Source organism: Protomyctophum parallelum (assembly GCF_964188405.1).
Source record: "Protomyctophum parallelum genome assembly, chromosome: 22".
In the NCBI taxonomy this organism is placed as follows: Eukaryota; Metazoa; Chordata; class Actinopteri; order Myctophiformes; family Myctophidae; genus Protomyctophum; species Protomyctophum parallelum.
Window position 1 is genome coordinate 36649530 of NC_139714.1, and position 61323 is coordinate 36710852.

The window sequence follows — 61323 nt, forward strand, 5'->3', positions numbered from 1 at the left end:
AGTACTTTTACTGGTATCATATTTCTACATCAATTCGTAGTACTTCTTCTTCCACTTCCCCTGGTGAAGTGTTTTAAACAGCTGATCCGTGGTCAGCCGGCTCTATAGCCTGCCACCGGTGAAGTGTTTTTAACAGCTGATCCGTGGTCAGCCTGCTCTTTAGACTGCACACATATACTTTGGACCGACTCCCATTTGCCCTTCAAAACTACATCCATCCATTCACTTTGGATCGCCATGGCAACAGGGCTAACTGTCGGGACAAAAGCAACGGCAGATATGAAACAGCTTATGTAAGAGAATCTGAGATGAAAAGAGAGGACAGCTTTGTGCTCAAAGTTACTACTGGCAAACAGAGTGACGTGTTTCTGAAGTCCATTGCAAGGAACGGATGAATCATCAAATGTCATTAAGGATGAACGGTTACAGAGAACAGCAGTGTGGTAGAAGTACTTGAGTAAACGTAGCAATAGTAAACTGCACTAGTTACTACTAATACTCTCACTGAGTCCTGCATTCAAATGTTAAATTCAGCAAAAAAGTATAAGCACTCATTTTGCAGAATGTTCCAAAATATATTTAAAAAACTAAACACACCCGTGTCCCCGGGGGGGGGGGGGGGGGGGGGGGGGGGTCACCGTTAAACACCACAGGAACACGCCTGGGTGCCGGCCCGGTTCCGGTGAGCCGCCCCACGTCCGAAACGGTCGAGAAATGACAGAGTTACTGTGTGTGTGTGTGTGTGTGTGTGTGTGTGTGTGTGTGTGTGTGTGTGTGACGTGTGCGTGTGCGTGTGTGTGTGTTAGGCTGCACAACAGTGACACTTGGTTGTGAAAACCAACCAAACGTTATTTACTATCATGTGACTCTGATGTGTATGAGTAGTAAGTACTGTGAACTGATGGTAGGTGTTGCACTGCCCCTCAGAAATACATCTCCCAGGGGTGACCTGGTGCATTGTAGTCTCTGCCCCTCAGAAATAGCCTACATCTCGAAAGCGTAGGTCGAAAGCGTAGAAGTAAACAAAAGCACACGGGACACCAACCACTTCACGTTTCAAACAGTTTTTCCCCACTCACTGCTATACCCGTTGAGTCTGACAGTGAGAGTTCAGTTCCACTTGATGGCCCGCAACCCCCGCAACACAAGCGGCGGCGTGTCATTAAGAACACAACTCTGGTTATCGGTAGTTCTATAATGAGAAACGTGAAATTAAAGACTCCAGGAACTATAGTCAAATGCATCCCCGGGGCCAGAGCGGGCGACATCGAATCAAATCTGAAACTTATTGCTAAAAGTAAATGTAATCGCTATGATAGGATTGTAATTCATTGCGGGGGCAACGACACTCGACTTCGGAAATCTGAGATTACGAAGATAAATATTGAGTCAGTTTGCACATACGCAAAGACAATGTCGGACTCCGTAATTTTCTCTGGTCCCCTGCCAAACATGATTAATGATGACATGTTTAGCTGTATGCGCCAACTCAACCGCTGGTTGTCTAGGTGGTGTCCAGATAATAACGTGAGCTTTATAAATAATTATAAAACCTTTGAGGGGAATACTGGTCTGATAGAGAGAGACGGCATACATCCAACTTGGGACGGTGCAAAGCTCATCTCTAGAAATATGGACGATTTTATAGATAGATTATGACCACCCAGAGTTGGGACCAGGAAGCAGAGTTGCAGTCCTACACAGCTCTCTGTGCTTCCTCTAGTGCAGCCACCTACCCCACCTGTCCTACAAATTAGAACTATACAAACTATACAGTCTCTGTACAGGCTGAACAAACCATATAGGCTGCACAAACAAAAACAAAAGGAAAAGGAAATAGGAGCTGTACATACAAACTTGATACAAATCAAAACCAATACAGTAGTACCACAAAATACAAATATCAAATGTGGATTTCTAAATATTAGATCTCTACGCAAAAAAGGAACATTAGTAAATGAAATCATATCAGACAATTGTCTTGATCTATTTTGTCTGACTGAAACATGGCTGGGTGAGCAAGAATATGTCAGTTTAAATACTGCCACCCCACCAAGTCACACCAATGCACAAATACCTAGAGACAATGGTAAAGTTGGAGGTGGAGTTGCTGCCATCTTCAATTCAAGCCTAACAATTAGTCCTAGAGCTAGAGCTACATACAAATCATTTGAAAGCTTGATTCTCAACCTTTCACACCCAAGCTGGAAATCAATACAGCCGCTGATAGTCATTACAGTGTACCGCCCCCCCGGCGCCTACACACAATTTCTATCCGAGTTTTCTGAATTTCTATCAAGTCTAGTCCTCGAGTCTAATAAAATCATCTTAATTGGTGATCTAAATATTCACGCGGACATAGGAACTGATAGCCTGAATAGAGCGTTCGTCTCATTGATTGATTCAATCGGTTTCTCTCAGTGTGTAGACAAACCTACTCACATTCTCAATCATACCCTAGACCTCATTCTGGTCTATGGTATCAAAATAGAGCACCTCACAGTTTTTCCAGAAAATCGTGACCTCTCTGATCATTATTTGATCACCTTCGATTTTACATTGATCGACTATACGCCACTGGACAAAAATGTCCTTGGCAGAAGTATATCTGAGAGCGCTGTAAATAAATTCAAGGAGATAGTTCCATCAGCCATCAACTCAGTATACTTCAACAAAATAGAGGACCTCCACACATATAGTCCTCCTCAACTCGATCAACTTGTTGATAGTGTCACATGCTCATTTCAAAATACGCTAGACTCTGTTGCTCCCCTGAAAAGGAAGGTAATAAAGCAACAAAGGCTAGCCCCATGGTACAACTCGGAAACTAGAAACCTCAAGCGAATGTCTCGCAAACTTGAAAAAAAATGGCGCTCAACCAAACAGAAAGAATCATGTATAGTCTGGCAGAATAGCCTCAAAATATACAAAAAGGCTCTCGACACGGCCAGAGCCACCTATTATTCATCCCTAATAGAGGAAAACAAAAGTAACCCAAAGTTTCTTTTTGATACTTTGGCAAAACTGACAAAAAGCCGCGATTCCACTGATCCACGTATTCCTACAACTCTCAATAGTAGCGATTTCATGAGGTTCTTCAGTGGCAAAATAGAAACTATCAGAGATCAAATTGATCTACAACTACTCTCGGCTCCCACTGGACTGCCTCCAAATATGGTGGTCTCAGAGATGGCCGCACACCCAAATATATATATGGATAGTTTCTCTCCAATTGAGCTCTCTGATTTCACTTCAATGATATCTTGCTCAAAATCAACGACATGTACCCTGGATCCAGTTCCGACTAGATTACTCAAAGAGGTCCTGCCTCCGGTTGGTACATGCCTACTCAATATGATCAATATGTCCTTGGTGACAGGCTACGTGCCACAATCTTTTAAGGTAGCGGTAATCAAACCTCTACTCAAAAAGCCTACTCTTGATGCAGGCATTCTAGCTAACTATAGACCTATATCGAACCTACCATTTCTCTCCAAAATTCTCGAGAAAGCAGTCGCCAAACAGTTATGTGACTTTCTACATAACAACAATTTATTAGAAGGCTTTCAGTCAGGCTTCAGAGCTAACCATAGCACTGAGACGGCACTGCTGAGAGTTACAAATGACCTCCTGACTGCAGCAGATAATAAACTCCTCTCCGTACTGGTGTTGCTGGACCTTAGTGCTGCATTTGACACTATTGACCACCACATTCTGCTACAGAGACTGGAGCATCTGGTTGGCATCAGGGGTGCCGCACTGAAATGGTTCGAGTCCTATCTGTCTGATCGATTTCAGTTTGTAGATGTCAATGATGGCTCCTCAACACGTGAAAAGGTCAAATACGGAGTCCCACAAGGCTCTGTGCTTGGACCAATACTTTTCTCCTTATATATGCTCCCTCTGGGCAACATCATCAGGGAACACTCTATACATTTCCATTGTTACGCGGACGACACTCAATTATATCTATCGATGAAACCGAACGAAACGGACCAACTAGTCAAACTTCAAGCATGTCTTAAAGACATAAAGAGTTGGATGACCCGTAATTACCTACTCCTCAACTCTGACAAAACGGAAATTATCGTGATCGGCCCTAAGCCCCTAAGAGACAAGCTAGCCGATGAGAACTTTTCTCTAGATGGCATTACCTTGGCCTCCAAGGCCACTGTAAAGAATCTGGGAGTTACCTTTGATCAAGATATGTCTTTCAAATCGCACATCAAACAAATCTCAAAGACTGCCTTTTTTCACCTGCGAAATATTGCAAAGGTTAGGCACATCCTATCCAAAATAGACGCAGAAAAACTAGTCCACGCATTTGTTACCTCAAGGCTGGACTACTGCAACTCGCTATTATCAGGCTGCCCAGGTAAGTCTCTGAAAAGCCTACAGCTAGTTCAAAATGCTGCGGCGCGTGTGCTGACAGGTACCAGAAGAAGAGACCATATCACTCCTTCACTGGCCTCTCTACACTGGCTCCCTGTCAAACACAGAATAGAGTTCAAAATTCTTCTTCTTACCTACAAAGCTCTCAATGGTCAGGCACCACAATATCTCAAAGATCTCATTGATCCTTACAAACCAAATAGAACACCAGTGCGTCTACAGTATGCAAAAATGCTTACTGTTCCAAAAATATCAAAAGTTACAATAGGAGGCAGGGCGTTTAGGTCCCAGGCACCTCAGCTGTGGAACCTTCTCCCGGCTTCGGTCCGTGGGGCTAACACGCTCTGCACATTCAAGACTAGGTTGAAAACCTTTCTCTACGACAAAGCCTATAGCTAGGGTTGTCTCCAAGTCTGGCTGGATACCATGGTCGTACATTGTTGTGTGGGTCTGTCTCCCAGCAGTATTTGTAATATACACTATATAGGCTCCAGTAAGGCCTGCCACTAATCCAACATCCGGGGAATCTCTCCCCGGAGTCTCTTTTCGTCCTCCCCGTCGCAGTTCTGTGGACCTCTAATACTAACCCCCAACTGACTGAATGAGCGTGACCGTGGATCAGGCCTCTTCATGGAGCCCACCAGAAGTGTGACCTGGACCCGGCCTCACAGAGCTCGACCAGATGTGGACCAGATGTGGACCAGACCCCTCCACGGAGCCCACCTGTCTATTTCTGTCTATTTCTCTCTGTCTATCTCTCTCTCTCTCCCTCTACCCCCCCCCCCCCCCCCCCCCCCCGACACGGTCGAGGCAGATGACCGTCCACCCCAGAGTCTGGTTCTGCCTGACGTTCTTTTCTCCTCTCCTAAAAGGGGAGTTTTCCGTTGCCACTGTCGCAAATTCGCAATATTGCTTGCTCTGGGTGGATCTTTGTTGGTTGTAAAGTGTCTTGAGACAACTCGTTGTGATTTGACACTATAATAAAATTGAATTGAATTGAATTGAATCTCCCAGGGGTGACCTTTGACCTGGTGCATTGTAGTCTCTCCAGACAGACAGACTGTTGACTTCAAAAGGACCCCCCCCCCCCCCCCCCCAACAGCCTGTCAGTGTTGGTCTGTTCTGGGCCAGCACCAAGAAGATACGATCTGACTTTGTATCATTTTTTTTTTGTCTGAGGGATCAGGGAGTGGGGAGCTTCATCCATGCAGACGTTATGGATCAATCATGCCCATGATCTCTGTTATCTTATTATTATTATTATTATTATTATTATTATTATTATTATTATTATTATTATTATTATTATTATTATTATGATCTCTGTCTGAGATGAAAAGGAGACAACAGTATATCTATATATAACTATATATCTATATCTATATATATATATATATATATATATATATATATATATATATATATATATCTATATATATAGTATAACAGTATATCTGCTCTCTTGCTTTATCTGACGCTATAGTGTGTTCTTCTCAACGGCTGGAACAAAGCCACCGTTTCGGGTCTTGCTCTTCCGTCGAGGCATTTTCTGAGAATTTGTGTGTGTGTTGAAAGGTGTGATTTGAAGACTTTCTCTGCTATTCCAAACCAGCGATGTCTCTGTCCTGGCTGAAACATTCTGCACATTTTAATAGGCAACTGTACGAGACTACAGGGCAGTTATTGGACCAGTCAGCCGGGTCAGACTGTGCTTGGAAAGAGATGGGGTGCATTACGTTTGTTAGACATACTAACAGTCCGACAGGCATTGTCTCCAAACGGGGAAAGGCTCACTTTTCTTTTTAAGCAAAAACAATGGATCTCAGGGAGAGGAGCCCGTGGACAGTGGTGGAAAAAGTACTCAGAGTTTTTACTTAAGTAAAAGAATCATTACTGCTTACTCTAATATAGAAATACTCAGTAAGAAGTCTGGGAAATCAACATTTACACGAGCAGTAAATATGTACAAATGTAGTGGCATCAAAATGTATTTGGAAGTACCAAAAGCAAAAGTACTAATTGTGCAGAATGCTCCATTTAAAGTTTTCAAATGTATAATAATCTTTTGAAAAATGCCAGATCTACAAGCTCACAATGTGTCGCATCGCATCCAATGAGCTTGTAGATCTGCTATTTTCTAATGGCCCAAATGTATAGGGTTGAAGTGGTTAATGCATGTTTTGTAATAAACAGAAACTAAATCTACAAAGTAACTAAAGTGTTCAAATAAATGTATTAGAGTAAAAAGTACAATATAGTAGAAGTAAAAGTACTGGAAATTGGAAATACTCAAGTAAAGCGCATATATCTCAAAACTGTACTTTAAGTAAATGTATTACTTCCATCGCCAGGTGCAATCACACTCTATCTTAACCTACCTATTGGCCCCTAATAGGGTAGCCTCGGTCCCAGGCTTACTTATCTGCGAAATAGGGGCGCTATTGAGATGCTATTACAGAGAAGGACTGGTGCCAGTACAATCAGTGCACGCACGCACGCACGCACGCACGCACGCACGCACGCACGCCATCTCCAATGCCATCATCACAGATGTCTCCGTTTTATGACTCAATCTACCTTCATTTTGACATGTCTTCCACCATGAGAAGAAGTCATCTGAAGGTTGGCACAGGGGGGGGTGCACGGAGGACAATAGATCATAGTTATCATTACTTGGACGTTCCGCGTGCCACAGGTGTGCACGGAGATACAATAGATCATTATTATCCCTAATCGTTTGCTTCACAACATTTCCCAGGCACTCTGTTTCTGTTTCAGTGGCTTCTCTTCCTCGGCTGTGATTTCAGCCCCTCGTCCTGCATTAGCCCCCCCCCCCCCCCTCATGGCCATGTGGGTCCTCAATGTGCCGATAAGGAATCACTGAGTCGGAGAGCATTTACCCCTTTGTTCTTCACTGCCTTGCCTGTTTTTTTTAATCTTCTTTGATATTGCTTTATTGTTGTTTTATGCTCTTTGCTATTGATTTTTATTGTCTTAACCCATTCTGACCTGAGATCAGATTCATACGAAGGTTTCCACTGGACACACACTGGTCTGATGAACCCATTCTGACCCGAGATCAGATTCTAAAAAATGTCAGTCGTTCTTCGATTTTTCAAAAATAGCAGACCTACAAGCTCGTATCGCGCCACTCGGTGGCGCGATATGAGCTTGTAGATCTGCTATTTTTAAATAGCTAAAGCATAACATGATGCTGACACCAAAATGGGTGCCCGGTCAGAATGGGTTAACCTATTTAGGCCTGACCTCGAAATTAAAAAAAAATCTTCTGAATCCTCCAGTTTTATCAAAAGAATATTTTCACGAGATTCTTCAAAAATAGCAGACCTACAAGCTCGTGGCGCGCTATGAGCTTGTAGATCTGCTATTTTTCAATAGCTAAATTATAACATAATGTTTAAAACACCAAAAGGGGTTCCTGCCCAAAATGGGTTAAGGCCACTATGTTTTTGCTTGCTTAATTTAATTGTTACTTTACGTTTGTGTTTTTATCTTCTTTTGCCCTGTAAAGCACTTTGCGTTGCATTTTATAATTAATTTTAAAGGTGCTATAAATAAAGTTTATTATTATTATTATTATTTAGGCTACGAGATGAAAGGACAATGGATCCAGATCAAGGGATCACTGTGCGACGTCAATGTTAACATCTTACAAATACATTTTAATTTAAGGCTTTCTTGCCATCTGAGGTGGTTTACGTTTGTTTGTTAGCAAGGAGGTCTCCCAAAAGATTTCTTCACATGAAGCTTTGTGGAATGGAGTGGAGCAAAGAGGAACGAATTACCTGTCCATTCAAACTCTAGACGGGCCTGTTGACTGATACCTGTCCATTTAAACTCTAGACGGGCCTGTTGACTGATACCTGTCCATTCAAACTCTAGACGGGCCTGTTGACTGATACCTGTCCATTCAAACTCTAGACGGGCCTGTTGACTGATACCTGTCCATATAAACTCTAGACGGGCCTGTTGACTGATACCTGTCCATTCAAACTCTAGACGGGCCTGTTGACTGATACCTGTCCATTCAAACTCTAGACGGGCCTGTTGACTGATACCTGTCCATTTAAACTCTAGTCGGGCCTGTTGACTGATACCTGTCCATTCAATCTCTAGACGGGCCTGTTGACTGATACCTGTCCATTCAATCTCTAGACGGGCCTGTTGACTGATACCTGTCCATTCAATCTCTAGTCGGGCCCGCCCCAAAGTTATTAATGCAGCCGCACCCGGCGATTGTCAACAGGCCCGAAAATGAAGGCCCGGTCCTACCTGGGCCCTCATCAAACCCTGTACAGTCAAGAGAATGTCCCCGCTACCACCCTTAGATCTCCATATACTGTATATGGAAAGCGCCAGTGCTTGCCCAGCAGTTTGCCGTCAACCAGTGGGTAAAGCTCTCGCCTCTGAACCACAAGGTCATGGGTTCGATCCCGGGCACCGCCAACTCAGCGTATGAGGAGCACGGCTTGGGTGCGGCAAGTCGTGCAGGAAGTAAAAAAATTTACCCTGGTTTGAATCCCTTATTCATCCAGGTATAGGCTACTACATTGAGTTAATCAGTGACAATCCTGTTCACAAGGGATACCAGCTAGTTAGATGGGCAGTCAACTTTCAGGGGAAAACTAAACATTTCTCAAGAAGGAATATGATCTCATCCAATGAGAGAGGAAAATAAGTTAGAGAGAGCAAGAGGGAGGGGTCCTAAGATGCAAACTTTTCTGGGGTATTTGCTGCAGGGGCCTCACCGTCTGATCAAAAAACAAATCTATTTGCAAGGTCCTCACAGAGACAGAAATAGAAATAGATTGCACTCTTCACAGCTGGAATCGCATATGCATTTCTCTGTCAACGGAATTCAATAATAGCACCTTTGAGGTCTACAAAATGATGAAAGCATCAGTAAGGAATAAGGATGACAACCGTGACAGTCCTGTATCTTAGGTGACCTCAAAAATGACTTAAACTATTAATATTTTAGTAACAAATGACAGTGACTGCAGTGCTGCATCTACGTACTTCAACAACATGATTTCCCAGAAAACAATTGTCTGTCTCCAGTAAACAAAACCATTGCCTCAGATATACTGTATGACACTTTGCACACATACATTATGTATCTAAACTGTACATATACTGTACATGTATCATGTACAGTAAACAGTACTACATTCTTAAAGGATAAGACCACTTTTGTAGCGGGTTGCGTAGTGTAGTTACCTTGCCATGATGCAACTCCAAATGTGGACAAGATATAACAAAGAATTGCTCCAGTGATTAGAAATTGATCATTCAAAAATATGCTCTTCGTTGACTTACCATGTACACTGAAACAGCTCTTACCATGCTTACCATGTACATGGACCATGCTTACCATGTACCATGTTAACAGCTTACCATGTACCAGGGGGGCAGTCAGCCAGATATTTTGTGAAGCCTCATTTGAAATCGGTAGTTCATATAATGGCCTGTTGTGGCGCTGGACTGGACCCAAAAAGCCCCATAGCTCCATAGAGGGCCATGTATTTTGGCCCAACTTCACCTAGACTGTATTACCTTAATAAACATGGTCATGAATACTTTCTTCTTCCAGTCACTAGTTTAAAGTCTCATTTCTAATGTCATAATATTATTTTTGGAAAATTATGGTCCCATTAATTAAAAAAATGACCATAAAGAAAAAAAAACATCGCGTATGTTCTGAGGGGCGTGGCTACCGTTACAGTCTATGATCGGGATTCCCCTCCCACTCGAGTCAAAATAAAAACCAACGGAGAAGAAGGGGGGAAGTCCCGCCTCGTTGTCTGGGCAGCCAATGGTCAGCTGGTCCAAAACGGAGCCAGCCAATGGCCAGCTGGTACCAAACGGATCTAGAAAGATGGCGACTTACATCAGGAATTACCATATTATTACAGGCTTCATTTTACGTTCATGTTAGACCCGGCGAACGCTTTGTCCATATTTTTTACAGTCTATGCCATATACACTGAAACAGCTCTCAAAGTCACTCTTTTAGTACGTAAACAAACTAAGTTGATTCAGACGATATAGAGCATCACCAAAACTCAGGATGCTATTTTTATTAGGAAGAAGACCCGGACTGGATCCGTATCCAGATCTTCAAATAGTAAAATTAACAGGAAGTTATCATTTTTTTATAAAATAATCACAGTGAAAGTAAGTGTCCTTGAGCAAGACTCTGAACCCCTATAATTGCTCCCGATGTGCAGGTTGGTGCCTTGCATGGTTTCCTCTGCCATCGGTGTGTGAATGTGTGTGAATGGGTGAATGTAAAGCGACCTTGGATAAAGGCGCTATATACAGTAAATGCACCAATTGACTTACTTAGCGCCCGTCATGCCGGCTGGTTCTGTACGTAGGGCTCCCCTCCTGTCTGTTCTGGGCCAGAGTCTTCATGTGTTGCAGCTCCGCCTCCACCGTCCTACGCCAGGTGTTGTTAGCTCTGCCTCCACCGTCCTACGCCAGGTGTTGTTAGCTCCGCCTCCACCGTCCTACGCCAGGTGTTGCAGCTCCGCCTCCACCGTCCTACGCCAGGTGTTGTTAGCTCCGCCTCCACCGTCCTACGCCAGGTGTTGTTAGCTCCGCCTCCACCGTCCTACGCCAGGTGTTGTTAGGTCGGCCTCTTTCACGTTTACCGTCTGGTGTCTGGCCTGGCGGAGTGAACAAACACACAATTAACACACACAACTTCATGTTGCATCATACTGTACTGTACTGTACTGTACTGTACTGTACTGTACTGTACTGTACTGTACTGTACTGTACTGTACTGTACTGTACTGTACTGTACTGTACTGTACTGTACTGTACTGTACTGTACTGTACATGGATATCTTTATCAAGGTGGGCTGTCATGCATGCCAATGGGAACTCTACACTACAACCATACAAGAATATTAACATCTTGTATCTATAAATGCACCACATCTCCGTCTGTGTGTGTGTAGGTCTGTAATCCACTCCATATATGGGCATAAAATGGACACATGCATAATAAGTGGGTGGGGCATGCATTTCCAACTTGCATCGTTCCAAGTAGGCCAGTGCCCAACGGGCACCGCTGTAGTAATAGCCATTTAATACACAGAACGAGGTTCAAAGAGAAACCAGCCAATATACAGATATTGTTTACAGTATGTATAGTGATTTGAACTGTTGTATGAGTTGAACTAGTCTCACTAATCGTAGGCAGCAGCCGTTGCTAGGACACAGGTATGGTAAGTACGTAGGTAAGGTAATGCTTCGACTTCTATCTTACAATAAATGCACCACGGCTCTGTATGTCTGTGTGTGTGTGTGTGTGTGTGTGTCTGTGTGTGTGTGTGTGTGTGTACGACTGTACGTCTGTAACTGTAGCCCACATAACTCGAGAACCGTTCCCCCCCCACAGGGAGTGCATGAGTGCAGCGCCCGTCCTTGGGTCGGTCATATACACAGTTGGCCAGAACCGCCAGAAAAGGCTCTGGTCAGGCTCTGCCAGTGGACCTAATGAGCGTATAAGTCCCTACACCTGTGCAATTTCTTGCAGGCTCAATTGATTGCCACGGCAACGACAGCCTGTGCCATTTGAGTCCGTCGACTTTCAGTTTGAAAGTCTTCAGACGTGACGTAATAATTGGTGCATTTATAGATACGATAGATATGCAGATGTCAGAATGATGTCAGAACAGGCCAGCTCCATATATGGAGATATACTGTAGGGGTGATCAGGTCCAGAGCCCGGGCGGAGGACTAACGCAGTTCAGCCAATCACAATGCCAGGTCAGAACTAACTCTGATGTCACACCGCCGATATAAGCTTGTGCAGGCCCGACACTCGCACAAAGGACTCGAACGCCTTTCTTGGATATCCACCAGACTTCCCGTCGCCAAAATGTTGTCTTGTCTGGACGACGTGCGTCGCATGAGCAAACGGCAGCTCTACAACCAGCTGCTGAGCCTCGGCCTGACCGTCTTCTCGGTGATGATGTTCTGGAAGGGCCTGGTGCTCGCCACGGGCAGCGAGAGCCCCGCCGTCGTGGTCATCAGCGGGAGCATGGAGCCGGCGTTCCACGCGGGCGACGTCCTGTTCGTGACCAACAGGGCAGAGGACCCCGTCAGGGCGGGAGAGATCGTCATCTTCAGGATAGACGGCCACGACATCCCCATCGTGCACCGAGTGGTGAAGGTTCACGAGAAGGAGAACGGAGACGTTAAGCTGTTGACCAAAGGGGACAACAATCAGGTGGACGACATCGGACTGTACAGACCGGGCCAACGCTGGCTGGAGAAGAAAGACGTGATGGGGAGAGTCCGGGGATTCGTGCCGTACGTCGGAATGGTTACCTTTCGAAAACACGCCTACCCCAAATGCTGCTATGCTGTTCTTTTGGCGGTGGGTCTTTATGTACTGCTCCACCGGGAGTGAGGTACCGAGTCACATGATGTCCAGGAAACCACAAGCCAACCCATTCTGACCGGGCACCCATTTTGGTGTCGGCATCATGTCATGCTTTAGCTATTTAAAAATAGCAGATCTACAAGCTCATATCGCGCCACCGAGTGGCGCGATATGAGCTTGTAGGTCTGCTATTTTTTGAAAAATCGAAGAGCGACTGACATTTCTAGAATCTGATCTCAGGTCAGAATGGGTTCATCAGACCAGTGTGTGTCCAGTGGAAACCTCGTTATGAATCTGATCTCAGGTCAGAATGGGTTAACCCACTTACTTTCACCCTGGCACCGCTCAGACCCGTCCACTCAAAAAGATTATGAAAAGAATTATAAAAGCATTTTGCCGTGTGTCCAAAACACGCAGCAAACACAGCAACAAATGCCTGTGTCTGTCCGTGTGACCGCCTGTATGCCCTGATCCAGAGTCAGTTAGTGTGGAAGTGTCCTTGTATGCCCTGATCCAGAGTCAGTTAGTGTGGAAGTGTCCCTGTATGCCCTGATCCAGAGTCAGTTAGTGTGGAAGTGTCCTTGTATGCCCTGATCCAGAGTCAGTTAGTGTGGAAGTGTCCGCCTGTATGCCCTGATCCAGAGTCAGTTAGTGTGGAAGTGTCCTTGTATGCCCTGATCCAGAGTCAGTTAGTGTGGAAGTGTCCTTGTATGCCCTGATCCAGAGTCAGTTAGTGTGGAAGTGTCCTTGTATGCCCTGATCCAGAGTCAGTTAGTGTGGAAGTGTCCTTGAGCAAGACCCTGAACCCCTAATTGCTTCCGATGAGCAGATTAGTTGGTCGTTTTTTTTTAATGTGTGTGTACCACACTGTTCAGGGGTCTTTGCCTTGCCTCTGATCAGCTTAACCCATTTTGGTGTCAGCGTCATGTTATGCTTTAGCTATTGAAAAATAGCAGATCTACAAGCTCGTATCGCGCCACCGAGTGGCGCGATACGAGCTTGTAGGTCTGCTATTTTTGAAAAATCGAAGAGCGACTGACATTTTTAGAATCCGATCTCAGGTCAGAATGGGTTAATCAGACCAGTGGGTGTCCAGTGGAAACCTCGTATGAATCTGATCCCAGGTCAGAATGGGTTAATCAGACCAGCGGGTGTCCAGTGGAAACCTCGTATGAATCTGATCTCAGGTCAGAATGGGTTAATAGGACAATCTATTGTTGTTTTAAAAACCACACCTGTGAGAAGTGAGGGGCGCTCTTATCGTCGTACATGATCATGCATCATCTCATACTGGCCAATCAGAATGCCTGTTGCCACAAATGTACATCATATTTGGCAGACATTGACCTAATTTTATTGTCAATGGCAAATATGAGACCTGTAAATCGGATGGAACGTCCAGTGTATTATATGAGACCTGTAAATAGGATGGAACGTCCACTGTATTATATGAGACCTGTAAATAGGATGGAACGTCCACTGTATTATATGAGACCTGTAAATAGGATGGAACGTCCACTGTATTATATGAGACCTGTAAATAGGATGGAACGTCCACTGTATTATATGAGACCTGTAAATAGGATGGAACGTCCACTGTATTATATGAGACCTGTAAATAGGATGGAAAAATCACACTTGTGTGAAGTGAGGGGCGCCCACTGTATTATATGACGTCGACTTTTGTTCTCTGAACAAACATTACAAATGCCATAGTCTGAGGGCCGATTCATACTTGTCGTATCTGGACGAATAATTCTATAACTATAATCATTCTATATCAACTACACTCTGTGCTAAAGTCAATGTGGGAGTCTGTGCATATGAAGTAGCCTGGCTCGGCTAGGTGTGATAGGAATTAGCATTCTATTGTTTCAACCAAGAGGTCAATTGATTAAATCTCAGACGTCACTCTATATGCATCTCAATGTCATTTGTATGTAAAAGTACCGTCTGTCCTCCCAGGGACACCAATGTTTGATGTGAGACTCATATAAGCATCTGAAAATACAATGTGAGGGGTCTGATAGCAGGCTAGCCACGGAGAGGTGGTTAGTCTGTTGGGCTCCCGTGGCACAGAGCATGCATGGCCACGGGGAAGCTCTCTGTCTTGGTCTTTGTTGCAATAAATACAACGCTACACTTCAGCTCATCTCTGCCTGCTTGTTTCCTTCATCCGATCGTCTGAGGTTTTGATGCCGAAATACTCTTCGTCCTTTTTGTCACTATTCTAGTCCAGTTTAGTTAGTGTACTTGAAGTAGGAATATTTACTTCATACTCCTATTTTAGAGCCGAATAAAAGTCGGTTCGGCGCTGTAGAGCCTACAATGTGACGTCATTTGAGGTTCGGGGGGGGGGGGGGGGGGGGCGGGTACCGTCCTAAAGTCGGCTCTTCGGTGCTACTGAAAATTTCTGACGAGCCGAAAACATTTGGGCACTACAGCGCCGAAACAGCGGTAAAATAGGAGTATGAATCGGCCCTTATTGGCTGCCATGACGTAATCTTCAAAAGCCATGCGTTGGAGGGACATAAAAGAAGAAAAGATATCCCAATATTTAAAAACAATTCAAAAATATATTATTTTCCCTCCCATATACAGCTGTTGTCCCCACACGTCTCATATTTTGCCATTGACAATGAAAGGAGAAATTAGGTCAAATGTCCTCCAAATATGACGTAGATTTAACCAACCAATCACATAAATTCAGTTGTTCATGAGGTAATGTATGATGATGTATAATGAGCGCCCCTCACTTCACACAGGTGTGATTTTTTTAAATAGCAGTTGTGAGCTTATATCAGCGATTTTTGAATGGGGCTTATAAGTGGTTAAAAGTGATAGAAATCTATTCTATAGGCTATACTGTAAAAGTATCACTGTTTGGGCTCAAAAAAAAAACTGTTGGTTCCTAACTATTATTTAGCTGGGGACCCCTGGAACTCCCTCAAGGACCCCTGGGGGTCCCCGGACCCCACTTTGGGAACCACGGCTAATCTTGCATTAAAATGCCAAGAAAGAAAAACGAGGTTTGTTTTTCCCTGTAAATGACTTTAAATACCTGGGCTTGTTTGTTGTCACCGCTTGTGGACAGAGTAAGACGACCATATTAAAGTCTAAAGTGAGGAATTGGCGCTTGCATGGAGTGTGGAAGAGCAGCCATATCATATGCCTATATCTATCTAGAGCAGCCATATCATATGCCTATATCTATCTAGAGCAGCCATATCATATGCCTAGATCTATCTAGAGCAGCCATATCATATGCCTAGATCTATCTAGAGCAGCCATATCATATGCCTATATCTATCTCCATATCTATCTCCATATCTCCATATCTATCTCCATATCTCCATATCTATCTCCATATCTATCTCCATATCTCCATATCTATCTCCATATCTCCATATCTACCCAACTGTTGACACACTAACTACACAGTGGCAATTAGAAATAAGGTGCAGCCACCTGTTTAGTTTACAATATCCACATCCCGCCAGACGGGACGGTTTTCTGCATTTTTTTCAGACAAACAAACAAGTGTGTAGGCTATATACACATTTACACAAGTGTCAGTGTGTGTGTCACCTACCTAGGCAAGCCATATATACCATTTTAACGTCTTGTTGTGATTAAAATGAAGCAAAGTGTTCCTTCCAAACTGAGCTGTTTGTTGACATGACTGGTCCAGCGGTCCACACAGACCGAGGAGCAGCCGAGCAGGTAGTGGTGAGAAGAGCTTATACTGCCCCCTGCTGTGTCTGATGTGTAGTGCAGGAACAGCAGTGAGACCCCCGTCTATAGTATGTGCAACAACATACATCACTGATTCCCATGCCAAGGACCCCCACATTGACATTAGCCCGCGGACCCCCATTTGAAAAGGTATGTCAGGGACCCCCATAAGAGAAGATTTTAATGTACGGCTCTAGCAGTGATTCTGAACCCGTTTCATTTCAAGAACCCCCAGTTTGACCTGCATTAGTCTACGGAGCCCCATTTAATGGCATTTCTATCTCTGGGACCCCCAATTTATATTGTAAAATCAATGTTAATTTAACCCTGAGAGTGTACAAATGGAATTTGGTAGGCCTATAACGTGGCACTCTGTAACTTTTCTTTATACAATACAATATAAATTATACAATTGGGGCATTGCACCGGCCTCCCCAAACTTTTAGATTGTGTCAAAGCCAGGAAGCCTCAAAGGTCATGTCTCGCCTAGACACCTGAGGGTCTTACCCAAATGTTGGCCTGATGGTCAAGATTCAGTTTATCCCGAGCAGGCAGGCTCTACTAGCTCAGTGGTAAACATTTCAGCACTTACGCAGGAAACCGTGTTCAAATCCTTGTAGAAGAGGAAAGCCAGTACTTCTGTTCATTTTCGCTGCATCTATACCACCATCTACAGGTGGAATGTGGAAGTTACACATTGTGCTCTCCAGTTCGCACATTTGCTTTCATTATATCCACATTCAGTCAATTTCAGTGTGAGCTTGTAGATCTGTTATTTTCAGTCTCCTATATTATTGATTGAGTGGTGCAACCACTCCTATAGACTGCTGTGTGTGTCCCTGGCTGGCTGGCTGTGTCCCCCCTGGGTCTGAGCACGGAAATAGCATATTTTCATCACCAAGCGTTATACAATATAATATAGCATATAATGGGCATTAGGGCATGACATCAGAGATCTCCATATATGGGCATAACAGGCACAAAGAATGAAGAATGCCTGATCTAAAGATCTCCAGTATACTAAACTACTAAAAGGTGACAGACGGATAAGAGACTTTCAGAAATGGCAATTGCCATTTGTCTTTTTGCTGAAACCCATTTCCATTTACACATCTCAGACGAGCAAGAGTGGCAGCCATATCACATTTTTATTTTCTCCTAAGGCGTGTTGTGTTTGCTCATTCTACCAAGTTTAAAGTGACACACAATATTCAAGACAGAAAGGTCAAATGATGCATAAAGGGTATACATATTTACAAAGAATTAAGGCTTTAGAAGGTATCACAAGAATATATATATTGTATGATGTTTCTGGTTTCTAAAAGTTACACTTGGTATTAAATAGCATAATATATCAAGTATACTTTCTAAAGACTACAACTGTTAATGACTCACAGGGTGTTATATAGTCTTCGAGTAGTAGTATTTCCACACAGGAAATAACAAATGACCTTCTATATGCGTTCCAATATGATTCTGCCACTGGCTGAACGCTACTGTAGTATGAATAGATACCAATATGATTCTGCCACTGGCTGAACGGTACTGTAGTATAAATATACCAATATGATTCTGCCACTGGCTGAACGGTACTGTAGTATGAATAGATACCAATATGATTCTGCCACTGGCTGAACGGTACTGTAGTATAGATAGATACCAATATGATTCTGCCACTGGCTGAACGGTACTGTAGTACAAATAGATACCAATATGATTCTGCCACTGGCTGAACGCTACTGTAGTATGAATAGATACCAATATGATTCTGCCACTGGCTGAACGGTACTGTAGTATGAATAGATACCAATATGATTCTGCCACTGGCTGAACGGTACTGTAGTACAAATAGATACCAATATGATTCTGCCACTGGCTGAACGGTACTGTAGTATGAATAGATACCAATATGATTCTGCCACTGGCTGAACGCTACTGTAGTATGAATAGATACCAATATGATTCTGCCACTGGCTGAACAGTACTGTAGTATGAATAGATACCAATATGATTCTGCCACTGGCTGAACGGTACTGTAGTATGAATAGATACCAATATGATTCTGCCACTGGCTGAACGGTACTGTAGTATAGATAGATACCAATATGATTCTGCCACTGGCTGAACGGTACTGTAGTATAAATAGATACCAATATGATTCTGCCACTGGCTGAACGCTACTGTAGTACAAATAGATACCAATATGATTCTGCCACTGGCTGAACGCTACTGTAGTATGAATAGATACCAATATGATTCTGCCACTGGCTGAACAGTACTGTAGTATGAATAGATACCAATATGATTCTGCCACTGGCTGAACGCTACTGTAGTATAAATAGATACTAATATGATTCTGCCACTGGCTGAACGGTACTGTAGTATAAATAGATAATGGTAGACACAAAGACATCAACCAGAGGACAGACTTACATCACAATACAACTGGAAAATGTCAAATAGAAAGTGGGCGGAAAAGATGGCGAGGTCTGCTGACAGCAGACCAAACCCACACGACCCTGAAGTCCCACCATGTCAGTGCCCTCAATACACAGCGAGAGACGGAGAGGAGTAACATCTGTTATCGGTCTAATGAAAAAAAGTGCCAAGATTGTACTTAACTCATTTAGTCAAAATTTAAAAAAATGTCTTCTAAATCATGAGTTTTCTGAAAACCCTCATGTTTCTATATCAGTGGTGCTACATATTTCATGTCAAGGACCCCAGAAATTATATATAATTGGCCGTCAAACCCCCCCCATCAGAAAATATGTAGTTCCAGGCACCCCGCCCAGAAGCAAAGATTTGAGTTAAAACGCTCGCTCTGAAAGAATATCTATTCAAAGATCTGCACCACATTCTCACGATTTTCCAAAAATAGCAGATGTACAAGCTCGCATCACACCACTCGGTGGCACGCTATGAGCTTGTAGATCTGCTATTTTTCCAATAGCTAAAGTATAACAGTGCTTAAAACACCAAAAGGGGTTCCTGTGCTGAATGGGTTAAAGACATTTGAAATGTTATTAAACGAGAGTGCTTATCCCATTCTGACCTGAGATCAGATTCACACGAGGTTTCCGCCGGACACACACTGGTCTGATGAACCCATTCTGACCTGAGATCTGATTCTAAAAAATGTCAGTCGTTCTTCGATTTTTCAAAAAATAGCAGACCTACAAGCTCGTATCGCGCCACTCGGTGGCGCGATATGAGCTTGTAGATCTGCTATTTTTCAATAGCTAAAGCATAACATGATGCCAACACCAAAATGGGTGCCCGTTCAGAATGGGTTAAACGAGAGTGCTTATGAACTCTTCGAAAAGCAAATTCACTGCTCATTATAATTACTAGATTGTCTAATTTGATTATCATCATCATTAGTCCTGTGAATAAATACATAAATAAAACAATGCCGTCACATGTGGAAAATTGGTAGGAAAATAAAAATCTAATAAAACAAACATGCACTGCCGTCTTCTGAAATATCAAAACATGCCACAAGGCAAAGTACACTTCTATTTAAATCTGGATATTCTGTCATTTTAAAGTTCCTTTTACAAATAGGCCCAAACATTTACAATACAGAAAATAAGGGATAAAAAAAAACATACTATTAGAAAACTATGCATTTCTGACATGTTCAGATGTTTCAGTCAGTAGTGAAACCATTCATTATAATCGTTGATTCAATGGAAGAAACTAATTGCCATAAATAACAAATAATATTTTCAATTAAACAGATTTCACCCAGCACTAGCAAACATGTAACCTGGGGCCTGTTTAATAGTAACAGTGTATTCATCCTATTCCTATCCCGACAGCAATTCTGAAAGCATGTTTTCCCATAGCTCTGATCCATAGCTCTAATGCCGTTGCATTTAGAGCTATGTTACTGATGACTTCCGGGGCTTGCATGAATGCAGACCAGCCTCTTGTCTTTAGCGTAAATAAAAAGAACGTTTTTGCTTCTCACCAATACAAAGGCGGGTTGTGTCATTAAAAAGCCTACTTTCCTTAGCGGAAGCACTCTGAGCCCCCCACCACACGTATAAAAGGTACTTTTTGGCCAAAAGCGATTATTTTTTCCACCGGAAATAAAAAATACTCCACACGCCCTCTACCGATATTGCCAAGAGAAAACCCTCATACCCTTTCTGGCCAAAAAGTACCTTTTTTACGTGTGGTGGGGGGCTCAGAGTGCTTCCACTAAGGAAAGTAGGCTTTCTAATGACACAACGCGCCTTTGTTTTGGTGAGAAGCAAAAACGCTCTTTTTAAGAGGCTGGTCCGCATTTATGCGAGCCCCGGAAGTCATCGGTAACATACTGTAGCTCTAAATGCAACGGCATTAGAGCTAGTTTTCCCCCCGTTCGCCATCAAAGACTCTGACAGGGAATGCGTGAAGCAGGTAAGACAGAGCAGCATCAACCACACCGTCCAAGACTCTGACAGGGAATGCGTGAAGCAGGTAAGACAGAGCAGCATCAAAAGCTTGTGTCCTCGACACGGGCCGTAGCCGGCAGAACACCTTCACGTGGATCATAATTATGGCTTTCACAGGTCTTTTGACAACTAGCAGGAATCAGGCTCGCAATTCCGAAAGTGCATTGGTCCGACAACGTGGCTTCGCGTGCAGTTAGAGACGGGGTTAGTAATGGGGCGAGTCGGACCAATGTGCCGTCGGAAGTATGACGCTGACCAGCCCCCACCCCCCACCCCCCAGCAACCCCATGTTATGATAGGCAAACATTTGGCGGAAATAGCTGATGTACAAGCTTAGCTCACGAGGTGTTGCGTTGCAAAGTTTCAGATCAGGTAAGTTCAGCAAAGAGTATTAGGTATAGAAGGAGAAAAGGAGGGGGACCAAGTACACATCCCGGGTGGGACGCCGGCCAACAACGTGTTCAGGGTTTAAGTGGGTAACTTAAAAAAAGAGGTGTACACTTTAAAATGACTGCGGTGCTATTAACAATGTAAAAAAACAAGAATTAATATGCATTCCAGACAGTGCAGTTCATAAGCCCCGCCGTTCGTTTGGCTTATCATTCAGGCCGGGCGGCTCTTCGCCGCAGACCACATGGCGGTTGTTGTTGTTGTTCCGCACCAATGTCCTCAATGTGTGTCTCATCGTCGGAGTCTTCAAAGGAGGGCAAGAGGTCGTCTTCATGTGCCTCCTCTTCGCCTCCATTCCTCCCCTCCTCCTCCTCCTCCTCCTCCCCCTCCCCTTCCTCTTCCTCCTCCCCTTCCTCTTCCTCCTCCCCTTCCTCTTCCTGCTCCTCCTCCTCCTCGCCTTTCTTCACCTCCCTCTTACACTCCAGAGTCTGCCCATCCGTCTCCTCCTCCTCGTCAGTGGCCTCGCCGTCGTTGGGTTTGTGGTACTCGTCGTCAGACACGGACCGCTCTGACCGCTCTGCGTTGCTCGCGGCACAGCTCCGGCCTCCTCCTCCTCCTCCTCCTCCTCCTCCTCCTCCTCCTCCTTGCGCCGTATCGGATGCCAATGTTTCGTGGGCTGCCAAAGATTTGATGAGGTCGTCAAGGTTGCGGTCGCAGGACGACTCTGTGGCAAAAAGACAGGTTGTTCTACGGGTGCTTTAGTCTAGAGACTACTACAATTTAATGTTAAGCTGTAGGACCACCCCGGTAACAAGATGTGCACATGCACACTCTACAGTGGGACACACACACACACCACGCCAACAGCACACACACCAAGGCCCGCCCCCGCTCAATCATGATTGGCAGAAGGCCCCTCTCTATCCTGATTGGATGAAAGCTGGGCCACCTCCTAGCCAAAAACAAAACCTACAGTTTTTTTTACCCCCAGGGGTTAACTGGGGACAGGGAGGAACTCCTTATATGGTCAGCACACTCTATAGTAGGGAGGATTATCACAACAAAACAAAATCTCTGAATATACCTTTAAAAACAAAAATCACACTTGTGTGAAGTGAGGACTGCCACATTCATTGCAGATTCACTGCCACCATATATAAGTGAGAGACCTGAATGCAGTGTGTCATTGTATGAAACACACAATATACATTTCTATTGGCCACATTACAAACATTAAAAGTCCATATACTTGGCTGCCCTTCATTTTTTTTTATTGCTCTAAACAAACATTAAAATTCCATAGACGTGGCTGCCATATGACATCATTTCAAAAGCCAAGCATAGTAACCCCTCACAGATAAATGTTGGGCACACTTTCTGTCATAGTGACATTGTTCTGGATCAGATCATTGTGTACTTCTGTCCAAATCAGATTATCCAATAGCCTCTTCTGTTTTATCCATGGCAGAGCATCTATATATATATATATATATATATATCTATATATATATATCGTGTTCTGTTCTGTTCTGTGGAGGGAAGCTAGACAGGGAGGGTGACCATTGTCACTGCGGCAGTGATGTAAATAGGGTTTCAATGTATGAGTCCCGGGATGCAGGGGTGGTCTTTTAGCCCATTCTGACTTGAGATCAGATTCATACGAGGTTTCCACTGGACACACACTGGTCTGATTAACCCATTCTGACCTGAGATCAGATTAAAAAAATGTCAGTTGTTCTTCGATTTTTTCAAAAATAGCAGACCTACAAGCTCGTATCGCGCCACTCGGTGGCGCGATATGAGCTTGTAGATCTGCTATTTTTCAATAGCTAAAGCATAACATGATGCTGACACCAAAATGGGTGCCCGTTCAGAATGGGTTAGATGAGTCCCCCATCATGGTACATTGTATGAGTCACACTTCAACGACGTTAGGAGTCATATTTTGCCATTTTTACAAAATGCAGCAGTTAACTCCCATTTCATTTTATATGGTTATAATGTGGTTAAATTATTCATGTAGAAAACAGAAGAAGAAATGATTATTATAACTAAAGCTAGCAAAAATAAAACTAGAATAAACTAGAAAAAGTGCCCTTCTGGGCACAGGTCTCCACCAGGTTATCCACAGATCCGTGCAGTTAGAGGTAAAAACACTTTTGGGCCAGTTATAGCGCCACCTTGAGGTTGAGTTGAAATTGTTCATGTGGCATTTCGTCCTCGGCCTAGTGGGAATGTGGGTGCACAATTTCACGGAAATCACGCGATGTGTTCATGATTTGCAGCATTTTGTTTGAAACTGAGCACTCCTGTGAACTTTGGAAGCCAATCTTAACCAATCAGGATGGAGTCTGAGAAATCTGAAAGACCGGTTTGGTTGAATGGCTCTAGAGAGACTGTGTACCAATTTGCGTGATGTTTGGACAAAATGTGTAGGTGTGCTGTGCAAAAACTTGTTTTGCACAAAGCGGCCTCCTGGTGGCGCTATAACAGGCCGTTCTGGAAAGTTTGGGTTCGGCCTGGTGGAGACAAAAAACTGTACAGTAGTACAGTAGTGCATCCCGTGGATGCAGAGGTTGTTGTTTTATTGCGTCCCTGAACTATAAACTGAGTTTTGGGATGCAAAATGCACCCTATTTTAATCTCTTCCCGTCAGCGGGGAATGTTGAACAGGAGGAGTCAGTAGTAGCAATGTGGAATACTGAACCATTTACAAAATAGACTTGCAAGCCGGACTCTAAACGCTTAGTTCAAGAGACAATCAAACAGCCTTCGTTGCGAGTGTACGTTAACAGGATTTGTTTTCAAAGCAGTAGGCATAGGTTCGTTTTCACAACTACATTGGTCTTATTTCTAATAGTTCCTATAGTTCCTAATAGTCAGTATACTGTAACATTCATACATCCTAAACCATTGTAACAATGTAACCTACATCCCACCAAGGGACTATAGATGGAAATTTGCTTTGTGATGCAATATAATTTACTGTATGCACTCTCTCCCTGTCAAAGTAAACCCAAAGCACGCTCATGTAAAACGTATGTATGTAAATGTGGGGGAAAAAAGGGGTTAGGCATGCAAAGAGAGGCCAAAAAAGCTCACCTTGGATGTTGACGGGTGGGCAGTCCATCCCTCTCTTCTTCATAAGGTAACGGATGGTCTGGAGTTGGGACATGATCTCATTTTTCTGCTCCTGTGCCACTGTCTTTACACTGAAGAAAGCAGGAAAGAAAAGGCAAAACCACACCTTATTCATGTCCTGAGAGCCGTTCAACCCATAGACATATAAGGCTAGATGGCTCAAGGCGGAGTCTCTGACGTACTTCACCCGGGGCCAAGTGTCAGAGTTTGGAAGCGCTCCCTTTCAGTAACGCAGCGTCCTGCTGCCTCCTGCATTATGTGCAAATTCAAAACAGGTGGTACGGAGGGCCGTTGAGTGATTATTCAATGAGCGCTTCCAAACTCCAAACTTCCAAACGCCAATAAAAAAAATCACCTGCAAGGAATTTCTTGACATAAAGTAGCTCATAACATGTCTACCGTAATGAAAATAACACTCTGCAGATAGAAAAAGGATAATTAAAGCTTTTCGTACAGCTGCAATGTTAGGGAGTTTGACATAATTTAATACAATTAGATTGGACTATGTCGGTTTGGATGTATGGGCGGTCATTGGCAAATTGTGGCTAGTTTCCACCCTGCCATTAACTTGTGGAAAGATGACCGCCGTGTGCATTAAGGTCTATTGAGTATTCAAACATGAGAAAATCTGTAGCTCCAACGGTTTAGAAGTTAGAGCCATTTGTTTGCGGCGGTCATATTAGCCAAGAACAGTTGAGATATTCTCTCCCAAATGAAGTGCATACATATCTTAGCCAGGTCCTCTACTATCTGCTTAATTTTGTTTTTTATATGAACGTCGTATAAAAGCATACAAGTATGCGGACGTCTGACGTTTATAACAAACCAAAACGTTTGAAAATCGTTTGAAAATGTAGCAAGTCGGCCCAGGCCGTAGCGTAACGGTCTGGACACCGGACTGGTGATCCAGTCGCGGTGTGCCGCGGGTTCGACTCCCGGACCCGACACGGCCTTTACCGCATGTCATCCCCCCATCTCTCTCCCGTTTCCTGTCAGCCTACTTTCTATCCCTTAAAAAATCAATAAAGGCGTAAGCCGCAAAAAAATATCTTAAAAAAAAAAAAAAAAATGTAGCAAGTAATGGTTATTTAAAAAGTGCTTCCCCTCGGTAAGATGGCCGCCACGTAACAACATCGCTCTACATTGGCCAGAGTGCGGGTGAGCCATCTAGCTTTCTTATATATATCTATGGTTCAACCACCAAAAACAGTCGATTTACAAGGTAACGTAATTCAGAAAACTGTCAGAATTTACAAGACATTATTTAAACTTCGACGTCCGGTCTAAATGGGTTTTAATTAATCAAGTCATGGCGTAAGAGGTGGATAGGGGTCAGTAAAATGGAGCTCTTGTTTCATAGCCACTTAATGTTTACACGGAGTAGGATGACAAGTAAATGTTGACAAGCAATCCCTCACCAGTTTGTCAGTGGGTCCAGCTGGGTGAGTATGGAATTGAGCATCCTTTCTGTTTGTCCCAGCCTTTGTTCCAGCTCATTGAGCTGAGTTTCTGTAGAAAAGGCAAAAAAAAAACCCATCATCTCCTGGTGGTAAGCAAATATTAGTGGGCTCAAAGAAATAATAAATACATGCAAATAGAAACCCACCCACAGTCCATACACACCTGCCTCAGCTGACTTTTTGGCTCCCTTCACGACCTTGCTCTTTTGAGCTTGACAGTTGTTGTTGTCTGCATGCTTAATCTGCAGATTCAAAGCAAATAGGGGTTGATTTTGGACAAAGAAGTGGCCGACATGTTCTTCAACCCATGGAGTGGCTCATTTGATGTACAGCTACATTGAAAAATTGATTGGAGTAAAAAGGAAAACAAAGAAGGAAAAAGGCTTTCAAATTGTAGATGTCAAGTCACTACTTTCTAACAATACGTGTCTAGCTACTAAAGTGAGGAAGGAGATCTGGCTTCGACAAGATGATGAAACAAGGCAAGATCAACAATGACTGTGTGCAGACCATTGTATTGGTCCATGAAGGAGTCAACCTGTTATTCAGGAATATCTTAACCCATTCTGACCGGGCACCCATTTTGGTGTCAGCATCATGTCATGCTTTAGCTATTTAAAAATAGCAGATCTACAAGCTCATATCGCGCCACCGAGTGGCGCGATATGAGCTTGTAGGTCTGCTATTTTTTTTTAAATCGAAGAACGACTGACATTTTTTAGAATCTGATCTCAGGTCAGAATGGGTTAAGAGTTATGGGGCCACGGCTAACCCGTACAGTACACTAACCCGTACAGTACACAATCACCTCCAGAGTCCCATGACCGCAAGTGACATTATGTTTCTGATTTATGGCGCCTACACACTGTAGGAGTTTAAAAGTTGTCTGCGAGTCGTGAGGATCGTTATGTATTTCACACTACAGGAGTCTTTTTTTTTTTAATCGACTGTCATATCGGAGTGGCTTTCACACTAAACGATTGGTCGCCGACTAGGCATCACACACTGCAAGGCATCACACACTGCAAGGCATCACACACTGCAAGGCATCACACACTGCAAGGCATCACACACTGCAAGGCATCACACACTGCAAGGCATCACACACTGCAAGGCATCACACACTGCAAGGCATCACACACTGCAAGGCATCACACACTGCAAGGCATCACACACTGCAAGAGTTCACCAAGATGCGATCCAGACGCGATCCATATACTGTAGGCTACGGCTACATTTGTTGTTTGTTTTTTAATCCAATTCATTTTGACATCTCACGTACGTGCACGGTGTCATACAAGCGCGAGACCCGAGACAGACACGACGCCTCTCTCTCTGCATGCATGCATGCACGCACGCACACACGCACGCACGCACACACGCACGCACACACACACACACACGCACGCACACACACACGGGGTGAAATGTTTGTGATAGCGTAGCCAGCCTACATGCTCTATAATGAATGAATGAATGAATGAATGAAACTTTATTGACAGAGCTGACTAGCACTGCCACCCCTAGGCTTCTTCAGGAGAATCCTGAGAGCATCGTTATATAAAGCCACCTTTAGCTTGCGCAGACTCTCTTTTTTATAGTTCACCCATAAGGGGGCTGTATACAGCAGGGTGCAGGACGTTAAATCTTGATTTTCATTTAAAAGAAAAATCTGTCTCTCTCCATACTGTATGTGCACGCTCGCACACGCGTTACAGTTTTCAGAAAACTGTAATGATTAAGAAGGCATTTGTAGAATCAATCCTCAGGTCTAAATGGGTTCATGTAGTCAGCCTTATAATTATACCTTCAGGAACTTGTAGGCTGCGAACACACCCACTCCGATGGCATACAGCGGCATCAGCGTGAACACGTAGCCCTTGTTGCTGTTGGGCTTGAATTTTTCATTCTTCATCTCCTGCTCCATCATCATCTTCATGTGCTGCATGTTCTCCATGGTTTGTGCCGTGCCGGGGGCGTTCATGCCCACGGGCTGCCCTCTCACTGCACCTGGGCCCGGAGCAACTGGCAGAAACACAAAGGACCAATCACCATGACGATATAACTGACGGCTGATGCCTCGTCATGAAAGGAAACGCTAGGATATGTCACGGCTTCAGTATGCTCGGCTATACCCTTAGAACTGAATGTTATAGAGAGTTAACGCTTGGCCACTCTTTTCCGATCAATCAATAAATCTGAATTCAATCTGGAGCTGTACTGTACATTTGATGGATGGGACTAGATTTTCTTTTGTATTACTGCAGTGTGCACCGACACTGGTCAATCCTAACTGCACATAGATAAGACATGTGAAAGGAGACTTAATTCAGATGAAAATCCCTATACAGTAGATTTCCATGCAAATTCTGCTTTATATTTTACTCATGACAGCCCGTTGCTCCAGGCTGTATGATGAAAGCATTTGGAAATTGCGAGAGGCAAAAGTCTGGTAACGCGAGACTAGTGTATAGCTAATCTCCGGCACCGTTAACCTAACCTAGTTGATGCCAGATTTTGCACACACACACTCTGGATGCCAACGATGAACCTCTGCCCCAAATCTTCCAGAACGGCCTGTTATAGCGCCACCAGTCTGACTTTTGAACAACACATTTGTTTATTACTCCTCCAGATTCTGTCCAAAAATCCTGCAAATCGTTACACACTATCTCTATAGTCATGTGTTCAAGACGAATATGTCCGATATTTCATCCTAATTGGCTAATATTGGCTTTCAAAGTATGCAGGATTGGCCCGTTTTGAACAAAAAGCCTCAAATCATGAACGCAGCGTGCAATTTACGTGAAATCTTTCACAGACTTTCCTACTAGGCTGAGGAATATATCCCACCCTTTTCACATTGGCCACCAACAGGTGGCGCCATCATCAAATCATCCAATTGCCATCCAAGGCGTAAGAAGAAATGGCACCATTTTCCCATTGGCCTATTATAGCGCCACCAGGAGGCCACAACCTGACCTGCCCTGGTGGAGACCTGTCCTATTATAGCGCCACCAGGAGGCCACAACCTGACCTGCCCTGGTGGAGACCTGTCCTATTATAGCGCCACCAGGAGGCCACAACCTGACCTGCCCTGGTGGAGACCTGTCCTATTATAGCGCCACCAGGAGGCCACAACCTGACCTGCCCTGGTGGAGACCTGTCCTATTATAGCGCCACCAGGAGGCCACAACCTGACCTGCCCTGGTGGAGACCTGTCCTATTATAGCGCCACCAGGAGGCCACAACCTGACCTGCCCTGGTGGAGACCTGTCCTATTATAGCGCCACCAGGAGGCCACAACCTGACCTGCCCTGGTGGAGACCTGTCCTATTATAGCGCCACCAGGAGGCCACAACCTGAGCTGCCCTGGTGGAGACCTGTCCTATTATAGCGCCACCAGGAGGCCACAACCTGAGCTGCCCTGGTGGAGACCTGTCCTATTATAGCGCCACCAGGAGGCCACAACCTGACCTGCCCTGGTGGAGACCTGTCCTATTATAGCGCCACCAGGAGGCCACAACCTGAGCTGCCCTGGTGGAGACCTGTCCTATTATAGCGCCACCAGGAGGCCACAACCTGACCTGCCCTGGTGGAGACCTGTCCTATTATAGCGCCACCAGGAGGCCACAACCTGAGCTGCCCTGGTGGAGACCTGTCCTATTATAGCGCCACCAGGAGGCCACAACCTGACCTGCCCTGGTGGAGACCTGTCCTATTATAGCGCCACCAGGAGGCCACAACCTGAGCTGCCCTGGTGGAGACCTGTCCTATTATAGCGCCACCAGGAGGCCACAACCTGACCTGCCCTGGTGGAGACCTGTCCTATTATAGCGCCACCAGGAGGCCACAACCTGAGCTGCCCTGGTGGAGACCTGTCCTATTATAGCGCCACCAGGAGGCCACAACCTGACCTGCCCTGGTGGAGACCTGTCCTATTATAGCGCCACCAGGAGGCCACAACCTGAGCTGCCCTGGTGGAGACCTGTCCTATTATAGCGCCACCAGGAGGCCACAACCTGACCTGCCCTGGTGGAGACCTGTCCTATTATAGCGCCACCAGGAGGCCACAACCTGAGCTGCCCTGGTGGAGACCTGTCCTATTATAGCGCCACCAGGAGGCCACAACCTGACCTGCCCTGGTGGAGACCTGTCCTATTATAGCGCCACCAGGAGGCCACAACCTGAGCTGCCCTGGTGGAGACCTGTCCTATTATAGCGCCACCAGGAGGCCACAACCTGAGCTGCCCTGGTGGAGACCTGTCCTATTATAGCGCCACCAGGAGGCCACAACCTGAGCTGCCCTGGTGGAGACCTGTCCTATTATAGCGCCACCAGGAGGCCACAACCTGAGCTGCCCTGGTGGAGACCTGTCCTATTATAGCGCCACCAGGAGGCCACAACCTGAGCTGCCCTGGTGGAGACCTGTCCTATTATAGCGCCACCAGGAGGCCACAACCTGAGCTGCCCTGGTGGAGACCTGTCCTATTATAGCGCCACCAGGAGGCCACAACCTGAGCTGCCCTGGTGGAGACCTGTCCTATTATAGCGCCACCAGGAGGCCACAACCTGAGCTGCCCTGGTGGAGACCTGTCCTATTATAGCGCCACCAGGAGGCCACAACCTGAGCTGCCCTGGTGGAGACCTGTCCTATTATAGCGCCACCAGGAGGCCACAACCTGAGCTGCCCTGGTGGAGACCTGTCCTATTATAGCGCCACCAGGAGGCCACAACCTGACCTGCCCTGGTGGAGACCTGTCCTATTATAGCGCCACCAGGAGGCCACAACCTGAGCTGCCCTGGTGGAGACCTGTCCTATTATAGCGCCACCAGGAGGCCACAACCTGACCTGCCCTGGTGGAGACCTGTCCTATTATAGCGCCACCAGGAGGCCACAACCTGACCTGCCCTGGTGGAGACCTGTCCTATTATAGCGCCACCAGGAGGCCACAACCTGACCTGCCCTGGTGGAGACCTGTCCTATTATAGCGCCACCAGGAGGCCACAACCTGAGCTGCCCTGGTGGAGACCTGTCCTATTATAGCGCCACCAGGAGGCCACAACCTGACCTGCCCTGGTGGAGACCTGTGCCCAGAGGGGCACTTTATCTAGATGTTGATACATTTGTTCTCGACATCATACAATACTTTACTGCTTGCCCACAAATGTATGTATGGATCCATATTATAATCTATGATGATGAAACATGTTTACTTTGAGATTAAGCCACTGCATTCATGTACAAATTATACATATTTATTTTCAACACCGTAATGTTCAGTAGTATCATGAATGTATTTGGTACTATAGTAGTTTTGATCCAAGGATAACACAGTATTTATATGTTGGCCCCTATTGCTCTTTTAATAATAATAATTATATTATATTATATTAAATAACATTACCCTTTCTATTATTGAAGCGGTCAAACCGTGTCTCCTTGGTGGCTCCACCAGACCCGATCCCAACGCCAAACATTCTGGGCAACACAACGAACGTGAAGAGCACAGCCGTGAATCCGATCACGGCTTGTTGTGATGTTGACAGCACCATCCTCTGCTCTGCTGCAGCCAGCCAGGCTGAACCACCACCAACCAGTCAGTTAGGCCTACAGTACCGGTACCGCACTTAAAATAATGGCCACGTCGCCTCGATCAAAAGAAAAATGATCACACGATCAAAGAGAAATTAGAAAAAGAATAGGTCGTAATCTCAGCCAGCTTCTCTCTCTCTCTCTCTCGACTAAAACAGCTGTTGCTCTGATGCTTCTTCTTCTGGTGACAGCGTCATAATACTCGGCAGTGTAGACGGATCCATAGGCGTTATATTGCCCCCCACAGCTCGCTTTGGGAAGTTACGGTCATATCGCCACTGTTAAATTGAAAGAATAATTGAATGTACATTTATTTACCGCCACTATTTTCCACACATGTTTGCTCTGACCAAACAAATATTTCAATCCAAAAGGAGGGGATTGATTGATTGAAGTATTAATTCACAGATTAGAGAATTACAGTACATTTAATGAAAGCACAACTCAATACAAAACTGAGTGGATGGCACCATAAAGCATTACACTTGTTTATGTTTACAACAGGTCCAGCGTCCACCATGTTCAATTCATCATAATCCCTGTATCCGCCATCATCCATCAACCTCCACCTTAATGATATTCTTATATTCCATTAAACTCTTTTACATCTATCATCTCCATGGTTATTCACCAATGGGTCAAACTGTCCATCATGATGATTATGCTCTAAAAAAAATCTGTAGGCCTACTAGGCCCATGTTCTTGTTTAGTCCTTTTCTCTCTTGAAGCCCCTATCTGTGTCTGCCCTGCGTTTCATGCTGTACGTACGGTACGCGCAGCTATGACAACTGCATTTCAATCAATAACGGTCTATATATCTAACTAGCACAACAACACAACAATAATAATTAGACGCTATACTCAAGCCTGGGATGCTTCACATCCCCCTGGGTGCTGCTGCCTCATGTATCCCTCTTAGACAAAGTCACAGAGGTGCCATATACAGGACAGTGGTCTTAGACAGTGGTCTTAGACAAAGTCACAGAGGTGCCATAAACAGCAGGACAGTGGTCTTAGACAGTGGTCTTAGACAAAGTCACAGAGGTGCCATAAACAGCAGGACAGCGGTCTTAGACAGTGGTCTTAGACAAAGTCACAGAGGGGCCATATACAGCAGGACAGTGGTCTTAGACAGTGGTCTTAGACAAAGTCACAGAGGTGCCACATACAGCAGGACAGCGGTCTTAGACAGTGGTCTTAGACAAAGTCACAGAGGTGCCATATACAGCAGGACAGCGGTCTTAGACAAAGTCACAGAGGTGCCTTATACAGCAGGACAGTGGTCTTAGACAGTGGTCTTAGACAAAGTCACAGAGGTGCCATATACAGCAGGACAGTGGTCTTAGACAGTGGTCTTAGACAAAGTCACAGAGGTGCCACATACAGCAGGACAGTGGTCTTAGACAGTGGTCTTAGACAAAGTCACAGAGGTGCCTTATACAGCAGGACAGTGGTCTTAGACAGTGGTCTTAGACAAAGTCACAGAGGTGCCACATACAGCAGGACAGTGGTCTTAGACAGTGGTCTTAGACAAAGTCACAGAGGTGCCACATACAGCAGGACAGCGGTCTTAGACAGTGGTCTTAGACAAAGTCACAGAGGTGCCATATACAGCAGGACAGCGGTCTTAGACAGTGGTCTTAGACAAAGTCACAGAGGTGCCATATACAGCAGGACAGTGGTCTTAGACAGTGGTCTTAGACAAAGTCACAGAGGTGCCATATACAGCAGGACAGTGGTCTTAGACAGTGGTCTTAGACAAAGTCACAGAGGTGCCACATACAGCAGGACAGTGGTCTTAGACAGTGGTCTTAGACAAAGTCACAGAGGTGCCTTATACAGCAGGACAGTGGTCTTAGACAGTGGTCTTAGACAAAGTCACAGAGGTGCCACATACAGCAGGACAGTGGTCTTAGACAGTGGTCTTAGACAAAGTCACAGAGGTGCCACATACAGCAGGACAGCGGTCTTAGACAGTGGTCTTAGACAAAGTCACAGAGGTGCCATATACAGCAGGACAGCGGTCTTAGACAGTGGTCTTAGACAAAGTCACAGAGGTGCCATATACAGCAGGACAGTGGTCTTAGACAGTGGTCTTAGACAAAGTCACAGAGGTGCCATAAACAGCAGGACAGTGGTCTTGTCGAATACCGGAAGACTCGACCCGGTGCTTGCCCGTTTTCCTCCCGGAATTGTCACCAGTGAGGGTTATAACTTTGTAATATGCTATTGGCTGTTTGTATTCTTTTTGGAAAAATATAAAAAGATACTCCTGTAGAAAGGCTATATTATTTTACTTATATTGACCCTATAAACAATTTTGTATTATTTAGTATATGTAAGGTTTTGCCCACTCAAATGGTACCTCGTCAGATAATCCCCACATTATCCTACAACAACTTCTGTGAACAGACTTCAATGTAGTAGATTTTCATAAATTATATTTGTACTTAGGCTGTTCTGCTGTCATGAAAGTTTATAGTTAGAGAAATTCAAAGTCCAGCCGTCTGCTGTCCAGCCTCTCCCACCCCTCACTGGGGAAGGTTCTGGGAGGAAAACAGAAACGGGGCGAGTCATCTTGTTACCGTCTTGTCAACCTGTGGGTCAGGACCCCAGGGAGGGGGGGGGGGGGGGAGGAGATGGGACGGGATTTAATGACCTTATTGACACCTCAAAAATATATACTATATAAAAACTGGTGAAACATTGGCCAAATGATCAAATATAATATAAAGGCAAAAGATGTGTGAAAATAGTAGATCTACGAGCTGTTTTGACGATATTTCTGTGGAACCGAACATAGTCAAACAAAATGTCATGATGCCAATGACATTCTTTGGTAGGCTCAGGAGAACCCGCCCGATTTAACCCATTCTGACCGGACACCCATTTTGGTGTCGGCATCATGTCATGCTTTAGCTATTGAAAAATAGCAGATCTACAAGCTCATATCGCGCCACCGAGTGGCGCGATACGAGCTTGTAGGTCTGCTATTTTTTGAAAAATCAAAGAGCGACTGACATCTTTAGAATCTGATCTCAGGTCAGAATGGGTTCATCAGACCAGTGTGTGTCCGGCGGAAACCTCGTTATGAATCTGATCTCAGGTCAGAATGGGTTAACAGTACTGGTGATGACACATTTCCCCACACACTTCACCCAGCATGCATGTTACCCAGGAGAACACCAACCCCAGCCACCGGATCCCAATATATCTTTTTCCCCCTTTTTTCTGACATGCATTATAGTAGTGCATAATAAACACAAATTCAATAATACAAAGCCACTTTATTGCACAGAAAAAAGCAATTGCACTTTACAATTATGAGGTAGGCAGACGGCACTACTGCACTAGTAGCATATCTTTCAAGTAAGCACATTTTTTTAAAGAGTTTGTCTCACAGACACAGTATCCTCTTGTTCAAATTAACATACTGTAATGAACATACAGTAACAAATACAATTATGCCTGTTTAGATACAAAAGTAAAGGTGTAGGCTCGGCAAGTAAACAGTAAACAACATTTGCACTACTGCACTAGTAGGCACTGAGGCATTTCAGTAAACGTAAGTAAAAGTAAAAGTATTTTCAGGAAAATGAGGTAGGCACAGTAAGGCACTACTGTTGAATTGCACATTTAGGCTTTAGGCCTGAGAGCAGGCAACTTCTAACAGTTCTTTTGCAGGAAAATTAGCTTATCTGCTACTTCTGGACGAATGCTACACCTCTCCTCGCTAACGGTGTCTCCCGCAACTGAAAACACTCTCTCTGATGGTGTTGATGATGCTTGTACACACAAATATGTTGCAGACAAATCATACAGCATGGGGAGGGAGTGCCTGTTCTTCCAGCACCAAGCTGCAGCGTTTGTGCCAATGGCCAGAGGGGCCAGGTTCCTGTAGTGATTTATTTCTATTTCTGCGCTCTCAGAATATGACAGGGGGCGCATGGTCTCAGCTTCCCTTCTAACAGCTTTCTCTTCCTCTTCAAAGAGCTCTTCTAGGGGTGATATTTTCTTCTTCTTGATCTGAGGACTGGGATGCTGCTGACTCTGTGTCTGAAATATCAATAGACAAAACATCCTCCTGTTGGTGATGATTTTGATATGATATGACCAGAAAGTGTTCCCAAGAAAATGAACATGTTGTTAATCCTTACCTCATCAATCTCCTCTTCCCCTTCCTCGTCCGTGTCAAACAGTGCTCTGGTCTCACTCTCTGCTGCACCGTCCTCTTGTCCGCCTGCCACTGGCAGCTAAAATACTAAATTGTTCACTTTAGGCTGACGGCTATTAGACGGTACCTTGTTGCCACTCGTTTACCTTTATTTCATTTTTTACCTGGTGCTCAGCCTCGTCTGGACTCGCAATCTTCACTGCTGCCGTCTTGAGCCGGGCCCAGACTTCATCGTTGTCCACTTTAAACTTAAATCTTGGGTCCTATGAATCCTATAAATCACACAACAACAGAATAGATGCACAGTATAACTTTGTAAAGTAATACTATTAATTTACAAGAAGGCCAATTGTATTTCATTTGATTCATTTGAATACCTTGTAGCGCTTGGAGAGATCAGTCCACACCTTCTCCTTAATAGTGATGGCAAAGTGAGCCTCCAGTTTCTTCAGAATGGGAAGAATTTGCCCACATGTTGGCATGTTCTGGCTCGATGCAGCCAGGGTGCAGGTGTAGAGGATTCCCATAAGCTTGGTGAACTCCTGTGCTTTCCTCAAGTCATCATCTGTGATTCTGTCCAATCTACCAAAAATGCAGTATATTGTACATAATGTTGAAATGGTTAGGGAAATCATATTTACAATGAATACATTATAAATGTGTGTATATATATATATATATATATATATATATATATGTATATATATATATAATTATTTTCTAAATGCTATACTCACTTCTCTGCTCCCTTTTTAACTCTTTGATCCAGAACTGTTGCTTGGACGGCTGGGTATTGCTCTATGAACCTTTCGATCATCAAGTAGGTAGAGTTCCAGTGGGCTTTCACATCAAGCACCAGCTCATGAATCAGTTCTGAAATGAAATAACACACACACACACACACACACACACACACACACACACACACACACACAGAGAGAGAGAGAGAGAGAGAGAGAGCATATACCTAATATAAATGCCATTTCATTCTTAAGTGAAATTTCAAATAAAACACATTTTAACCATTTAACAATACATTTAAAAAATCGACTTACTCGGAGTAAGGAAATGCTGCTTTTCTTTCATGACCACCTTGGCCATGCTGGTCTTCCTGGTCCAAACGATCACTGCTCTAATCTTGGCTGCCCACTTGCTCACAGATGCAACACTGCAGGCCCTTTGTGCTCCCAAGTTTAATGTGTGTGCAAAGCATCCAACTTTGAGGACCTTCAGCCTCTTCACAGCCACATCCATGTTGGAAGCGTTGTCCACAGTGACGCCAACGATAGATTTCCGGTCCAAGCCAAATTCTTTTAAGATGGACTCGATCTCTCTCTCCACAACTGGTCCCGTCTGTGCTTCGTATGGAGCTGGTCTTTAACGACATAGTGCAGGGTGACAGTGATGTAGTGGTCTCTCGTGACAGCAGTCCAACCGTCAGAAGTGATGGCAAACTTCTTGGCCTGTGTAAGGTCTGATGTTAAGTCTTTCTCCACGTTATACCATGCATCTAGAACAGTGTTGGTAAGGGCATCTCTGGATGGTGGTGTATACTTGGGGTTCAGAGCTTTTAACATCTCCCTGAGTAGCATAAAAAGAAAAAGTGATTTCCTGATTACTACAGCTAAATAATACAGTACTAATATTACTACAACATGTATAATTATTATTTAAACTTCACCACCACCACCACATCATTGCAATTTGTACTGTATATTTGTGTCATTAATGTTCAGATTAATTTAATATGAATGACCAGTTAATGGAAACAAGCCAGTGCTTTGTGTTATAAATCCTTGTATTGAACTGTACATTCCTGTGCTTTTTTCTGTAAACTGTTTATATAAAGAAATCAATCATTCAAAGCATGCACAAATATGCACCTAAAGTGTGGGCTCTCCACAGTCGTAAATGCATGTGCACACATCACAATGAACTTCGTAACAGCACGGTGAATGTCTTCAGTCCTCTCTTTCCTCATCCTCCCAGCTGCTGCTTGGGTGAAAGGAGTCGATGCACTGGTGGTGCTCTGCCTTTTTTGTATTTCCTATAGACAGAATATAACATAATATTCATGAACGATTAATTTAGAGTCAATTTAAAAGCAGTTGATTTGCTACTGCTAGTAATTTGTAAATAAGTGCAGAGAAAAATGATTGTTTTATTCATGGCTCTAGTTACTGTTAACGTGATTCATAAAATATCAGACAGACTGTCACAGACAGACGTTGAGTCATTGGCGTTCTAAATTAACACCATAAACAGTTAAACAATAAAGTATAATAAAAAGCTCAGTAGAAATTAGTAATATCTAATGTTACTAGCCTGGGGAAAGTGAACCAGCAGCCTCGTTGTCGGCGGCGTCTTCATCATCAGCCTCCCCCCCCCAGAGGGCTGTGTTGCTGCGGGGCCGGGCACGGCTTTTTTCCGAAGGCTATCAGACACTGCATGTGAGCCCTAGACTAATGCCGTGCATCGACTTGAGATGCTTTCTCAAAATTACTATTTTTCTTGATTCAAACTGTCATTAAAGCCTCAAAAAGAAATCGCACATGGTTGTAATAAATACTAAAAAATTCTACATGAAAAGAGCTTTAAAATGGTGCCATGCACTTAGACAGATGATTCTTTTTGGCCTTTACATGGCCAAAAACGCACAAGATAAATTCTGAAGGCCGAATTTGACATCTCCTCAGTTTAACAGTCATAGCTCCACAACAAAAGGTCGCACAGTAATGAAACATATATTTGAGTAAACTAGACTTCCTTGGCTTTAAATTGGGACCACTGGTGGCCCCATTGGTGCTTCCTGGACAGAAAGACAGCCTATACAAAACTTCACTTACCTTCACTTCACCGATCGACTCCTAATGGCCGCTCGACACTAAGCATGCTGGGTAATGGCTTAAATAAACTAAATCAATTAATTTCACCCACTTCCACACATCGTACAGAGAAAAGAAAGACATATCTGTGATGGGCTTAAAAACCATTAGTGTCGGGGCTTTAGGATAAGATAAGATATTAAAAAAAAATACATTTGTGCGAAAAAATTTTTTTGAGCGAATGCCCTTGGCTTTTCTCCCAATTACAAAAATCTTCGAACTTCATTTTTCTCCTAATTAAAAAAATAAAAAGCATATAGCGGCGAAGCCCTTGGCTTTTTGAAAAAAATAATAATGGAGACTTATGAAGAAGTGGCTGTGATTAACAGCACTAACTTAACAAACATGTCCGCTCCTTTTAAAGGAAGCGTGGAGGCCTTCCTCCACAGGCCTGAGACTGGGGCAGCCTTGGCCATACACTCCGTCTGTGTCGACGGGACAGTCTGCGAGGACGATCTCCTGTTTGTGTTCGACACAGACGGAGTGGTGGTCGAGGTCACAAAACTCTGTGCAATCCAACCACGTATCCATTACATCTTCGTCCCTGACCGTGTAATGACTGGGCCAATGTCCCACTGGCCTTTCCTTAAAAAACATTTGCCACTCAATGTGATAACACCAGCAGTACAGCGTGAGTGGGCAAATGTCAATGGGTCCACCATAGGGTATGTGGATGGAGGGTGGCGGGTTAACCTGACCCTTGCCCCCTCCTCCCATACCCTACCAAGTGGCCAATTAAAAACGGCCCTGCAGGGAAAAAAAATGTTTATCGAATTCCAAAAAGCCCTGGCACTGGAGTTCAAACGGAAATTGGGTAAATTATCAATGGCAGACATGGAGAGGCCATCCATCCAGAAGAACTGTCTTGTCGACACAGGGAAATTTAATGTTCTTTGGCAGGACCAGTTCTTCATCTTGGACGTCCTGGACCAGGCCATCAAGGAGGTGTCGACCCCAGCCGGGATCAGAGTGATGCTCACTCTGACCCGGCTGGGCGACAAAAGCCCATGCCCCTTTGTTCTGCATGACTTAATTTTTCCTGACCTCCTGCCAAGCGTGACTGCTGTTTCTGTCCACGCAGCCGTAAACATCCAGTCACTTGATGGGAAGGTCGACCTGTTGTGGTCGAGGTATGGGCTGCACCGAGTAATTGGCAGCCAAAGCAAGGTGTACACAGCGTACACCTTGCATGAGGCTGCCAATGCCCAAACCCCTCTCGACCACAATGGGGTTTCCGGCTTGTCACCAAGCCTGTTGGGTGTTTTTAGGGCGGCTGATGTCGGTGCCGTACAGTTGAACTTCGTTCAACTGTATTGCGATGGGCCGCACCGACATCAGTCGCCCTTCTACCGGCACCCAATTACTTCACTAATCCTTTGCATGGGGATGGTGAAGGTAGAAGTGGCCAGGGCAATGCACAGGAGGGCCCGTGCTTACCTTAGCCACTTCCAGGACCTTACTATGAAGATGGGCGTCCTACTGTGTGCCAGGCTGGAAGGGGTGCTACGGATCGAGAACAAGCCGGACCACGAGCCTGTGTCCACCGCCCCAGAGGACCTCATCAACCTCCCTGAGCTCAAGTCTCTGCTGGCAGAGTACCCTCTCCTCGTCCGAGTGGGGAATGCTGCTGGCAAAGGTCTGTCCCCACAGGTCCGTGACGTGGGGACACACCTTTGCCAGCAGCTGGAAACCCTGCTGGAGACGAGGAAGGAGCTTGGGGGGTACGATGCCGCATGGGGGGCCTTCCAGGCCGAATTGGCTTTGGAATAGCTTTTCCACGGACAGCCCAGGGAAAATGCTGACCACTTCTTCAGCATATCCCTGGGCTGCTCCAGTGTGGCGGCGAGGAGCCTCACGCGGGAAATGGGCTTCCTCGCGCTGGCACCGTTGACCTCGGCCAGTGCGGGGGAGCTCCCCCCCCCCAATGCGTTTCGGCAACTCTGGCACCAAGGACATGGTCCTGCGGATTTGGCGCCTGGTAGACTTCGTCGAAGCCCAGGACCATGTCCTTGGTGCAGAGCTGGTCACAGTGCTCTTGGAAGACCTCTACAGTGGCAGCGGCACCGGTAAGGAGAACCCTTATGACATCAATGACCTGAAGAATCCTTCGACAAGCTCCTTCGCTAAGAAGGATGTGAAGGGGTCCCTGACATTCCAAGCCCTGGCGAAGGAGGTTCTCCAACACAAGAAGCATTTCCGTTTTGTGTTGGGGAACACCTTCGCCAGGGCTTGTGACATCCTTATCACGCACGGCAAGGATCCTATGGGGATTCTGATGGCAGGGTTGTTGGAGCACAAGCTGGTCTGGTTCCCGAAAATCAAGTACTGGAGCAACAAAGCCAGGTATGACGCCTATTGGGACGCACCGGACATGCACCAGTCGGGAACCAGACCAGCGGTCGAGGTGACCAAAGTGACCTCCCTCTCCACCGAGGTCATCGACAACCTCGTGCGGAAGGGAATTGCTTTTGAATCCAAGGTGTCCCTCTACCGGGAGAGGGGGATGCCTTGGATGGCACAAGTACTGGACCGCATCCCAAAACAGCAAATAGACAATACCAATCCCAACATCCATGAGAGGCTGGTGAATACTCTCACTCTGGTGGCGTGTTCTGGGATAGCAATGAACCGTGGATTCATTGAATTCAGCAAAGTCCGGGAACTAATGATGGACCGCATCTTGGTCACACAGCAAACCCTACAGAGTTGGAGGATCCTGAGCAGGTTCACCCAACAGACAATCAAGGAAAAGCCCCTTTTCTCCCTGGCAGAGGATATCTTCTTCAGGGTTGTCCCTGTGGAACAAAGGAAGGAAAAACCAGGCGAGGAGAAGGAGGAGCCTGAGCCTGTAGAGGTCAGGGACATTGAGGGGGAAGAAGCAATTGGGGTTGAGGTTGAGGACCCACAGCTCCTCAACCCCAATGAGGACATCATGAACCTGAGAGACAGGCCCTTTATGTTGCCGGTGGGAACCAAGCGGAAGTGGACAGAGGACGAGGAAGCCCTGATCCCAATTGTGGGACACGTAGAAATTGCCTACACAATTTACCAGAAGAGGTGCCATAAGAACGTATTTGCAGTGAGGACATACAGGGCGTTCAAAACACGTAGAAACACAATCATGGCAAAAAGTGGTAGGAAGCCCCTAGAGTAGTTTTTTTTGGTTTTTAAGTCACCTGAGGCAGGTCGTTTTTTACACGACACGATGGACTGACATTTTATGCACTTTGACGTGACGTCACCACAGCCGCTCGTATGCAAGCACAGACACAGCGGAGCTAAATTACGACTGATGAGATCCGTTTGCGGAACCGTTCATAAAAAAACAATGGAACCGGGTCCGGATCCGCAATGTCGGAACCGGGTCTGAAACGGACCCGGTTCCGAATCCCAACCCTAGGCACCCCGTGGGTCCCAGTCTCGGTGCGTCAACACATATTGATCAGCCAAAGCGGCAGCTTCCCCCACCGCTTTAACCTGCTGTTCAGTGATAAAGGTTGCTACTCGCTGTGGGATTGCTCTACCAAACTGTTCTAACAGCACCAAGTCGCACAATGTCTCGCATGTCGTTCCAACACGCCAACGATTAAAGTTGAGCACCATCTGCCGTGAAAACTCCAAGTATGATTGTTTCTGCCATTTCTAAAGCGCTGCCGGTAGCTCTCCGGCACTATTTCATACACTTTAAGCACAGCAGCCTTAACGGTGGCATAACTTAAAGTCGGTCACCGATAACGCAGAATAAGCCTCTTGTGCCCTCCCCGTAAGAACACACTGCAGCATCACAGTCCGATCCGCATCAGGCCACCCTCTCGAGTCCGCCAATCTCTCGAACAATGAAAAAAACGTCTCAGGCTCCCTCTCATTGAATCTTGGCATCAACCTCAAATTGCCCACCAAATCAAACTGCCCGTTTCCTGCATTAGAGGCTCTCCCTCCACTGTCCAAACACGACTGATCCATTTTCCCCTCTCTCACCAGCTCCAACTTCTCCCTCTCCAAGTCAATTCTCATTTTCTCCATTTCCAATTTAACTCTCTCCTTCTCCCTTTCACCCTGATGTCTCGCCCTATCCATATCCAACTGGATACGCATAAGCTCCTTTTGCTGTTCAAACGAAAAGCTTGGATTTGCCTTTACACTTTTAATAGGCAGTGGCCCATGAGCAGCGCCACCCTCCCGTTTCCTCAGGCTCCGACGGCAAAACCTTTGCGTCTTCTAAATCGCCCATTAAGAGTAACCTAAGCGTACCCACTTTGCGTCTCCTGTCCCCAATGTCAATGTGGTAGTGGTCAGCAATATCGAACAACTGTTCCTTTGTACAGTCATTTAAAAATTCAACTGACGGCGACTCCACAAATTCATCAATTTCAGCCATCACAACGTTTGGATAGCTAAACACAGCTTAATAACACAGCTACGTAACTTCACACAGAGCAACCCAAACAAAAAGAGCGTCCCCTATCTGCCTATCCAAACCTTATCTACCTCAGCCTAGCTCTTCATGGGGTTCGGCAGGGGTACTGATGCACTAGTTATACGATGGGGACGACGCAACCATTTAATAATTGCGCCGTCAGCCACGTACTGTGCTCCCGAGACAACTGCTACTACTGCGTTCCCCCAACACTATAAGAAAAATAACAAACCCACGAAAGTTTAAAGAAACTACGTGGCTAAGCCTCACATGGGACAATGCAGTAGCTCCTATATTTGTTTGAGTATTCCGTATAACTTACGCTCGATGTGTCACCAAACGTGTACGATTCATCCAAATAACGCCATGCTCAACGTGAAACAACCAACGGAAAACAAAAGAAATAGCAGCGGCAACGGAGAGTCAATCAAAAGACCGCACCCCAAACCATTTGAAATCCGTGTCACAAAAGACAAAGGGAATCCCGAGCCAGGCTTCCCAACCTCCGGCTCTGATTGGCCCCGATCTACCGTACGTCACGGGGATAGCCCAATTTACTTCAGACCGGCTGTCACCACCGTGCGCGTAACAAACACTAGGCTCTAGTAGCCGCTAGTAGATAACCGACCTTAAACTGCAAATCAAAGTTTGAAAGTTTCATACTCACTTCAGTAACGAGCCCCCATTTATCATGGCTGGCTCTTGCCATGACAAATATTAGGAGCAGGAGACAGTCGAAAGTTGAACAAAGTATATATTTATTGTAAAATAGGCCCAGACTTATAAAGCCGCTGGGACATTCATCAAGCCCTAATCAGTGGGCGGAGGACGGGCCGTGACAGCGTGGGAACGCTCATGCCCATCCTGCCACATTAGCATTACGTTATGCTTTAGCTATTGAAAAATAGCAGATCTACAAGCTCATATAGCACGCCACCGAGTGGCGAGCTACGAGCTTGTAGGTCTGCTATTTTTGAAAAATCGAAGAGCGACTGACATAGAAGACATTTTTAGAATCTGATCTCAGGTCAGAATGGGTTAAGAACCACTGGTCTTAATATTACGACTCAAGTTTCATGAGGGGAACTTGAGTCATAACTCAAGTTTAGGAGGGAGAGTTTTGACGTTGTTTTCCGTTTCTGTTTTGCAGAGTGTCCAACCTGTGAAAAGAGTTTCCTCCGGATCAGATCCCATCGGTGCAAGGGCATGGCAGATAAACAAAGGGCATGGCAGATAAACAAAGTAAGAAAAACAAGTCCCGTGTGGCCTGAGTTTCATGAGGATTAAAGCGTAAGTGTAAGGCAGGACTTGGACTTGCTGCCCAGGCCTCCTCCTCCAGCTCCATCCCTCCTCTTCCTCCTCGCTCTCCTCTCTCTCTCTTGTCTTCCTCTTCCTCGCTCTGTTCTCTCTCCATTCTTATCTCTCTCTCTCCATGTATTCCTCCTCCTCGCTCTCCTTTCTCTGCTCGCTGTGTTCTCTCTCCTCTTCGTTCTCCTGCTCTCTCTTCTCTCTTTTCTGTCCCTCCTTCTCCGTATACCCCTCCCCCTCATTGTAAGACCCAGTAGAGGTGGTCCTTGAATTGAACACGTTTGAGAACCAACTGGTATTGTACAGCACGCCGTTGTAGTGTTTAGAATCTAAACACTACAACGGTGTGCTGTACAATACCAGTTGGTTCTCAAACGTGTTCAATTCAAGGAGGGACAGAAAAGAGGCATTCCCCCCCCCCCCCCCCCCTCCCTTCAAAAACTGGGGACCCACACAGGCCAGGCCTCTGGTCAGCCAACAAGCAGAGGAGTGCCCAACATGGGCTGAACTACACCCGAATAAAAGCACACAGGTGCAAGGGAGCACATGGGCTTGCTGACCAGGCCTCCTCCTCCAGCTCCATCCCTCCTCCTCTTCTTCCTCCTTTCTCTTCTCTATCTCTCTCTCCCTGTCTTCCTCCTCCTCGCTCTCCTCTCTCTCTCTCTCTCTCATATCTCTCTCTCGTCTTCCTCCTCCTCGCTCTCCTCTCTCTCTCTCTCATATCTCTCTCTCCTCTCTCTGCTCGCTGTGTACTCTCTCCTGCTCTCTCTTCTCTCTTTTCTGTCCCTCCTTCTCCATTCACCCCTCCCCCTGGGGTGAGCTTCAGAAGATTAAAATCACATCGATATAAAGGAAGGGCATCGTTTTCCATTTCTGTTTTGCAGAGTGTCCTACATGTGAAAAGACATTCAAGAGAATAAAATCCCACCGCTGCAAGGGAAGGGCATTGTTTTCCGTTTCCGTTTTGCAGCACGGACCAAGGAGTCTAACGCGCGCGCGAGTCGGAGGGCTAATCTAAACCCCGTGGCGCAATGAAAGTGAAGGCCGGCGCGCGCCGGCCCAGGTGGGATCCCGGCCGCAACACCGACCCGCCTCGCCCGCAGCGTCGGGGAGGTGGAGCATGAGCACGTGCGATAGGACCCGAAAGATGGTGAACTATGCCTGGGCAGGGCGAAGCCAGAGGAAACTCTGGGGGCCCGCAGCGTCGGGGTGGTGGAGCATGAGCTATGCATGAACCTGTTCTCAAACTTTAAATGGGTAAGAGGCCCGGCCCGCCGACTCGGAGCCGGGCGTGGAATGCGAGCGCCCAGTGGGCCACTTTTGGTAAGCAGAACTGGCGCTGCGGGATGAACCGAACGCCGGGTTAAGGCGCCCGATGCCGACGAAACAGAAGAAAGAGAAAATGTCAAAGCAGCAATGTAAATAAACATTCACAACTACAACTACATTACCCACAATTCACCGCTTCTACGCCACGTCAAACGACAACGATAACGCGCAGTGAATGTTCCAACATGCATGTTCTGGTCCCTGGAGAGAGAAAGAAGCTCAGGGTTCAGGCGAAACGGGACAGGAACATTAATGCATTCTTGGTTTTTGATGCCTTTGGTACTCCGCAAATAAATGTAATCATCAGCTTCATTCTGCATAGACAATATGTTCATCCCATCCCATTAAAATAATTAACTTCCTATTTATCGCTATCATGATAAAAACTCTTCAAGGTTTTTTTTCATTATATTTTTATATTAATCTCATATCAATACAATCTTAGTGTTTGGTAGTTATTTGGTGGCTCCCACATTACAATATCTTTGAGGTTGAGAATCACTGTTGAGAACCACTTCTCCGAGTCGTGCGTGTGCGTGTGCGTGTGTGTGTGAGCACGCTCGACGCTTGTGTGCGTGCGTGTGTGTGTGTGTGTGTGTGTACAGCGCTATCTCCCCAGGCCTTCCATCTGGAGGACGTGCAGTCGACGGTCCAGTCGTGTGGGAAGAAGAAGCGCTCGTCCACGTCCGTGAGCTCAGACAACAGCGCCGAGCTGTAGGTTCATCATAGGAATTCAACCACAGCGCCATCTGATGGAGGGCTCTCGCCATCATAAATGCATTGTGAATGAGCACTCTTAACTTGAAAGCCGTTTTGGATCTGATAAATATTCTGATTTGAGCAGTTGGTGGAACTCACTCTGCGATTGGACGGTCTGCCGGGTGTAGCGAAGAGTTCTGTGGCCACGCCCATGACTCTTAAAGGGGGAGGCGTCTTGTAGCTGCAGTACGGCCAATCCCTGATGGTCTAGTGGTTAGGAAGGGGGGGGGGGGGGGGGGGACCCAGGCCAGGCCTGGCTGGTTGGCTGACCAGAGGCCTGGCCTGTGTGGGTCCCCAGTTTTTGAAGGGGGGGGGGGGGGGGGGGGGGGGGATGCCTGTGGAAGAAAGTACACAATATGGTTCAGTGTGAGTAGAACAGTATGGTACAGTACAGTACACTCCAATGCACAGCAATGTGTACCCCTATGTATGTCTCCATGCATTTCCACTTCAGTGTACAGCTATTTTCCTGAAAAGTTACAGTTTTGGAAGTATGAGGTTTTCACCCGACAGAGACGATATACTGTATACCTGGAAGAATTATAGAATCTTATTTACCTACTAGTCAAAATGATCTCTTGAACGTCAATTTAAGAATACTTATCGCAGGAGGATGTCACTTCACTTGTTAAATAAAATCGGCTAACAAGTTACAACTGTTCCTTTTGGCAAGCAAGAGTATATGAGGCTTTTAATAGTATAAGTAGTAACATATTTGTGTTTGAATAGAAGGTTCAGTAATATAAGGTGATGGTAGCATCTGACACCCCTCTCCTAGCCCTGTGGGTCCAGGTAACACTCTGTTTTTGACAAGAGCTCTTCTTTAACCCATTCTGTGCGGGAACCCCTTTTGGTGTTAGCATCATGTTATGCTTTAGTTATTGAAAAATAGCAGATCTATAAGCTATAAGATCTGCTATTGTCATAACAGAACCATCTAAACACTACAACATGCAGAGGAGAAGTCATAACAGAACCATCTAAACACTACAACATGCAGAGGAGAAGTCATAACAGAACCATCTAAACACTACAACATGCAGTCATAACAGAACCATCTAAACACTACAACATGCAGAGGAGAAGTCATAACAGAACCATCTAAACACTACAACATGCAGAGGAGAAGTCATAACAGAACCATCTAAACACTACAGCATGCAGTCATAACAGAACCATCTAAACACTACAGCATGCAGAGGAGAAGTCATAACAGAACCATCTAAACACTACAACATGCAGAGGAGAAGTCATAACAGAACCATCTAAACACTACAGCATGCAGAGGAGAAGTCATAACAGAACCATCTAAACACTACAGCATGCAGAGGAGAAGTCATAACAGAACCGTCTAAACACTACAGCATGCAGAGGAGAAGTCATAACAGAACCGTCTAAACACTACAGCATGCAGAGGAGAAGTCATAACAGAACCGTCTAAACACTACAGCATGCAGAGGAGAAGTCATAACAGAACCATCTAAACAGTAAACAGTAATTGAACAGGTCCAACTGACGCCAGAAGACGATAGCTTTGTAAACAAACGCGGCGCGGCTCAACATGTTTACATGCGTGATGCGGCAAGAAAATAATCACGTGGGCGGAAGCCATCACTATTCACTAAAGCACATCGACGTGAATGCTGGGAGTTGTAGTGTAACTGGTTATATAGTATACTATAGATGATGTGACACAATGACAGATGGAGCTTCTCTAATACAATAAATACATAACTACAAGAACAATAACCACAATTCAAATAGAAATATGGAATAACTGTTATTTATAGGATCAAATGAAAACATCATGTTACAAACTAGTGTAAAGTAAAGCTGTACACTCATAGAATATCATGATCAATGTACCGATGTGCTTCTCACAACGCCAGCAGAGGTCAGTGTTCTTCAACTTTAGTGTAGGCACTAGGCAAAGTAGGCATCTTACGGGGAGGCCATTAACATGAGTTTATATTTATAGCTCTCATTAACTGTGACCAAGCCATGATGGCGCAATTATTCTTTGCCACATCTTATCTGCAATATGTAACCTATAAATCCTTCTCCCAGCATAGTTTATAAGATCTCTCTCATGTAGTTGTGTTTTGATGAATTGAACATGGTGGACCCTCTTGTAAACAAGTGTGGTATCCGTGGATATACACGGCCGTAATGCTTAACCCATTCTGAACGGGCACCCATTTTGGTGTTAGCATCATGTTATGCTTTAGCTATTGAAAAATAGCAGATCTACAAGCTCATATCGCGCCACCGAGTGGCGCGATACGAGCTTGTAGGTCTGCTATTTTTTGAAAAATCGAAGGACTGACATTTTTAGAATCTGATCTCAGGTCAGAATGGGTTAATCAGACCAGTGTGTGTCCAGTGGAAACCTCGTATGAATCTGAACTCAGGTCAGAATGTGTTAATTGGGTCGTCCACTCACAGTTAACGGTCTTTGTATTGAGTTTGTACGGAGCCCCTAAAGGAGCCCCTAAAGGAGCCCCTAAAGTGACAGAGAGCAGATCTTTTTTTTATGTCGTGGCCACGTCTTATATGACGTGGCCACGTCATATAAGACGTGCGCTCGAGATCCTTATGTCGTTCAAACGTCTTAATTAAAGTGTTTGCACCAGATCCGCATAATAGCCTGAATACAGGCTGGTGGCTATTTCCTTCTCTCCAGAATATTGCTATGCGTCGCCTTCGCTACACGCAGTAGGCCTACAGGCTATACACATACGCATGCAGGCCATGGCTCCGTTCAGTTTATTTAATCCATTGCTTATGAAATAAAGAATAGATTAGGCAACGACCGGATTAAGGTTGGTGAGGGGTCCGTTAAGACGACCGGATTAAGGTTGGTGAGGGATGCGTTAAAACGACCAGATTAAGGTTGGTGAGGGGTCCGTTAAAACGACCAGATTAAGGTTGGTGAGGGATGCGTTAAAACGACCAGATTAAGGTTGGTGAGGGATGCGTTAAAACGACCAGATTAAGGTTGGTGAGGGATGCTTTAAAACGACCAGATTAAGGTTGGTGAGGGATGCGTTAAAACGACCAGATTAAGGTTGGTGAGGGATGCGTTAAAACGACCAGATTAAGGTTGGTGAGGGATGCATTAAAACGACCAGATTAAGGTTGGTGAGAGATGCGTTAAAACGACCGGATTAAGGTTGGTGAGGGGTGCGTTAAGACGACCGGATTAAGGTTGGTGAGGGATGCATTAAAACGACCAGATTAAGGTTGGTGAGGGATGCGTTAAGACGACCGGATTAAGGTTGATGAGAGAGGCGTTGCTCCCGTGCTTGCGGTTATGTTTAGGTTAGAGTTAGGGTTAGTAATGGTCGATCTAACGTGAGGTCGGACCAATATCACGCTACCCAACGACTGACCTTCTGGTAGAGGACACTGAAGTATTCCAGAATGTGATCAAAGCTGTATTTCTTCAACATTTCACAGGAGTGGTCGTCGGCACTGCAGTAAAACTCCACACAGTTATTTACGTCCAAGTGGCGCTTCATGTATTCACAGCAGGCCTCTCGCACAGACGTGACTTCCAGCAGGTCTGATGCCGCCAGCAGAGCCTGGAACAAATGAACACATTAGCTTGATGTTATGTAGGACTATATGGAGACAATGTCTGATGTTTATGATAATAATAAAATACATTACCTGCACATTATCAGTAGAGATGGACACCTTAGACGTGTAGGCGTAGTTCACCAGCAAACCAATCATCTGAGGTTCCAGTCCACTGATGGTCACTCTGTCCTGTGTGGACTCCCTCATACCAGACGTAAACATGGCCTGTGCACGTTGGAAAGGAGAACGGTTGGCTTTGGGGACTGTCCATAGTTTCTTTCTTATTTACATTGTTAATTGATTAATTAATTTGGTGTAGAAGTAGAGTGATATTTGGTAACGGTTCATGTGAAAGCCAAGGCAAACGTTAAATGCCATTGCCTTAACAGCAGCAGCTCAATAGAGCGTTGCAGTCCCGCCTCCCTTTCATCCATGGATGTTGTAGTGTTTAGATGGTTCTGTTATGACTTCTCCTCTGCATGTTGTAGTGTTTAGACGGGTTCCGTTATGACTGCATGCTGTAGTGTTTAGATGGTTCTGTTATGACTTCTCCTCTGCATGTTGTAGTGTTTAGACGGGTTCCGTTATGACTGCATGCTGTAGTGTTTAGATGGTTCTGTTATGACTTCTCCTCTGCATGTTGTAGTGTTTAGACGGGTTCCGTTATGACTGCATGCTGTAGTGTTTAGATGGTTCTGTTATGACTTCTCCTCTGCATGTTGTAGTGTTTAGAAGGTTCTGTTATGACTGCGAGTGATTTGTCTGGTTGATTCTGATAACGAACGAGACTCCGGCTTGTTAACTAGTTTCGCGGCCCCGTGTGGTCGGCGACTAACTTCTTAGAGGGACAAGTGGCGTTCAGCCACACGAGAAGGAGCAATAACAGGTCTGTGATGCCCTTAGATGTCCGGGGCTGCACGCGCGCCACACTGAGCGTCTACCCTTCGCCGAGAGGTGCGGGTAACCCGCTGAGCCCCGCTCGTGATGGGGATTGGAATTATTCCCCTTGAACGAGGTGGTCCTTGAATTGAACACGTTTGAGAACCAACTGGTATTGTACAGGACGCCTAATTTTATTCCCCACACACATCAAGCCAGCAACTCTACATCTGACCTCAAATCCTTAGATCTCCATATATGGAGCTGACCTGTTCTAACATGTCACAACACGTTGCTTCTCGCCCTCAGGGCGTCTTACTGGTTTTACGGTGTATACTTGACTCATCCAGCGCCACAGCGCCATCTGATGGAGGGCTCTCGCCATCATAAATGCATTGTGAATGAGCACTCTTAACTTGAAAGCCGTTTTGGATCTGATAAATATTCTGATTTGAGCAGTTGGTGGAACTCACTCTGCGATTGGACGGTCTGCCGGGTGTAGCGAAGAGCTCTGTGGCCACGCCCATGACTCTTAAAGGGGGAGGCGTCTTGTAGCTGCAGTACGGCCAATCCCTGATGGTCTAGTGGTTAGGAAGGGGGGGGGGACCCAGGCCAGGCCTGGCTGGTTGGCTGACCAGAGGCCTGGCCTGTGTGGGTCCCCAGTTTTTGAAGGGGGGGGGGGGGGCGATGCCTGTGGAAGAAAGTACACAATATGGTTCAGTGTGAGTAGAACAGTATGGTACAGTACAGTACACTCCAATGCACAGCAATGTGTACCCCTATGTATGTCTCCATGCATTTCCACTTCAGTGTACAGCTATTTTCCTGAAAAGTTACAGTTTTGGAAGTATGAGGTTTTCACCCGACAGACGATATACTGTATACCTGGAAGAATTATAGAATCTTATTTACCTAGTCAAAATGATCTCTTGAACGTCAATTTAAGAATACTTATCGCAGGAGGATGTCACTTCACTTGTTAAATAAAATCAGCTAACAAGTTACAACTGTTCCTTTTGGCAAGCAAGAGTATATGAGGCTTTTAATAGTATAAGTAGTAACATATTTGTGTTTGAATAGAAGGTTCAGTAATATAAGGTGATGGTAGCATCTGACACCCCTCTCCTAGCCCTGTGGGTCCAGGTAACACTCTGTTTTTGACAAGAGCTCTTCTTTAACCCATTCTGTGCGGGAACCCCTTTTGGTGTTAGCATCATGTTATGCTTTAGCTATTGAAAAATAGCAGATCTATAAGCTCATAGCGCGCCACTCGGTGGCGCACTATGAGCTTATAGATCTGCTAATGTCATAACAGAACCATCTAAATACTACAGCATGCAGAGGAGAAGTCATAACAGAACCATCTAAACACTACAGCATGCAGAGGAGAAGTCATAACAGAACCATCTAAATACTACAACATGCAGTCATAACAGAACCGTCTAAACACTACAGCATGCAGAGGAGAAGTCATAACAGAACCATCTAAACACTACAACATGCAGAGGAGAAGTCATAACAGAACCATCTAAACACTACAGCATGCAGTCATAACAGAACCGTCTAAACACTACAACATGCAGAGGAGAAGTCATAACAGAACCATCTAAACACTACAACATGCAGAGGAGAAGTCATAACAGAACCATCTAAACACTACAGCATGCAGAGGAGAAGTCATAATAGAACCATCTAAACACTACAACATGCAGAGAAGTCATAACAGAACCATCTAAACACTACAGCATGCAGAGGAGAAGTCATAACAGAACCATCTAAACACTACAACATGCAGAGGAGAAGTCATAACAGAACCATCTAAACACTACAACATGCAGAGGAGAAGTCATAACAGAACCATCTAAACACTACAGCATGCAGAGGAGAAGTCATAACAGAACCATCTAAACACTACAGCATGCAGAGGAGAAGTCATAACAGAACCATCTAAACACTACAACATGCAGAGGAGAAGTCATAACAGAACCATCTAAACACTACAACATGCAGAGGAGAAGTCATAACGGAACCATCTAAACACTACAGCATGCAGAGGAGAAGTCATAACAGAACCATCTAAACACTACAGCATGCAGAGGAGAAGTCATAACAGAACCATCTAAACACTACAGCATGCAGAGGAGAAGTCATAACAGAACCATCTAAACACTACAGCATGCAGAGGAGAAGTCATAACAGAACCATCTAAACACTACAACATGCAGAGGAGAAGTCATAACAGAACCATCTAAACACTACAACATGCAGAGGAGAAGTCATAACAGAACCATCTAAACACTACAGCATGCAGAGGAGAAGTCATAACAGAACCATCTAAAGTAGGGACTTGTTTTTCTTACTTGGTTTTTCCTCCTCCATTCCTCGGCACCTGTGGGCCTTAATCCTTAAAAACGATTTGTTGCAGCTCAGACATAATTCTGCAAAACAGAAACGGAAACAACGTCAAAACTCTCCCTCCTAAACTTGAGTTATGACTCAAGTTCCCCTCATGAAACTTGAGTCGTAATATTAAGACCAGTGGTTCTTAACCCAAAAAAAAATCTATTGTTGCAAATTGACAATGACAAATCATATAAACAATGACATAATGACAATACATCCTACTTACTTTCCATTGTAGGGAGCTGGTAAGATCTCTGTGAAATACAGATAAGGGAAATCAGTTCAACAGTGGGTTAGATATGTAACCAAGTGGAGTCGCTAAGTACTCCCAATGTCACAGTAATACTACGCCACTCCCAATTACAGGGTGGGAGACCCGGAATACATACGGTAAGTGTTCAGTTTGAGTGAACAATAATTGTCGGTTGCTCATGTACATAGAACTTTATTTAGAAAAGTACACAGTATTGGCATTTAATAAAAGCATTTACGAATGTCACCAATATAGATTGCAACAGGCTTAATTAGTCAGATCATAACTTGGGTAAATAGCTGTACTGAGATGTAGGCTACCATTTGATTAATTCCACACACAGTTAACACAGCAAATCGAAGCCACTCTGAGCCAAAGGCATTAAACGCTTTAAACACAGCAAAGATCACTGAAAAATAATATCAAAAGGCTAAAAGCCATAAACACAGCAAAAAGGGCAGTAATCAAACGCCAGTCTACAGCATAACCATTAACCAAGTATATGTCTGTCTTTGAGGGTAGCCTATTACAGCCGTTGGTCAAGACAACAATGAGGGACTCGTTTAAAGCCACCTGAGCTATTTCAGTTATAGAAATATCTAGTACAAAAGAATAAAACTGTAGCAGCATAGAGTTTAAAAAGCAAAACAAAAGGTAAAAAAGAACAGCGGTTCAACAGTACACAGTCCTGTAATAGAGCAAACATTGAATTAGCCTCGTTGAATCAGCATCACAATTCATCCTGGGTCTAACGTGCTTGTTCTAGTTGTACTTAGAATACAATCTGGACATCGCCATCATTAGCATTACACTAGTACTATGAAGTGCATTCAAAGTATTTATGCAGGAATAGCACTAGCCCAAACATTTAGATTCTCGTAGAGGTTTTTCGATTCTGACGAATCTCTCTACGAGAGTCTAAAAGATAACCCCGCCCCTAACGTCGAAAAGGAACGTTTGTGCCTCAAAATCACTCTTACCTTGTACAAATGCAAAATCTAAGCTGCTTTAAATGTTGCCCCACTTGTTTGTGAGGTCTGAGGTGTTCGCAATCAGATTAAACACGGCACATGCTTATTTTTCAATAAAAAAGGTATTTTAATCAACTCTGTCTCGGAATCTGGCGGCCATCTTGCTTTTCTCTCCATTGTAAATGCACAAGAGAACCCTGGCCGCTAGGGGCGCGGGCAATATTCTGTTGCGCCGTTTACAATGGAGGATTCAGAAACAGAGTGGATTAAAATACCTTTTTTATTGAAAAATAAGCATGTGCGGTGTTTAATCTTAGAGGGACAAGTGGCGTTCAGCCAAACGAGAAGGAGCAATAACAGGTCTGTGATGCCCTTAGATGTCCGGGGCTGCACGCGCGCCACACTGAGCGTCTACCCTTCGCCGAGAGGTGCGGGTAACCCGCTGAGCCCCGCTCGTGATGGGGATTGAAATTATTCCCCTTGAACGAGGTGGTCCTTGAATTGAACACGTTTGAGAACCAACTGGTATTGTACAGGACGCCTAATTTTATTCCCCACACACATCAAGCCAGCAACTCTACATCTGACCTCAAATCCTTAGATCTCCATATATGGAGCTGACCTGTTCTAACATGTCACAACACGTTGCTTCTCGCCCTCAGGGCGTCTTACTGGTTTTACGGTGTATACTTGACTCATCCAGCGCCACAGCGCCATCTGATGGAGGGCTCTCGCCATCATCAATGCATAGTGAATGAGCACTCTTAACTTGAAAGCCGTTTTGGATCTGATAAATATTCTGATTTGAGCAGTTGGTGGAACTCACTCTGCGATTGGACGGTCTGCCGGGTGTAGCGAAGAGCTCTGTGGCCACGCCCATGACTCTTAAAGGGGGAGGCGTCTTGTAGCTGCAGTACGGCCAATCCCTGATGGTCTAGTGGTTAGGAAGGGGGGGGGGGGGGGGGGGGGGGGACCCAGGCCAGGCCTGGCTGGTTGGCTGACCAGAGGCCTGGCCTGTGTGGGTCCCCAGTTTTTGAAGGGGGGGGGGGGGGATGCCTGTGGAAGAAAGTACACAATATGGTTCAGTGTGAGTAGAACAGTATGGTACAGTACAGTACACTCCAATGCACAGCAATGTGTACCCCTATGTATGTCTCCATGCATTTCCACTTCAGTGTACAGCTATTTTCCTGAAAAGTTACAGTTTTGGAAGTATGAGGTTTTCACCCGACAGAGACGATATACCTGGAAGAATTATAGAATCTTATTTACCTAGTCAAAATGATCTCTTGAACGTCAATTTAAGAATACTTATCGCAGGAGGATGTCACTTCACTTGTTAAATAAAATCAGCTAACAAGTTACAACTGTTCCTTTTGGCAAGCAAGAGTATATGAGGCTTTTAATAGTATAAGTAGTAACATATTTGTGTTTGAATAGAAGGTTCAGTAATATAAGGTGATGGTAGCATCTGACACCCCTCTCCTAGCCCTGTGGGTCCAGGTAACACTCTGTTTTTGACAAGAGCTCTTCTTTAACCCATTCTGTGCGGGAACCCCTTTTGGTGTTAGCATCATGTTATGCTTTAGCTATTGAAAAATAGCAGATCTATAAGCTATAAGATCTGCTATTGTCATAACAGAACCATCTAAACACTACAACATGCAGAGGAGAAGTCATAACAGAACCATCTAAACACTACAACATGCAGAGGAGAAGTCATAACAGAACCGTCTAAACACTATAACATGCAGAGGAGAAGTCATAACAGAACCATCTAAATACTACAGCATGCAGTCATAACAGAACCATCTAAACACTACAACATGCAGAGGAGAAGTCATAACAGAACCATCTAAACACTACAACATGCAGAGGAGAAGTCATAACAGAACCATCTAAACACTACAGCATGCAGAGGAGAAGTCATAACAGAACCATCTAAATACTACAGCATGCAGTCATAACAGAACCATCTAAACACTACAACATGCAGAGGAGAAGTCATAACAGAACCATCTAAACACTACAACATGCAGAGGAGAAGTCATAACAGAACCATCTAAACACTACAGCATGCAGAGGAGAAGTCATAACAGAACCATCTAAACACTACAGGGTTCCCCAATTAATTTTCCTCAAGGGCCATATTTTGACTAGCGTACCAGGCTGGGGGCCGAGTCTGCACGCGCAAGGTCGAGGTCTTGCCCTGAAAATTCATTTTCAGGGCAAGACCCCATTTGAAAAGGATGCCCAGTTTGACATGCAGAGGCTACTGACCCCCATTTAATGCCATTTATATCTGGGACAATTAAAAAAGAAAAAAGAAAAATTCTTTCATGGGCCACAAGGGGTCACTCTGTGGGCCGCAAATGGCCCGCGGGCCGCCTATTGGGGAACCCTGCACTACAGCATGCAGAGGAGAAGTCATAACAGAACCATCTAAACACTACAGCATGCAGAGGAGAAGTCATAACAGAACCATCTAAACACTACAACATGCAGAGGAGAAGTCATAACAGAACCATGAAAGAATTTCCACAAAAAAAAAAAGGGTCCTAGATATAAATGGCATTAAATGGGGGTCAGTAGCCTATGCATGTCAAACTGGGCATCCTTTTCAAATGGGGTCTTGCCCTGAAAATGAATTTTCAGGGCAAGACCTCGACCTCGCGCGTGCAGACTCGGCCCCCAGCCTGGTACGCTAGTCAAAATATGGCCCTTGAGGAAAATTAATTGGGGAACCCTGACTACAGCATGCAGAGGGGAAGTCATAACAGAACCATCTAAACACTACAGCATGCAGAGGGGAAGTCATAACAGAACCATCTAAACACTACAGCATGCAGAGGGGAAGTCATAACAGAACCATCTAAACACTACAGCATGCAGAGGAGAAGTCATAACAGAACCATCTAAACACTACAGCATGCAGAGGAGAAGTCATAACAGAACCATCTAAACACTACAACATGCAGAGGAGAAGTCATAACAGAACCATCTAAACACTACAGCATGCAGAAGAGAAGTCATAACAGAACCATCTAAACACTACAGCATGCAGAGGAGAAGTCATAACAGAACCATCTAAACACTACAGCATGCAGAGGAGAAGTCATAACAGAACCGTCTAAACACTACAGCATGCAGAGGAGAAGTCATAACAGAACCGTCTAAACACTACAGCATGCAGAGGAGAAGTCATAACAGAACCATCTAAACAGTAAACAGTAATTGAACAGGTCCAACTGACGCCAGAAGACGATAGCTTTGTAAACAAACGCGGCGCGGCTCAACATGTTTACATGCGTGATGCGGCAAGAAAATAATCACGTGGGCGGAAGCCATCACTATTCACTAAAGCACATCGACGTGAATGCTGGGAGTTGTAGTGTAACTGGTTATATAGTATACTATAGATGATGTGACACAGTGACAGATGGAGCTTCTCTAATACAATAAATACATAACTACAAGAACAATAACCACAATTCAAATAAAAATATGGAATAACTGTTATTTATAGGATCAAATGAAAACATCATGTTACAAACTAGTGTAAAGTAAAGCTGTACACTCATAGAATATCATGATCAATGTACCGATGTGCTTCTCACAACGCCAGCAGAGGTCAGTGTTCTTCAACTTTAGTGTAGGCACTAGGCAAAGTAGGCATCTTACGTGGAGGCCATTAACATGAGTTTATATTTATAGCTCTCATTAACTGTGACCAAGCCATGACGGCGCAATTATTCTTTGCCACATCTTATCTGCAATATGTAACCTATAAATCCTTCTCCCAGCATAGGTTATAAGATCCCTCTCATGTAGTTGTGTTTTGATGAATTGAACATGGTGGACCCTCTTGTAAACAAGTGTGGTATCCGTGGATATACACGGCCGTAATGCTTAATTGGGTCGTCCACTCACAGTTAACAGTCTTTGTATTGAGTTTGTACGGAGCCCCTAAAGTGACAGAGCAGATCTTTTTTGTATGTCGTGCGAACGTCATATATGACGTGGCCACGTCATATAAGACGTGCGCTCGAGATCCTTATGTCGTTCAAACGTCTTAACCCATTCTGACCTGAGATCAGATTCATACGAGGTTTCCGCCGGACACACACTGGTCTGACGAACCCATTCTGACCTGAGATCAGATTCTAAAAATGTCAGTCGCTCTTCGATTTTTCAAAAATAGCAGACCTACAAGCTCGTATCGCGCCACTCGGTGGCGCGATATGAGCTTGTAGATCTGCTATTTTTAAATAGCTAAAGCATAACATGATGCTGACACCAAAATGGGTGCCCGGTCAGAATGGGTTAAAGTGTTTGCACCAGATCCGCATAATAGCCTGAATACAGGCTGGTGGCTATTTCCTTCTCTCCAGAATATTGCTATGCGTCGCCTTCGCTACACGCAGTAGGCCTACAGGCTATACACATACGCATGCAGGCCATGGCTCCGTTCAGTTTATTTAATCCATTGCTTATGAAATAAAGAATAGATTAGGCAACGACCGGATTAAGGTTGGTGAGGGGTCCGTTAAGACGACCGGATTAAGGTTGGTGAGGGGTCCGTTAAGACGACCGGATTAAGGTTGGTGAGGGATGCGTTAAAACGACCAGATTAAGGTTGGTGAGGGATGCGTTAAAACGACCGGATTAAGGTTGGTGAGGGATGCGTTAAAACGACCGGATTAAGGTTGGTGAGAGATGCGTTAAAACGACCGGATTAAGGTTGGTGAGGGGTGCGTTAAGACGACCGGATTAAGGTTGATGAGAGAGGCGTTGCTCCCGTGCTTGCGGTTATGTTTAGGTTAGAGTTAGGGTTAGTAATGGTCGATCTAACGTGAGGTCGGACCAATATCACGCTACCCAACGACTGACCTTCTGGTAGAGGACACTGAAGTATTCCAGAATGTGATCAAAGCTGTATTTCTTCAACATTTCACAGGAGTGGTCGTCGGCACTGCAGTAAAACTCCACACAGTTATTTACGTCCAAGTGGCGCTTCATGTATTCACAGCAGGCCTCTCGCACAGACGTGACTTCCAGCAGGTCTGATGCCGCCAGCAGAGCCTGGAACAAATGAACACATTAGCTTGATGTTATGTAGGACTATATGGAGACAATGTCTGATGTTTATGATAATAATAAAATACATTACCTGCACATTATCAGTAGAGATGGACACCTTAGACGTGTAGGCGTAGTTCACCAGCAAACCAATCATCTGAGGTTCCAGTCCACTGATGGTCACTCTGTCCTGTGTGGACTCCCTCATACCAGACGTAAACATGGCCTGTGCACGTTGGAAAGGAGAACGGTTGGCTTGGGACTGTCCATAGTTTCTTTCTTATTTACATTGTTAATCGATTAATTAATTTGGTGTAGAAGTAGAGTGATATTTGGTAACGGTTCATGTGAAAGCCAAGGCAAACGTTAAATGTCATTGCCTTAACAGCAGCAGCTCAATAGAGCGTTGCAGTCCCGCCTCCCTTTCATCCATGGATGCTGTAGTGTTTAGATGGTTCTGTTATGACTTCTCCTCTGCATGCTGTAGTGTTTAGATGGTTCTGTTATGACTGCATGCTATAGTGTTTAGATGGTTCTGTTATGACTTCTCCTCTGCATGTTGTAGTGTTTAGACGGGTTCCGTTATGACTGCATGCTGTAGTGTTTAGATGGTTCTGTTATGACTTCTCCTCTGCATGCTGTAGTGTTTAGATGGTTCTGTTATGACTGCATGCTATAGTATTTAGATGGTTCTGTTATGACTTATCCTCTGCATGCTGTAGTGTTTAGATGGTTCTGTTATGACTTCTCCTCTGCATGCTGTAGTGTTTAGATGGTTCTGTTATGACTTCTCCTCTGCATGTTGTAGTGTTTAGATGGTTCTGTTATGACTTCTCCTCTGCATGTTGTAGTGTTTAGACGGGTTCCGTTATGACTGCATGCTGTAGTGTTTAGATGGTTCTGTTATGACTTCTCCTCTGCATGTTGTAGTGTTTAGACGGTTCTGTTATGACTGCGAGTGATTTGTCTGGTTGATTCTGATAACGAACGAGACTCCGGCTTGTTAACTAGTTTCGCGGCCCCGTGTGGTCGGCGACTAACTTCTTAGAGGGACAAGTGGCGTTCAGCCACACGAGAAGGAGCAATAACAGGTCTGTGATGCCCTTAGATGTCCGGGGCTGCACGCGCGCCACACTGAGCGTCTACCCTTCGCCGAGAGGCGCGGGTAACCCGCTGAGCCCCGCTCGTGATGGGGATTGGAATTATTCCCCTTGAACGAGGTGGTCCTTGAATTGAACACGTTTGAGAACCAACTGGTATTGTACAGGACGCCTAATTTTATTCCCCACACACATCAAGCCAGCAACTCTACATCTGACCTCAAATCCTTAGATCTCCATATATGGAGCTGACCTGTTCTAACATGTCACAACACGTTGCTTCTCGCCCTCAGGGCGTCTTACTGGTTTTACGGTGTATACTTGACTCATCCAGCGCCACAGCGCCATCTGATGGAGGGCTCTCGCCATCATAAATGTATTGTGAATGAGCACTCTTAACTTGAAAGCCGTTTTGGATCTGATAAATATTCTGATTTGAGCAGTTGGTGGAACTCACTCTGCGATTGGACGGTCTGCCGGGTGTAGCGAAGAGCTCTGTGGCCACGCCCATGACTCTTAAAGGGGGAGGCGTCTTGTAGCTGCAGTACGGCCAATCCCTGATGGTCTAGTGGTTAGGAAGGGGGGGGGGGGGGGGGGGGACCC

At 45.0% G+C, this 61323-nt stretch overlaps 3 protein-coding genes across 3 annotated transcripts; 1 reads left to right on the forward strand and 2 right to left on the reverse strand.

Moving 5' to 3' along the window:
• Positions 1 to 12307: 12307 nt before the first annotated feature.
• LOC310853166 (signal peptidase complex catalytic subunit SEC11A-like) lies at positions 12308 to 12841 on the forward strand (the record flags this gene model as incomplete). Its single annotated transcript, XM_083757405.1, has 1 exon — positions 12308 to 12841. The coding sequence occupies one exon, from the start codon at positions 12308 to 12310 to the stop codon at positions 12839 to 12841; it is 534 nt and encodes a 177-aa protein (XP_083613531.1).
• Positions 12842 to 17685: 4844 nt separating this feature from the next.
• On the reverse strand, positions 17686 to 19584 carry LOC310879721 (uncharacterized protein). The gene is made up of 2 exons (XM_083794550.1): positions 19515 to 19584; positions 17686 to 19442 (listed from the first exon to the last, which is right to left on the reverse strand). The coding sequence occupies exon 2, from the start codon at positions 18960 to 18962 to the stop codon at positions 17904 to 17906; it is 1059 nt and encodes a 352-aa protein (XP_083650676.1). The 5' UTR covers positions 18963 to 19442; positions 19515 to 19584; the 3' UTR covers positions 17686 to 17903.
• Positions 19585 to 21593: 2009 nt separating this feature from the next.
• LOC310853167 (uncharacterized protein) lies at positions 21594 to 31714 on the reverse strand (the record flags this gene model as incomplete). Its single annotated transcript, XM_083757406.1, has 8 exons — positions 31394 to 31714; positions 27793 to 28010; positions 26149 to 26227; positions 25944 to 26034; positions 24487 to 24596; positions 22018 to 22108; positions 21842 to 21987; positions 21594 to 21688 (listed from the first exon to the last, which is right to left on the reverse strand). The coding sequence occupies exons 1-8, from the start codon at positions 31539 to 31541 to the stop codon at positions 21594 to 21596; spliced, it is 978 nt and encodes a 325-aa protein (XP_083613532.1). The 5' UTR covers positions 31542 to 31714.
• Positions 31715 to 61323: the final 29609 nt, after the last annotated feature.

Coding starts and splice junctions, on each gene's coding strand:
- LOC310879721 (XM_083794550.1), bottom strand. CDS start 18,962: ATGTCTTTGTGTCTACCATTATCTATTTATACTACAGTACCGTTCAGC.